Genomic DNA, 72089 nt, shown 5'->3' on the forward strand with positions numbered 1-72089 from the left:
GAGACGTGTTTGGAGACAACCCGGTCAGTCTGAACGCCTTAGGCACACTGTCCAGCGAGTGCAGCAAGGTGGAGGTTCGCTGCTGTTACTGGGTGGCGTTATGTGGTGGGCCGACCGACGTATGCCGCTGGTGGTCACGGAAGGCGCCTAACGGCTGTACGATACGTGAATACCATCCTCCGACCGATAGTGCAACCATATCGGTAGCATATTGACGAGGCATTCGTCTTGGTGGACGACAATTCGCGCCCCCATCGTGCAGATATTGTGAATGACTTCCATCAGGATAACGACATCGCTCGACTAGTGGCGAGCACGTTCTCTAGTCATGAACCCTACCAAACATACCTGGGACAGATTGAAAAGGGCTGTTTATGGACGACGTAACCCACCAACCACTGTGACGGATCTACGCCGAATCGCCATAGAGGAGTGGGACAATCTTGACCAACAGTGCCTTGATTTTTTTTTATTTTTTTTATTTATTTATTGTTCCGTAGGACCACATTAACGAGAAGTCTCCATGGTCATGGAACGAGTCAATACATGAAATTATAACACGATTGTAGAAACACATAAAATGAAATATAAGAAATATATTCAGGCGACAAGTCGTTTAAATAAAGAAAATCAAGAATGTAACACTAGTATTTGCTTAATTTTTTAGCTCTTCCAGGAGCTCCTCGACAGAATAGGAGTGAGCCATGAGGAAACTCTTCAGTTTAGACTTAAGTGTTTGGGCTACTGCTAAGATTTTTGAGTTCTTGTGGTAGCTTATTGAAAATGGATGCAGCAGAATACTGCACTCCTTTCTGCACAAGAGTCAAGGAAGTGCATTCCACATGCAGATTTGTTTTCTGCCTAGTATTAACTGAGTGAAAGCTGCTAACTCTTGGGAATAAGCTAATATTGCTAACAACAAACGACATTAAAGAAAATATATACTGTGAGGGCAATGTCAAAATCCCCAGACTATTGAATAGGGGTCGACAAGAGGTTTTCGAACTTACACCACACATAGCTTGAACAGCCCGTTTTTGAGCCAAAAATACCCTTTCTGAATCAGAAGAATTACCTCAAAAAATGATACCATATGACATAAGCGTATGAAAATATGCGAAGTAGACTACTTTTCGTGTTGAAATGTCACTTATTTCAGATACTGTTCTAATGGTACATAAAGCGGCATTTAGTTTCTGAACAAGATCCTGAACATGGGCTTTCCACAACAGCTTACTATCTATCCGTACGCCTAGGAACTTGAACTGTTCCGTCTCTCTTATAACATGCCTATTCTGTCTGATATAAATATCAGTTCTTGTTGAATTGTGAGTTAGAAACTGTAAAAACTGTGATTTAGCATCAAATTATTTTCCACGAGCCATGAACTTATTTCATGAACTACATTATTCGATAATGTTTCAATATTACACACAAGATCCTTCACTACCAAGCTGGTGTCATCAGCAAACAGAAATATTTTTGAATCACCTGTAATACTAGAAGGCATATCATTTATATATATAAGAAACAGCAGTGGCCCCAGCACCGACCCTTGGGGAACGCCCCATTTAACAGTGCCCCATTGGGACTGGACATCATTACCACTCTCAATATTGTGGAGAATTACCTTCTGCTTTCTGTTCTTAAAGTAAGAGGCGAACCAATTGTAAGCTACTCCCCTTACTCCATAATGTTCCAGCTTCTGCAGTAATATTTTGTGGTCAACATAGTCAAAAGCCTTCGTTAAATCAAAGAAAACACCTAACGTTCGCAACCTTTTATTTAATCCGTCCAAAACCCCTCACAGAGAAAAGAGACTATAGCATTTTCACTTTTTACGCCATTTCTAAAACCAAACTGTACATTTGACAGCAAATTATGTGAATTTAAATGCTGCAGTAACCTTGTGTATACAACCCTCTCGATAACTTTAGCAAACACCGATGGCATAGAAATAGGTCTAAAATTGTCAACATTATCCCTGTCTCCCTTTTTACAAAGTGGCTTCACTACCGAGTACTTTAATCGGTCAGGAAACCGACCACTCCTAAAGGAAAAGTTACAGATATGGCTAAGTACTGGGCTAACATACATGGAACAATACTTCAGTATTCTGCTAGATACCCCGTCATATCCATGAGAGTTCTTGGTCTTTAGTGATTTAATTATTAACTCAATCTCCCTCTTGTCTGTATCATGGAGGAGCATTTCAGGTAACAATCTCGGAACACTTTTTTCTACGAGCGCTATATGATTCCCTGTTGGGACTAGATTTCTATTTAGTTCACCTGCTATATTCAGAAAGTGATTATTAAATACTGTACATATATGCGACATATCAGTAACACGGACATTCCCACTACACACTGATTCTATATCCTCGACCTGTCTCTGCAGACCAGCCACTTCCTTTACGACTGACCATATGGTTTTAATTTTATCCTGAGACTTAGCTATTCTATCTGCATACCACATACTTTTTGCCTTCCTAATAACATTCTTAAGCGCCTTTCAGTACTGTTTGTAATGGGCTGCTGCATTTAGATTTTGACAGTTTCTAACGTTTTGATATAATTGCCACTTTGTTCTACAGGATATCCTTATCCCTTTAGTCAGCTACCCAGGCTGCCTGTTTGTGCTAGTACCCTGTTTTGAACGTTCTAACGGAAAGCAACTTTCAAAGAGCACGAGAAAAGTCTTGAGGAAAGCATTATATTTATCGTCTACTGTATCAGCACTATAAACATCTTGCCACTCTTGTTCCTTGATAAGGTTTACAAAAGTCTCTACAGCAACTGGATCAGCTTTCCTAAAATGTTGGTAACTATATTTAACATGTGTTGCAGCACAAAAATCTTTTAGACTTAAAATTTGTGCATCATGATCTGAAAGGCCATTCACATTTTTACTAACAGAATGCCCTTCTAGTAATGACGAATGAACAAAAATATTGTCTATGGTTGTTCTACTGTTCCCTTGCACTCTCGTTGGAAAGAATACGGTTTGCATAAGATTATAAGAATTAAGGTCTACCAGCATCCTTTTCCTTGCACAATCACTTATACAATTCATATTGAAGTCACCACATATAACTAACTTTTTGTATTTCCTATAAAGTGAACCAAGAACCTCCTCTAGCTTTAGCAAAAATGTTGTGAAATCGGAGTCTGGAGATCTATAAATAACAGTAAGAAGTTTAGTTCCACTAAATTTAACCACACCTGCACAACATTCAAACACCTTTTCAGTGCAGTACTTTAAAACATCAATTGACTCAAATGGGATACCGTTTTTCACATACATGGCTACTCCCCCACACCGCAAAGAGCTCCTAGAAAAGCTGCCAGCCAACCTTTATCCTGGTAAAGGAAGCCTTTGAATTATCTCCTTATTTAAGAAGTGTTCAGATATGTTGATGAACTTGTGGATAGTATGCCACGACGAATACAGGCGTGCATCAATGCAAGAGGACGTGCTACTGGGTGTAAGAGGTATTACAGTCTGGACCACCACCTCTGAAGGTCTCGCTGTGTGGTGGTACATCATGCAATGTGTGGCTTTCATGAGCAATAAAAAGGGCGGAAGTGATCATGTTGCTGTCTATTCCATTTTTCTGTACAGGTTACGGAACTCGCGGAACCCAGGTGAGGCAAGACTACTTTTGGGGTGTGTGTGTGTGTGTGTGTGTGTGTGTGTGTGTGTGTGTGTGGGTGTGCAGTAATCAGTCTAAACTTGTCTTCGTGATCTGTGCGAGAGCAATACGAATGGAGTTGTGATGTATTCGCACAGTCAGGATTTGACGTTGGTTCTACAGACTTTCTAAATGTGCTTTTATGGAATGTTGTCTCCTCCAGAAATAACCTGCACTCAGTGCAGTACTCGGCTCCTCGAAAAGCATGCAGAATTGCAAATTTCTGCGCTGATTTAACAATTGCGGCATTCCAATGAACCTTGAAAACAAAAGTCAGTGAAATCACTCACCCAGACTCAGTATAGAAACATTCCTATAATGCATATAATGTCTCGTAATCCGCACGAAACACGCCGGGCAGTGTTTGTGTACGAAATAAAATGTTCACATGCGAATATCTCCTAAAATAAATCACTCACAAATCTCAAGCTCTCACAAAATATTTAGTACTGTAGTCGCTCTTTGTCAACGGCAAGAGAAGCAATAAAACGCGCAAATTTCTTATTTTGGAATAAATTTGATCAGCGCGATTTAACATAGGCGTTTACCAGAAGATGGCTCCCGAACGACTTCATCGGCTCGTAGATCGGAGGCACAAAGTCATACTGATCCGCACGGGATATGCTTAATTCCTATTGGCTAATATGTTAAACAGCCAATCAGATCATTTCGAGCACTTGTATACTTCAGGTATTTTTAATGTCAGCCAATCAGAGCGAGAAATCACGTAATTCCGAAACTAAATAAAATTTAATGAAGACAAAATTAGATTCCATTCCGCATCATAAATTACTTACAAATTTAATACTCGACGCCCCTTCTGGCTGCCTTTCACAAAATCTACCGAAGTCAGACATACGCCAAAAATTCTACTATTGTACAAGAAACTTTCTCACACATACATTTACTTAATTTCCATAAAATTTCAACGTATCTCCTCAGACGCTGCAAAACACTTAAATAACCCAAACACGATGAAATAATTGATTACCAAAGTACTTTTTATTTAGTCAGAAATCTGTGGTAATGAAACGAAGGAAAATTCCAGACAGTTAGATCTTATGGACCTGTACTTCAGGTTGTAGTTTCAATTGACGCTATAGATGAATCCATCACAGTCGTCCCTTAGGTAAAAATTTTTGAAATCAGCTGTGCCAGCGTGAGAACCAAAATTCTGCTCTCCTCCCAGCTCCGTGGTAAGCTACGCTTTCGATGTAAGATGACAATTCGTAATAATTAGCTACATTGCAAACCCAGAGAGTGGTTGAAAAATGTTCATATAGCTGACATGGCCAGTTTCATCTGGTTGTTTCATTCAACTGACAAAACTGACCGAGTGAGTAAACAGTTGACCAGCCACTCACGTCTTGCTGCATCAGTGACCTGCCCATCATCCGTGTACTGCTTGCCGTGGAGTGCATCCTTCGTTGGACCAAACAGACGGAAGTCGGAAGGTGCGAGATGCGGGTTGTTCAGCTCTGAGTGATCCACCGGTCACCTTGAAGGAGAGCACGTTCCCACATCGCAGGAGTCACAGCCGTCTGCAGCTGACCGACACGTGGAGGTCGGCCAGATATGCACAACCTTGCTGCGACGATGGCGCTGCTAGGCCAGGCGTTGATCACCAGTAAGCTCTTCTGACGCTGACAGACACCTCGCACTACGACTCGCGGTGCTTCTGTTCACTGCCAAATCTCCTCAGACATTCTGCAAGCGGGTATGAACATCTCCGATGCTCTGGTTTTCATCCGAAAGAAACTCGGTGACCGCTCTCAGCTTGGGTCGCACCTCCTTTACGGACGCCATTTTGGAGGCTACATACGGTGCTGTCAACTGATGGAATTCCATGAAGCTGTACTGGTTGAAGCAGAAATGTTCCACGATGTCTCACAAAATTTCGCATTTTTCCAACAGAAACTGGCCGACAAAAAAGTGTAGCGTTGCAGATCGAACGCCCCCGTAGTTTTATAAGTAGCTCAGTTGGACGATGATTGTGCTTACGTATTTTAATCTGGGTCCTTGATCTTAATGTGGCTAGATTCTTCACAATGCCTGTCTTCGTCTCAGCATCTGGTAGCAAGAAATGCGTGTGTTTGAGAATAGCTCCTCCTTAGATTTCTCCCTGAGGTCACTGGAAATTTGTTTAATATCGTTCTCGACCGAAAACACTAACGTCTTACTGCTATCTGAGCTGCACAGTGAAGTCGCTACCACAGCCAGGACAGACACACAGCCAAACCAGTTACAGAAGTACTGGCCTGCACGTCAACTGGTTCCGAAAATGACTAAGAGATTAAGGAAATGCTTTTAGAGAGAAAAGAAATTGGTCAGATCGTTAAGCGAGATGAAAACTTGTGATGGGGCACTCGAAATCGATAGTCGGAATACGAAGCGGAAGAAAAGTTGGAGGAGAAAAGAACTGAAGTAAGGGAATGAAAGGGGAAGCTGTCCGGCAGAATTTTGCACAGAGCATAATTTAACCACTAACAGTTTGTTTGAATCATGAAAGACAATTGTGTACATGTTAGGAGTCAGAATGCACCTCACTATTTGAGACATACTATATAGTCCTAATATTTACTATTATTTGACAAATAAAAATAATGTGCTCGGATGGAACCCTGCTTCTCTGATAATGACTCTGGAAATTGCTAACGTCCATTCCAATCAGCTGTAAATTTATTTCCTGAACCACAGATTACGAGTTGCAATTTTCATTTTAATCAACGACGTGGAAAGAAGTCCCCTCTTAAGAAAAATGAAGAAAGACATTGTTATCTAACAATCTATCCAGAGTACGATATATTGTTTTAGAAATATTGGACCATGGTTGGCTGTCTATTCAGAAAATACTGTCTGAAAAACTAGAGTTTCGTCGGTTATTGGACTATTTCTGGACCAGTTGGTTGACAAAGACCAGATGCCATCAGACACGTGGAATTACAGTGGAAGTCCCAACACATCAAAAACGCCTCTGAGGGGTGGAAGAAAGTGATACATTAATATCAAAAGCTCAGTCAAATGTTTCCTCATTAATAAAAAACCTTCGAGAGGGCGTCGAGTGCTTTCGCTGATTAATTTCTAATTCGGATGGAAAAAGAATAAAGAAGTCTGCAATTCATACTGACTAGGCGACTGTAAAGATTACAAATTTATGGCACCGTGAAATCGTTTGAGTTGTGTGACCCACACACAGAAATTACACTGTCGAAGGAAACATCACCACCATTGGAAATTATATAAATATTGAAAAGTAGTTTAATGCACGTCTTACTCATTGGAAAGCTTGTAAACAACTTTAATGGACGAAATGAGACCACTTCCTCATGGTTTTCCTGGGAAACGACACACAGACAGCTAAATACCTGTTGCAATTTGTGGAAATTCGGTAATGAAGACCGGTAGGGCTACCTTAAAGGTCATGCCTCTTCTAGGGCACCGTCACGGCACTCCTATTGAGAGAGACTCTATGAAGAAAAACAAGACTCGGGTTTGTCGGGTGGCTTCCAGAAGCCTGCAGTGCACGTGTTGGCCTGCGACCCTGCGCTGACCTCCGGCGCTACGCTCTGTACAGCACTGCCTCGGCGTCGAGTCACGTCGAGCAGGCGCGACAGAAGCCTTCGGACGAATTCTTAGGCGCTCTCCTGGTACCGTAACGGTCCGGCAGACGTCTTACGCTGGTGGAATGGAGATGCTGATTCGGCACGATTCGAAAAAAGTGGACGCCGTTCTCGCGAAACCCACTTGTCTGAATTTCGGAAACCAGTTTACACTGTAGGGTGTGCAACTATTTCACTGACTCCGTCGTTTGCCCCCTCATACGACCAGGAGAGTCAAGTGATGTCGGAGCTGTGATACAGCTTACTTTGGCTTAACCGTAACGTATCTGTCGTCTAATAAGTATCCGAACGTTCTGTGGGGCAAAGATGCTATACAAATACATCCACGCCAAAAGGAGATGCAACTATATATTTGTGCGAAAGTTCCACAACACATGCTCTGGAAACTGCTCAACCTGGAAATACCTGGGTACACCGTAGCTTGCAACATTCGGATAAAATGGCGACATGATTTATGATTGTATTATGCAGCATTCTTTACCACGGAGGTGGGCGCTGCATCTTTTTCTGAAGAAAGAAGACGCAGATATGAATCTGTTCAAAGGAGAGTTACACATACCAATGAATTTAGACTAGTGGTTCAACATGGCTCAAATGGCTCTGAGCTCTATGGGACTTAACATCGGAGGTCATCAGTCCAATAGAACCTAGAACTACTTAAACCTAACTAACCTAAGGACATCACACACACCCATGCTCGAGGCAGGATTTGAACCCGTGACCATAGCAGGCGCGCGGTTCCGGATAGAAGCGCCTAGAACCACTCGGCCACGGTGGCCGGTCAAGTTTAATCGTGCCTACCCTGAGACATTCACCGAGGAAACTGATTTCTGCATTACATGTACATTGCTTCTGATGAGGTGTCACGGATCTGAGGAACCTGAGATAAGGAAGAAGAAAATTTTTCTCAGCGCTGCCACGAGCTTGGATTTATTATAAGTCCTGTAACTTTAGTGCTGAAAGAAGTTTGTTGCTTTGCCATTTTTTTGCTATGGCATACATAAACCATAGATTCTACAGTGATTATGCTAAAGAACTTGCCCCCTTTCTATCAGCAATTTATCGTAGATCGCTGGAAGAACGTAAAGTGCCTAGCGACTGGAAGAAAGCGCAGGTCGTTCCCATTTTCAAGAAGGGTCATAAATCAGATGCGAATAATTATAGGCCTATTTCGCTTACGTCAATCTGTTGTAGAATAATGGAACATGTTTTGTGTTCTCGTATTATGACGTTCTTAGATAATACAAATCTCCTTCATCATAACCAACATGGATTCCGCAAACAGAGATCATGTGAAACTCAGCTCGCCCTATTTGCCCAAGAAATTCACAGTGCCGTAGACACTGGCGAGCAGATTGATGCCGTATTCCTGGACTTCAGGAAGGCATTTGATACGGTTCCGCACTTACGTTTAGTGAAAAAAATACGAGCTTACGGAATATCGGACCAGGTTTGTGATTGGATTCAGGATTTCCTAGAAGAAAGAACACAACATGTCATTCTTAACGGTTCAAAATCTGCAGATGTAGAGGTAATTTCGGGAGTACCGCAAGGAAGCGTGATAGGACCTTTATTGTTTACAATATACATAAATGACTTAGTTGACAACATCGGTAGCTCCGTGAGGCTATTTGCAGATGACACGGTTGTCTACAAGAAAGTAGCAACATCAGAAGACTCGTACGTACTCCAGGAAGACCTGCAGAGGATTAATGCATGGTGCGACAGCTGGCAGCTTTCCCTAAACGTAGATAAATGTAATACAATGCGCATACATAGGGGCTGAAATCCATTCCAGTACGATTATGCCATAGGTGGTAAATCATTGGAAGCGGTAACGAGCGTAAAATACTTAGGAGTTACTATCCGGAGCGATCTGAAGTGGAATGATCACATAAAACAAATAGTGGGAAAAGCAGGCGCCAGGTTGAGATTCATAGGAAGAATTCTAAGAAAATGTGACTCATCGACGAAAGAAGTAGCTTACAAAACGCTTGTTCGTCCGATTCTTGAGTATTGCTCATCAGTATGGGACCCTTACCAGGTTGGATTAATAGAAGAGATAGACATGATCCAGCGAAAAGCAGCGCGATTCGTCATGGGGACATTTAGTCAGCGCGAGAGCGTTACGGAGATGCTGAACAAGCTCCAGTGGCGGACACTTCAAGAAAGGCGTTACGCAATACGGAGAGGTTTATTATCGAAATTACGAGAGAGCACATTCCGGGAAGAGATGGGCAACATATTACTACCGCCCACATATATCTCGCGTAATGATCACAATGAAAAGATCCGAGAAATTAGAGCAAATACGGAGACTTACAAGCAGTCGTTCTTCCCACGCACAATTCGTGAATGGAACAGGGAAGGGGGGATCAGATAGTGGTACAATAAGTACCCTCCACCACACACCGTAAGGTGGCTCGCGGAGTATAGATGTAGATGTAGATGTAGATCTTTTGACTGAGAACGATAACATTTTTAGAAGGTGAAAGCAGTCTATCATGGTACCACGCTGATAGTTACAAACCTTAGGTGATCACGAAGCAGTACGGACCCTTGTCATTTGAAGGAAACTGGTGACGTTGCAATTGATTCAGGGTGGACAACACTTTCACAGCTGTTGTTTCATACAGGTATGCATGCGCCTCGTACAAGTGTTGAGGGTGCAGTGTGAGGGCTGCTCAGTGGCACTGTGTTTCAGGACCACCCACCATGTCGGCAGTTACGGAGGTTCAGAACACCACAACCGAGGCCCTGGCCGCCCTGCTAGACGGGGGTGACGGCTCCCTGGTGACGCTGGTGGCGGGCGAGACGAGGGTGGCGGCTCACAGGGCCGTGTTGGCAGCCGCGAGCCCCGTGTTCGCGGCGATGTTCGCACACGACATGCTGGAGGCCAGCTGCGGCCAGGTGAGCATCGACGACGTGGAGGGCCCGGTGCTGAGGCTCCTGGTGGCCTACACGTATACCCTGCAGGCCCCCCAGCTGCCCGACACGGCCGCCCAGCTTCTGCCGGCGGCCGACAAGTACGGCTTGTCGGGCCTGAAGGCTGCCTGCGAGCGGCAGCTGATCTCGCAGTTGGCCGTCGAGACCGCAGCGGCGACGGCCGTCACGGCAGTGAGGCACTCGTGCCCGGACGCCACCAGGGCTGCCGTCGCCTTCATAAAGGACCACCTGCAGGTGATGGCCACGCGGGGCTGGGTGGACGCTGTGCTCGAGTACCCGCAAGAAGTCATTGAAGTCAGCACTATGCTCGGTGAGCCACCAGCAGAAGCCAGGTAAGCGCGATTCCCTTTCTGGCAGTGCTACTGTGAATTTGACGTCGTCCTTGCTTTGTTCGTCCTTGCTTTGTTCGTCCTTGCTTTGTTCGTCCTTGCTTTGTTCGTCCTTGCTTTGTTCGTCCTTGCTTTGTTCGTCCTTGCTTTGTTCCTCGTGGGTTTCTTTGCTGCCTACATAGCATAACACCTTAATGTCATCTACTTACTGATCGTCGGTCACGATGCTAAGTCTCTCACTGTTTTCACTTCTTCTGCTTCTTATCAATTTCGCCTTTTTCTGATTTACTCTGATTCCATATTCTGTACTCATTAGACTGTTCAGTCCATTCAGCAAACCCTGTAATTCTTCTTCACTGTCACTGAGGGAATCAGTCATCAGCAAATCTTATATCATTTCACCCTGAATTTTAATTCCACTCTACAATCTTTCCATTATTTCCATCATCGCTTCTTCGATGTATAGATTGAACAGTAGGGGCAAAGAATTACATCCTTGTCTGACACCCTTTTTAATCCGAATACTTCATTCTTGGTCTTCCACTCTTATTTTACCTTCTTGCCTCTTGTACATATTGCAAATTACTCGTCTTTTCCTATAGCTTACATGTATTTTTGTCAGAATTTCTAACATCTTGAACCACTTGATATTGCCGAACGCTTTCTCCAGGACCACATTCTCCTGTGTATTATCCTTGTCAGAAACGTGGATGCTTCAGCTGTTAAGCTGATTGTGCGATAATTCTCACGCTTCTCTTCTCTTGCAGTCTCCCAAATCGTGATGATTATATTTCTCTCAAAGTCAGATTGTATATTGCCAGACTCATACATTCTACACACCAGTGAGAATAGACCTTTTGCCACCTCCCCCAATGATTTTAGAACTTCTGATTGAATGTTGTCTATACCTTATGCCTTCTTTGATCTTAAATTTTCCAAAGCGCTTTTAAATTCTGATTCTAATCACCAATATTTTCCATACCGACTCCTGCTTGTTCTTCTGTCACGCCATCGGACAAGTTGTTCCAATCAGAGAGGCCTTCAGTGTACTGTTTCCAACTATCCGATCTCGCCTCTGTATTTAACACTGGAATTCCCATTGTGCTCTTAATGTTACCACGCTTGCTTTTAATTCCGTGGAAGATTGCTTTGACTTTTCTATATGCTCCGTCAGTCGTCCCAAGAATCATTTCTTCTTTGATTTCTTCACATTTTTCGTGCAGCCATTTCACCTTAGCTTCTCTGCACTTCCTATTCATTACATCCTTAAGTGACATATTTTTCTATTACTGAATTTTCCTGAATATTTTTGAATTTCTTTCTTTGATTGATCAACTGAAGGTTTTCTTATATTTTCCATGGTTTCTTCGCAGTTAGCTTCTTTGTACCTACGTTTTTCTTTCCAGCTTCTGTTACTGTCGTTGTTAAAGATACCCATTCCTTTTCAACTGAACTACCTATTGAGATGCTTATTATTGCAGTATCTGTAGCCTGAGAAAACATAAATCTCATCTCTTCTTTCCTTAGTACTACTGTATTCCACTTCCTTGTACATCGATTCCTCCTGACGAGTCTCGTAAAATTCAGCCTACTCTTCATCACTGCTAAATTGTTATGACTCTATATCTACTCCTGGGTATGCTTTACAGTCCAGTATCTGATTTCAAAATGTTTGCCTTACAATAATATAGTGTGACTTTAAACCTCCCATATTTCGGTCCTTTCCCAAGTATACCCCCTTGTCTCAAGACTCTTGAATAGACTATACCAGCTATTACTAGGATAAATTTACTATAGAACTTAACTAGCCTTACTTCTCTCCTATTCCTATTATCAAGTACATATTCTCGTGTAACCCTTTCTTCTACTCCTCCTACGGTTGCGTTTCAATCCCTCCATGACTATCACAAATGTACCGAATTACCTGTTAAATATCCTCATACTTTCTCTCTCTTCACCTTCAACTTGCGACGTCATCATGTATACATGAACTATGGATGTTGTTGGTTTGCTTTCGATTCTCACGAGAACATCTATACTCTCTTTCTGCCCTGCCTTTCAATTGATACTGAACCCTACTGCTGTTGCTACTACCCTATTCTCATGTGACCAGAAATCCTTTTCTTTCCTTTCCAAGTCACTGACGCCCACTACAGCTAGATACGTCCTCAGCATTTCCCTTTTCTTATTTTCTAGCTTCCGAACCACATACGAATTCGTTACTTTCCACATGACGACTCGTAGAACGTTGTCCTTTTGTTGGTTACTCAACCTTTTTCTCATGGTCACCTCCCCCTTGTGCCTCCTCGCCTGGAAGTTTGAATGGGGGACTACTCTTTTGCCAGTGGAGAGACCGTTATGGCTCTTATTGAATCACATGCCACATGTCATGTTGATGCACGTTATGTATCTTTAAGCAGTGGTTTACATTGCCTTCTGTGTCCTCACGTTGTTGATCATTGCCACTTCTTCCTCATTTAGGGGCAGTTTCAGACCTCAAGGGAAAGAGAGTGCCCTGAACCTCTGTCGGCCCCTCCGCCCTCTTTGGAAAGGCTGTTGGCTGAAAGATGGTGACACCTGATGCTGGAAGTCTTCAGACACCAATGCTGATGATTCTTATTCAAAATTCAAGTGATGGTGAGGTTCAAACCTGGGACTGAGGACTTTCCTGATTACTAAAAAAGACGCTACCCCTGGGTGACTGGCCCCAAAGAGCAGGGTATGACTCCGTGAGATATCCAGTAAAGCAGGAGCTATGAGTACTGGGGCTACTCATACACACTGGGGGCAAACAAGAAGAGAATACTCCAGCCAGCACAGTAACATTGTCACACTCAAGGCTGTGCCTTACAATCACATTTCCTTCTTGTCTCCGTTCAGCTATCGCCCCGAATTTTTTCCGTGCATTCCGTTTTACAAAGCAGACAGGAAATCTCTGGCCTCCCTGTCTTGTTTGAAGTTCCCTGTGGCGTTACCAGAGGTCGTCCACGGAATCCTATGAGGTTTTCTGCTACTGGGATACAGCAGATTATATTTGCTGTCCACCTACAGGTGTACGACATATCTCCCACAACGTCAGTATTGATGTGACATTTTCATCCAGCTATCATTTGTTGCCTCTGTCTCTCGGATACATATGCTCCATACAAGTCTGTTTTGTTTCCTTTCCAATTAAAAAAAATCCACATTCAATAAACTACAGGTTACTTCACAAGTTGTAAACATTGTCCATCAGATAAAATTGCATACACTGCGTAACCCATATTTTTTCTTTTAATTGTGGCCTCTACTGCAAACTGCTCAACACGAGAATTGTTGTTTAAGAAACACATCACCACTGCTGTCTTTTCAATGAATCGAACTGTGGAGACATTACATGCATATATACAGTTCTATTTGCTTTACTCAAATGCAGATTTAAAATATACTCTTGATAACTTTTATAGCATAGCTCTTGTAATTCTTGTCCATCTTCTTCATTCCCTTGGGCTTCACATCAAACAGCCCTTACATATTCATGACCATATAGTTTCAACAGTAAGTTGATACCCCAACTTAAGTTTGTTTCTCTATCGTTGGGCCTCTGCCCCTTTGCCCCTCTGCCCCTCTGCCCCTCTGCCCCTCTCTCTGCCCCTCTGCCCCTCTGCCCCTCTCTCTGCCCCTCTCTCTGCCCCTCTCTCTGCCCCTCTCTCTGCCCCTCTCTCTGCCCCTCTCTCTGCCCCTCTGCCCCTCTCTCTGCCCCTCTCTCTGCCCCTCTCTCTGCCCCTCTGCCCCTCTCTCTGCCCCTCTGCCCCTCTCTCTGCCCCTCTGCCCCTCTCTCTGCCCCTCTCTCTGCCCCTCTCTCTGCCCCTCTCTCTGCCCCTCTCTGCCCCTCTCTCTGCCCCTCTCTCTGCCCCTCTCTCTGCCCCTCTCTCTGCCCCTCTCTCTCTCTCTGCCTCCAGTGATATAATTCAGCATGCATACATCAATTTTCAAATTACCGCACAACGAAAAGTAGCAGCCAGTTGACTTTAACTGCTTCTAAATTCTGTCAGATGTTCTGTCAGGGCAGCAAAATTGTTAGTCCTTATGTTTGGTATTTGGTTTGTGCTTCATTGTGAACAATGTGTTGTTTTGCATCTTAAGCTATGCCAGTGGAGAATATAGCAGAAGTAGTGCAGAAAAAGACCAGTTAATTGGTGGTACAGTCACGTTAAGTGACAGGCTGGTGTTGTTGGCACGGAGTGTTCTGTTGCCCTGGTGGACAGTCCCTCAGCTGCACCGCCTGCAGTGAGCCCCTGTGTGAACACGCCCACCCACACAGTGTTTCTCTGCGCAGCTCGCCGGCCGCCACAGGGGGCGGGCCCACCCCCAACTCTGACCGTCAACCCCGCAGCGGCCACAGCCGGACTCCTGCTGCAGCTGCGCCTCCCACGTCTGCCCGACACACCCCTCCACCTGATGACGCAGCCGTCTCGCGCTTCCGGTGAGTTGTGTTGCCACACGTGCCCAAGTCTTACCCTCACAGTACTGCTTATTTTGGCATTAACCAGCCGATATAGTAAATAAAATAAAATACAGATTCCTTCAGTTTTTGGATGGAGGTTACAGTTGCCATTAAACATTACTCCTTTCTCACTTTTTTGGCTATGATATTTTGAAGACTGAGCACATATGCAGAAGATTTCTCGTTCTCTGTATTTGCCGTGAGAATTACGTTCAGTTCAGAGTCACTCAACTGTAGTTACGTAGGAGGTGTCCCATACAAATCATACCCATTTCCAAAGATTCTTTATATATTGATGTGTTGAATCTAGATTTTGTTTTGAGTGACGATTGTGTGTCTTACAGATTGATTCTGAATTAAATGGGTGTGGAAACGGGATTTTTCACACAATTCCACTCAACAAAACCTATGTGAATGGTTGTAGATATAAGTTATTGAAGACACTCGGGAAGAAATGGCGAAAGAAAGGTAAACAGAAATACAAGTAATAATGACAAAGTTAATATTTAGTACAGTAATGAGGATACAGCTTGTTTTTGGTATGTCTTAAAAAGTAATTCGAATATTCCTTAAATGGTGCTCTGGTCAGTTACATCTGTAGTGACTATTGAAAATCTGTGCCGCACTGTAACAGGAACCCAGATTAGCTGCTTATTGCAGGCAGTCTCCTTGAGCAGTAGGCTGCCTGAGCACACCTCATCGACACTTGCACTAGAGTTTATCCACTTTTGGGAGGAGTAGCAAGAGGGAAATTGAATCGGTGGATGTGTTATCTTACTTCAGAGGATGTACATCAGAATCTCTGGTGGTAGTGTTAGCAAATCATGGGTAAAAAACATAATCCACAATGGTAATTCCATCTACGCCAGCAAACGCACTCAGCTGGTCTAATGGTTGAGGTATCTGCTCTCGAGAAGTGAGAAATGCAGTGGGTGTGGCTGAGTGGAGATGCGTACAGCACTGTATGGCTCGTCACTCGTAAACAAACTCCTGGGTTCGATGGAGGTCACCAGCTGTGATGAGTAGTGGATTTGATTCGCCGAGGAGAAGTTTTGCATAATTCCATGGTATAGTTAACTATTATTTTTAGAAAAGGGCAACTGACATGGGCAAAGATAGTTGGTCCTACTGAAAATATACTGCCATCTCAAAGTGAACTGACATGTTTGCAAGATGACTCAATAGCTGGTGGATTTCAAAATAAAGTATGGACCAATTTATGCTTCAGTAGAACACACACACACACACACACACACACACACACACACACACACACACACACACACACACACACACCAACAGCAGTGAGACTCTTCGACATGCCTTTTGAAATTAACCAGAGCAGAATGCAATAAGCTATTGTATAATACAGAAATTTCTCCCCTATGCAAAGGGAAACGTGGGAGCCAAACAAGTAATTTAATGTGGATAATGTGGCAGGAGTCTTTTGAATGGACTTCACTTATTCCCTTTTAATAGTTTCCACAATGAAACATTGTCTCAAAATGTGGTAGAAAGCCCAAAGACATTCTGGTCGTGTGTAAAGTACACCAGTGGCAAGACAGTGAACACCGTCACTGTGTGATAGCAATGGAAATGTTCCCGATGGTGGTGCCACTGCAGCGGAGTTACTAAATACAGTTTTCCTTAATTCCTTCACGAAAAAAGGCAAAGTAACTATTCAAGAATTCGAAACCAGAACAGCTGTTAGCATGAGTGACATAAATGTACATACACTCCTGGAAATTGAAATAAGAACACCGTGAATTCATTGTCCCAGGAAGGGGAAACTTTATTGACACATTCCTGGGGTCAGATACATCACATGATCACACTGACAGAACCACAGGCACATAGACACAGGCAACAGAGCATGCACAATGTCGGCACTAGTACAGTGTATATCCACCTTTCGCAGCAATGCAGGCTGCTATTCTCCCATGGAGACGATCGTAGAGATGCTGGATGTAGTCCTGTGGAACGGCTTGCCATGCCATTTCCACCTGGCGCCTCAGTTGGACCAGCGTTCGTGCTGGACGTGCAGACCGCGTGAGACGACGCTTCATCCAGTCCCAAACATGCTCAATGGGGGACAGATCCGGAGATCTTGCTGGCCAGGGTAGTTGACTTACACCTTCTAGAGCACGTTGGGTGGCACGGGATACATGCGGACGTGCATTGTCCTGTTGGAACAGCAAGTTCCCTTGCCGGTCTAGGAATGGTAGAACGATGGGTTCGATGACGGTTTGGATGTACCGTGCACTATTCAGTGTCCCCTCGACGATCACCAGTGGTGTACGGCCAGTGTAGGAGATCGCTCCCCACACCATGATGCCGGGTGTTGGCCCTGTGTGCCTCGGTCGTATGCAGTCCTGATTGTGGCGCTCACCTGCACGGCGCCAAACACGCATACGACACGTCTCCATTCGTCCCTCCATTCACGCCTGTCGCGACACCACTGGAGGCGGGCTGCACGATGTTGGGGCGTGAGCGGAAGACGGCCTAACGGTGTGCGGGACCGTAGCCCAGCTTCATGGAGACGGTTGCGAATGGTCCTCGCCGATACCCCAGGAGCAACAGTGTCCCTAATTTGCTGGGAAGTGGCGGTGCGGTCCCCTACGGCACTGCGTAGGATCCTACGGTCTTGGCGTGCATCCGTGCGTCGCTGCGGTCCGGTCCCAGGTCGACGGGCACGTGCACCTTCCGCCGACCACTGGCGACAACATCGATGTACTGTGGAGACCTCACGCCCCACGTGTTGAGCAATTCGGCGGTACGTCCACCTGGCCTCCCGCATGCCCACTATACGCCCTCGCTCAAAGTCCGTCAACTGCACATACGGTTCACGTCCACGCTGTCGCGGCATGCTACCTACCAGTGTTAAAGACTGCGATGGAGCTCCGTATGCCACGGCAAACTGGCTGACACTGACGGCGGCGGTGCACAAATGCTGCGCAGCTAGCGCCATTCGACGGCCAACACCGCGGTTCCTGGTGTGTCCGCTGTGCCGTGCGTGTGATCATTGCTTGTACAGCCCTCTCGCAGTGTCCGGAGCAAGTATGGTGGGTCTGACACCGGTGTCAATATGTTCTTTTTTCCATTTCCAGGAGTGTATTTTAGATGTTGTGAAGCAACTCAAATCACTTAAGAAAGGCAAGTCTTCTGGTCCATATGGAATACGAATCAGGTTCCTTTCAGAGTATGCAGACACAATAGTGCCTTTCTTAGCAATCATATACAACCGTTGCCGTGACGAAAGGTCTGTTCCTAAAGAATGGAAAGTAGCACATGTCACACCAATACTCAAGAAAGGAAATAGGAGTAACCTATTGAATTACAGATGCATATTACTGACCTCAATTTGCTGTAGGATTTTGGAGAATATACTGTACTCGAACATTATGAGCCATCTTGAAGAAAATGACTTACTGATACATAACCAACACAGATTCAGGAACTATTGTTCTTGTGCAACACAGCTAGCTATTTATTCCTATGAAGTAATGAGTGCTGTCGACAAGGGATCTAAGATCGAGTCCATATTCCTTGATTTCCAGAAGGGTTTTGATACCATTTCTAACAAGAGACTATTACATGTTGTATACGGCCCGGAAGATCCGGGAAAGCCCCAGGAATTTTTTCATCCGCAAGAAAACTGGGAAAAACCTGGGAATTTTTTAGAATTCTGGGAGTTTTTCATTGCTTTTGTTTTCAGTTAATTTTTTGTCATTTTGACTGTTAAGAACCGATACTCTAACAAAGGGTATTACTGTATCCCGCTACTGCAGAATAATACTGCATCTACAAAATATGAACCAGAGAATGAAACTTAAATTGCAAAGGAAATGCGTCATATATATAATAAAACACAGTGCTCATACAAGCGTATGCCAACAGGAAAATGTGTGAAAGGCTGTAGGAAGACAATGCAGTGCTTCGTAACAACTAATTACCTCCGATGAGCGTTAAGTCACAACTGTTTACATCAGATTCATTTAAGCAGTTACTAGCGGAATCACGCGCATGCGCAGTTGAGTCGCGTCTGAGTAGTACCTTCTCCCGCTTCTGGAAACAGCAATGTCGCTGTTGGTTGTGTACGCAGCAAACCGGAGTATCTGAACCGGGCGGCAATTTCGGTGGGGGGGGGGGGGGGATTCGTATTCTTGAGGAAAAATAACCTTGTTTCACAAAGCGGCTAGGGTGGCGCCACCATCTAACCGTCCAGTATTGCCCTGGTACGCGAAGTATCATAGATCTGGGGCTGATGCGCAGAGCCGTTTGACTTACAGTTGTTTGGGGGGGGGGGGGGGGGGGGGAGCTCCACGTGATGTGTGTTTACATTTAGTGATTTTGCTGTTTCCTCTTCGTTTACTGTTCTCACGCGAATGGAAAAAAAAAAAATGATTTCTGTCGTTGGGAACTACCAAGTGAATTAAAATACATTCACATAATTACGGAAGGCTAAAATATATTACTAGTTCCAGATTTTAATATAATATCCATCTTTCTGACTGTCAGGCATTAATCGCCTTGCAGAACAACGAAGTTATTTTTGTCACTTTGCTAAAGAAATTCGGCTTTTATTTATCTTTTCCACTGAGTGAGCCAGTTTGTTTGAAACGATGTGTTTAATTCCACACTATCGGCTAGATTCAACTGTTCACTCCATTTCAAGTGCAAGTTCTCATTTTTTAGCACGTATGGCATTACACCATAATAAAGAACCAAACATGTGACAATACAGTGCTGGTACTCCAAGATAATTTACACCACGAAAAGCACACTGAAAAGCTTAATATCAGATCGAAGCCTGCTTCATTGGGAATCTGGACATACGCATGTGCACTTCAACACAAATTATTCATTTCAGTATGGTTCAAGAAATTCTGGGCCTCTTGTAGTATCCTCTGATCCCTTGTTCCTTTTATGACACAATGTAAGATGTTTTAATGTTTTACTCATAAGAACATACGGGCTTCCTACGTCGTCATATCTGCGCAAGCGCGGGGACGCCTCTTACCTGAAACTCTCTGGCAGCTGCTGGAACAAATCTATTCTGACAGATTGAGGGGAAATATTACGAATTGTGGTTTGAAAAGCATTATCTTCAAAGTAAATTTCCTTTTACGCAAGATGAACTGTTGTTGTTGTGGTCCTCAGTCCTGAGACTGGTTTGATACAGCTCTCCATGATACTCTATCGTGTGCAAGCTTCATCATCTCCCAGTACCTACTGCAGCCTACATCCTTCTGAACTGCTTACTGTATTCATCTCTCGGTCCCCCTCTACGATGAACTATGTGCGAAAATTTAGGACGAATTTCTTAAATCGCAGAGCGTTTGGCTCTAATTTAAAGACCAACTCTTTGATGACAAGCCATTTAGAAAAATTTCGAACCCAGAACATCAGAGATTTATGTCGGTGTTAAACATTTTACTGGCACATTGTGTGATGTATCTTAAAGTGCAAACGCGCAAGAAAGATCGACATTATATGTGAAAGCTTAGCTTCTCTTGTAGCTTATTAATCTTCGTGACAAATATTATATTTGAAAGCTTTGCTTTTCCTGTACCAACACTATGTAATTAGTTTAAACCATTAACTTGTCCAGTTTGTGTTTTTGCCCTAATTGAGTGATGTTGCTATTCGCTGACTATATCACGTGTCCTATGTTCTGAATACCCGCTGTCATCAGCTGGCGAGATCACGTGACATGAGCTGTGACTGCTTACAAAAGCGCATAACAATGTCCATTTCAATGCTTCGGAACGTAACATGCAGTGTTTTGTGAAACGTGTTTTTTTTCCCCGTGTTCCCTTTTCTGAAGTACCGGGAAATTCTAATCTGCTGTATAAAACCATAACCATTCAAATGATTGATAAATTTTACAGTTCCGAGGGAAAGTATACTCTCACTTAACACGGAAAAAGTGTATTTTCACCTGGGAGAAAGTCTTTTTCACCCGGAGGAGTGTGTATTTTTAATCAGAAGATCTGGGAAAAATCCGGGAATTTTTTTCCTTCTGTGCGTAGACACCCTGCATTAATCAAATTGGGTGCGTGTGAAGTATCGCCTCAGTTGTGTGACTGGATTCGTGATTTCCTCTCACAGAGGTCACAGCTCAGATAGACGGCAAAACATCGAGTAGAACTGAAGTGATGTCAGGCGTTCCGCCAGGTAGTGTCAAAGGCCCTCTACTGTTGCTGATTTAAATAAATGATCTATGAGATAATCTGAGCAGCCCTCTTCGATTGTTTGCAGATGACACTGTAATTTACAGTCTACTAAAATCATCGGATGATCAATTCCAATTACAAAATGAACTAGAGACTTCTGTGTGGTGCGACAAGTGGCAATTGGCACTAAGCAAAGAAAAGTGCAAGGTCATCCACATGGGTACTAAAAGAAATCCGATACATTTTGGGCATACGATGAATCGCACAAATCTAAGGGCTGTCAATTCGACTAAGTACCTAGGAATTACAATTACGAGCTACTTAAATTGGAATGACCACACAGATAATATTGTGGCGAGGGCGAAACAAAGACTGCACTTTGTTTGCAGAGCACTTAAAAGGCCACAACGGCATTTTATTAAATTTCGATACATCGGAAACTACATTTTAAAAATCTGAACAGTCATAAACAAGTTCTATAATCCCGCAATCGAAGTCTGTTAATTCCCGTCGTGCGGCTATCAAGATGGAAACCCTTTCCCAGGAGTCACCCCAGTACAGGTGACAGTGCCGCCAACACGCTGCCCTTTTATACCTTGCATACGCAGATACTGCTGCCATCTGTATCTGTATCGCTATCCCATGACCTTCTGTCAGCTCAGCCTGTCTCTGCCTGGAAGCACCAGGGTGGTTCTACAGCGCAAAAGACCTGCTGTCAGTTAGAAATTAGAAACTGCTCGAAATTGTATGTAGACGGAATAGATTTTAAATAAGCTAAACATTTATTCAAAACAACTGATGCCTTGTCATCCACAAACTAAATACTTTCCTTAGTGAAGTGTGGTTTCTCATTTTAATGAACAATATGGTCAAATTCCACACCATCGACTGCTAGACACATTTGGAATAGCTGTTTGAGAGAGAGAGAGAGAGAGAGAGAGATGAACTGGACAAGCTACATTGGATGATACGTCGTTGTGTGGTCTGGCGCGCATCATCTGACACACCAGGGGTTGATGTCAGACTCTATCTTTCAGTGCTCCCCGTAGAAAGAAATCCATTTGAGTCAGATCAGGGTACCTGGCTGGCCTTTGTACTGCAGCATTCCGTCCCATACAACGGCTGGGGAAACTTTCCATTCATTGGTCACTTTGGAGCAGGGGAGGGTCTGGGCAGCGGCCATGTTCGATCCACATACACTGTCGCTTGTCCACGGAACTACCTCTAGAAGGACAGGCTGGATGTTAGTTAGAATATGTGCATACGTATTTCCATTTAATCACCCCATGGATGAAGTGAGGTCCCAAAATGCAATTTCGTATCGTGCCAATTGATACATTTATAATAAGAGCCTGGTACTTCTGATGATTTTCAGAATCGTCTGCCATGCACTGCAGCGCAGAAAGACAATATTTTAAGCCACGTTCGAAATCACGTCCTCAGGAGTTCCCTGTGGAGTGTCAGATGGTAAGGGTGGCATTAATGTAAATGCGAGGTGGGAGTGACACTCGTCTGCTGACCCCTCATTCCTCGGCTGTACGTCTGGTGCCACTGTGCCAACTGACAGGCGTCGCAGCCAGAGCGGCTTCCTCCAGTGCCCGTCGGCTGCAGCCTTCGCCCTCGTCCTCTGTGTGACGTCGAAGCTGCCTCTTCGCACTGCTGACCTAATAATGTGTGCAAGTGTCCGGCGCGATGAACGACGACGGAAAGGACAGACATTCCTGTTTCGACAGAATTTCTTTGACATTCGCCATATAAAAGTAGTAGTCTAACTTCGGCTCATTAGTGTACACGTCTGCATGCAACGTTAATTGTACCAGAAATGACCTGCATATAGACGACACGGTTGCTTGGTAGTTCTGCAGTGCAGACAAGTAAACAGTGGAGGGGTCTGGTACAGTGGCGTAGCCTAGCCTGGCCGTGTTTTGTTTACAGCGGAGTACCGTGTGTCTGAAACCTCGTGAGCGAGCGAGCTAGCGAGTGCCCGCCCTTCCTACCCAGCCACGTCACGAGGTGCTTCTACGCGATGTTCCGAAACAGGGAGGGGGGGGGGCACTCAGGCGAAAACGCTTGCTATTGGGTGGAGCGCCGTGACGTCACGAAGAGGACCCTGGCGCGGCGCAGCCGTATGCTCACACGGCAAATGCGCCGCACCACAGACTCGGTGCCATGTTACTCGTTCATTTTACTTTTGCTTTCGTTCCATACGCATCTGTACAAGTCAAAACCAGGGGCACTACAGGTTTTGTACACATTAACAGTAAATAGATGATAAATAAGTTGAAAAATAACTCACTCGTTTGATGAAGAAGCAGATATGAATGTAGTCTGTTTCTACTGCCGTTTATCAGACAACGATGCAATCCATAACTGCTTCGTCTTTGCGACACATTTCTTCATTGCTTCCAACTTTGCTTCTTGATTGAGATGCCTAATCCTTACAAATATTCTCGTTTTTATGTAAGGAGTAATAACTGCTTCATGAACCTCAGGAAACTTTTGTTTTGTAATAGACCACAGAGACTTTACGACATTTTTTTTGTTTACACAGTCCATTTCCATGAAAAGCAGCAAATTCTTCTTCAAACAGCAACACTGTTTTTCCCATGCTGGCGTTGGAGTGTAAAGACCACCACGAGATGTAATTGATATCCAGTCTGCAGCATGATCTCCTTCACTTTTTGCTGCTCGAAAGCCTAGTGATTTACCAATGTTGTGGCACTTAAATGCAATATAGCCTTCAATGTATTTTACCGCATCTGGAAGAACATTTGAGGTTACAGAGCCGTCCCCCATTGTTACTAGATGTCACTAAATTTTCTTCCACATTCACAGTTTCTGGGATTTCTCATAGTGGCGCTTCGTCAGCAACATATACACAGAGCTCACTGGTAATGAAACTTGGGGGTGCAGGATCCGGGTCGACGTCACATTGGGACGACTCCGTGTTTAATTCTTTAGTAACTGGCGTGTTCCCAGAGAGAGAGAGATATCACTTGCATTACCCGTCAGTATAAGGATACGTATCCTGTTCCTTCCTTCAAAAGGTGTAGGATTGTTATGAAATATACCTAATCCTCATACCCTAGGAAAAAAACTTTCCACACAATCTTGATTCAGTCTACAAGTTAATATATAGCTAACATACACACTTTTCATACTTTCGGAAAGACCAAAGAGAGAGATTTTATTGAAGTTATAAAACCTTTTTGAAAAGGCAACATTCTTTCTTTGTCACCAACGCGCATTGCTGGACAGATGTCTAAGAATCTGTTCAAAGTATTTTCTCAAATTGAGAGATTGATTCCAAACCCACTACGCAGGGATGAGCATTCATATTTTGGAACTCTAGAGTTCAAGACATCAAAGACGTCATTAACGAGTTCAATAAAATTACTTTCAACGTCTTTATGGAGAATATACTTCAAAGCCTGAGCTGTTTGTCGTGAAAATAGTCGCACTGCCGTCTGTACATTGTGCCTTGCTTGATGAGTTAAGTTTCAGTAATGTGGTGTGTTATCGTTAAGTCACTCTTCTGATGCTTTAGAAGTTCCTGTAGAGCTGCCCGAGATATTTTGGACCCATCAGGTAGCGTAATGCTTGTATCCAAGAAACGATTCAGTAATAACTTTAACCGATGTGGTACATCGAAGAAAACCCATACACTCGTGGTGTCGTCTGCTTGATTTCCGAAATAAGTTCTCGCTGTAATGACAGTTCCTTCCAAACTTTTATATTTTTCTCGCCCATATCACACGTCACAGCAACAACACCGATTCCAGATTCCTCAACTGCCTTAATGATGCTCTGAAGCAAATTACTGGTTATCACAGTGTCAAAATCATAGTAAACTTGGTTGTTTCCACTACTTACACAACCCACGTATCATGCAAACTTGTACATTGGAATGTGGTCCGACTACTACGTCTTCAGACGAATCGTAACATATGCGGCCATCAAAATTGATTCTGTGAAAAGTCAGAACAGCTAGTCTCTCTCGAGTAGTAAAAGTGTGTGACTTGGCTTTCAATAAACACAGGAGGATATCTTCAAGAATACCAAGTCTGCATTTAAATTCCTTTGTCCATTTCTGAAGGGTAGCCCTGCACGGCAAACGAATTTTTCGCTTTCGCAAATAAGTGTATGCTTTAGGTGACACAGCTCTTAAAGTTAACGCATGGGCAATGTCCTCTGAATTCCACTTTACCCTTTTATTTTAGTTTAATAGGCATCTTATTTGCACCGGTGTAAAACAATTTGACAATACACTATTTACACTTTAGTGCAATTTGACTTTTTCTTTCACGTCAGATGACTTTTCTGCCCGCTTCAACGAAAGAACACGTCGGAGATCTTTTGGTTTACTTCGTAAGGCTGCATCAAATTTTTTAGTGCCGCTTCTTTCTGTGCATTCAGTTTTTTTAAAAGTTCAATCTCGGCCCTCAGTTCCTTAATTTCAAAATCCTTATTCACTACTTGAGTGGGTTCACGAACGCAGTCTGTACATGTGGTTCGGTCGACTTTCTTTTATTTCGGTGACACAGTTTCTAAAGCCGTCAAAGCTCGCTTTTGCAAACTTGTTGCTCCACAGCGTTGTGCACGACTTCCGGATCTCTAAGGAATGAATTTAATTTTAGTTTTATTATTCCTAAAATTATTTACCGAGTATGCCTACTACTCGTAAAATTTTTGACCAAGTACTATGCAATTGCATTAATTTCTCACTAAAAATCAGATCAATTGACAAAACCGATGAAATATCAGTGGCATAAGCTGCTACAATAGTTTAGTTTGATAAAATATAAAAATAAAAATGTAATAGAAAATACAAGTATACGAACACTTAACCTCCAAGATGGGAGTCAGAAACCATACCACTACACTACGAAGTCAACTGATCAGCGTCAGCTGTCCTTAAAGAAGTAAATCCAAACAAATTACGGGAAATATGCCGATTATTTATTGCCTGTACAACCTAGCGAGTCATTCACTCCCGTAAAGCAATATAGTAATGCGTCAAAAAGCGTTGCATTTATGTGAATTCGTTTTTATTATGGTAATTTTTTAGTTTCAATTAATGTAAGTGTTACGTATGTGAAGACATCTTACCCTTTCGTTTGCATCACCGCTTTCCACAATTTCTTGTCCACGCCAGTTCGGAATGTTTATGCAGAGGATTGCTGCTGGTGATAACTTCTTTCTTGAAGGTAACCCTAGCTCATTTCTCAAATCCTGTTCACAATCTTCTGGCCGATAGTGACCTGACCACACACGTGCAGTTTCCACATTCAGTTTGTCCTTGCGTTTGCATCGAACCATCCATTCACGTCGCAAGTGCTCATCCTTGGGAAAAGCGTAACAAGTAGCGTCCGTCGTCGTCCGAGCACTGTTAATGCAATGTGCCACGGCACACTTACAGCGAGTCTTGCTCGTGGCTGTCTCAAAACTGAATGCACGCCACTGCAGCCTCCTCTCCGTGACGTCAAGGCGCGCGAGGGCGTCTGCAAGTTTTTTACTCGCTTGGGACCGGAATGGCCTGCCTGCTTGTTCTATATGCCTCGGTTCCGAAATGCCGTGCCGGCGATTCCGCGGCGACGCACTGTGCAGACCCATCCGGGAAGCGTTCATTTTTGGGTAAATGAGTTGGCACCACTGCGAGACACCCGAAACACAACATTGTGGAGTAAATTACATCAACACAGGAACAGAAATCAAAAGCCAGGGTTGCTACATCTATTACAAACATACATCAGAACCGAATGCCTGTTCATCTGAATGCATTTTCACCTACAATTCCCTCCTAAATGTATGGATATATTCGGAATATAAACGAAATGTGGTGTAATTATATCGGACAACTGAAGACTTGCTCTTCCATTGTTTCCTTCAAGAGGTAAAAGTTCCCCTTGATTGGGTGGATTGAAACGCAACCATTCTTGTGATACGGGAAACGCGTCATTTCACGCGTTTCATTACTCAGATTCCTACTTCCTTTTTGTCATTGTGTGTACAACGTTATGCGTATCGGTTATTTAGTGTGTTGTGAGGTGTCAGAAAGGTTACTGGTATTTTAAGAGTATCAGAGATTATTTGTTTACTGTAAAAACGGATTACCGCATTTGTATTAAATTTCGCTATGAGAACAGATTAAAATTCATCACGGTTTTAGAAATATTATATACTGCTTTTGGTGAGTATACTACGAGTGAAATAGGTGTTTACGACTGGTATAAACCTTTCGAAGAAGATGAGGATGACGAGAAGGTCATAATAGAAGACGAACTGAGAGTCAAACCAAACGATGCGTAAACCAACACTCAATCGTCTCGGTGACAGACGGCCGAGACCAGTGAAATGTGAATGTTACGTTTCTGACAGTAATCTTCGGTTTTAACACTACAGTGCACCACGACTCCTTGTCCCAAGATGAAACGGCCAGCATGCAGTACTTCTCACCAGATCAACCCAGATGGCTTGAAGCAACGCGGAAAGAAGTCCGGCTTTGTGGCGGAACAGTTCACCATCTCTGCACTGCGATAACGCACCTGCTCACAGTTAATTGCGTGCTTGTGCATGTTTGGCTAGAAACAATACTGTAGTGATGTGCTTGGCCCCATGTTCACTCCATGTGTGACATTTTGTTCTCAAAAATAAAGACAAACCTTCAAGAGCTGTCTTTTACATAAGAGATGAGATTCAAACTGCACCTCTGATAGAACTAAATGCTACTGTAAGGATTGTTCCAGAATAGTTTTAAGCATTGGAAGAACCACTGGAATAGATGTATAATATGTAATAGGAAATACTTTGGTGAAAATGGTATTGGTGTAGACTAATAAATAAACCAAGTATTGGTTTCATCATTCACCGCTGTTGCTTCCACTATCGTATTGTCCATTTTGGTGCCAATGTCACGACCCTGTCACCGTCTTCTAACAGGAATGTCGTTGGTTCACCACCCAAGTTTTGTCGACATAAAAGAGTTCTGTTAATTCCTGACTTGTATCAAGTATCTGCATCGCCAGTCAGTAATGACTTCTCTCGAGAGAGACCTTTCCTTTACTTAGAGGTCTGTTGCAAGTAAATCGCATTTAATGCAGTGTCTTACGCTAAACAGCTTTCTTCCAAGGAAAATAATTTTTTTTGTTTTTATGGCAACAACTAATTTGTGTAATGTCAGCACCATTTTTTAGCCATACAAAAGTGCCTATGGTTGATCAAATTACCGATTTTGAGAAGCTGCTTGCAATGATGGATTTATACTCCAAATTTGGTAGTGCACTTTCTTGGCGGTTCTGGCAAACCGCGTGGTTTATTTTCGGTCGCCTTTCTGATGCGTCCAACAGCGGTAGGGCTGACTTTTGTGTAAACTACAATCCTTTCTTTTTGGGACGGGCAGTATTTGCCCCCAGTTCTCTCTGTGCCGACTCTTTAATACAATCTGTGATTGCAATAGAAGTGACTGAGCCATTTTTACCCCAAAGATCGCAATTATTTGCATTGTGCAGATTTTCCTGTGATGTGGTGCACTTATCGATCACCTCTGAATAACATATTCGTACATGTCCACAGAGTATTTCACATGGTGGATTACTGTTGACTGTTGAAAGAGTTAGAAATGTATGGAATAGGTTCCCATGTATGTGAGTGGACCTCAGCTCTTACGTGACAGAACCCAGTATGTTGTCCTCAGTGGCGAGTGTTCGCCAGAGGCAGGAGTTCTCCAGAAAAGGGTGATGGGACCGCTGTTGCTGTCTGTATACATAAATGGTCTGGTGACAGGTATCTGCAGCTGTTTGCTGACTGTCCCCTAGTGTACAGTAAGATGTCATCGTTGAGTGAGTGTAGGACGACACAAGGCGAGTTGGACAAAATTTCTAGTTGGTGTGACGAATGGCAGCCATCTGTAAATGTAGAGGTACGTAAGTTGATGCAGGTGAGCAGGAAAAACAGACACGTAGTGTTGAGGTGTTCCGCTAGACACAGAGGCGTCGCTTAAATGTCTGAGCGAAAGTTCGCAAAGCGATACGAAATGGAACGAGGTTGAGAGGACTGTGGTAGGGAAGGCGGGAGGTAGACTTTAGTTTGTTGGGAGAATTTTAGGAAAGTGTGGTTGGCCTGTAGATGAGGCTGCATGTAGGCAGCTGGTGCGACCTATTCTCGAGTACTGCTGGAGTGTTTGGTATCGGCAACAGGTAGAACTAAACGAAGACAGCTGTAGGACTGAGAGCTGAGCTGCTAGATTTACTACCGGTAGTTTCGAGTGGCGCAGAGGTATTGCGCGGAAGCTTCAGGAACTCGAATCAGAATCACTGGAGGGGAGGCGAAATTCTTTTCGAGGAACTCTGTTGAGAAAGTTTAGAGAACTGTTTTTTGACGCTGACTGCAGAAGAATTCTAGTTCTGGCAATGTACAGTTGAGACAAGGCGTGCGAAGATAGTGTGAAGGGCATTGTCGCTCGTACAGAGGCACGCAGGCAGTCGTTTCTGCCTCGCTGAATTTGCGAGCAGAACGGAAAGAGGAAATGACTGCAGTCAGCTCGGATAACTTTTTATGTGTACCAGTTACTACTTTTGTTTCGTATGGTTGCTGCTCCACCTACATTGATTATTTTGAACTAAATGCACCAGTTTTATTACCTCTGTAGTTTCTAGTTGGTATTTCACTTGTCTTTGGAGCTTCTTACTGGCTCTCTCGCTTGGGATTAGCCTTTAACTTGCATCAGCTGTGGGGAGAAGCTCTCGCGACATTGGTTCAACTGCAGCAATGCCAGATCTATGCAAGTATTTTGATATTTGTAAGTGTACATGCGATAATGAATCAACACTGTCTGTTTCTATTTCTTACATGCACCTGATTTCTTTCTGGCATGATCTAATTTATGCATAGCATTAGATGCAGGAAATATAGTACATTTTTGAGACTGGTCTAAAGTCACGGTTTAAGTGTTTCTACTACTACTGAAACAGAAATTTTACTCGGAAGCAGCGTAGCTGGTGTACACTTTAAGTTTACTTAGACCTTTTTAAGTATAAATGTAAAGTTTTACGCCTTCTGTAGTGGTGTGTAACTTATTTTGTGTCCAGAATTTTCAGAAAATGCAAAAAGTTACACAAAGTTAACATGACAGAGTATAGTAGTTGTGCAGGATACCGCCTACCACAGACCATATGGTGGCTTGGAAAGTGTGTAAGTAGATGGAAATAGAAGTTCGAGTGGATGTATCTCTTGTTGCATGCATGATTATATGAGCACATGTGACGATTATTATGCAGCAGGTAGTGTGTGTGTGTGTGTGTGTGTGTGTGTGTGTGTGTGTCAGGGAGAGTCGACCTGGTGCCCTTGTTGTATTTCAAATATGTCGACCAACTTATTGTGTACGAAGCAGTGACTTTTATATTTTTTCTCGGTATGTCAGAAAATTTTCATGTTACTGGTCTGAATCACTTAGCTGTCTGCTGAGGAAATTGTATTTCAGTACTTACAGATGTGTATAGTTTCTAGTGTTTTCTTCCTAAGTGACAGAAGGAATTGGTACCCAGAGAAGGTAGTTTTAGGGGTGTGTTTGAATGTAGATGGATTGGGTAGCAACTGCATGCCGAGGTGAAAGGAGGCGGATCTGTAGAGTGAATTACGAGGAAAACCAAATGAATATGTTAAAAGATGGAGTGCACCTATTTTTAATGGCAGATGGCTGAAGTTTTTGATTATGGGCTAGTTCTGTGGATCTGTCTGTAATACGCTGGTTAACCCGTATCGCAGAAGCGAGATTTCTAGATTTGTGACTTGTCGCTCGGAAGAAGTGTATTCAGAATTGTTGGCAGTTTTGCGGCTGTGACAGTTTTCTTAATTTGGTGTTTGTGTCTCGATAGTAGGGAGTAAGAGTGTCGATGTTTTGTGCAGGAGCCTTTCTGATGCAGAGCGAGGCAGGAGGCTGATAGAGGCGGCTGAGGAGGGGGCGGTGGAGGAGGTGCGGCTGTTGCTCGCGGCTGGGGCGGACGTGGCGGCGAGGGGCGTGGGCCGGTGGACCGCCCTGCACTGGGCTGCACGGAGAGGCCACGCGGCTGTGGTGCGGCTGCTGCTCTCTGCGGCGTCCGACCCCAACGCCCGGGATCGGTGGGGGTGGACGCCGCTGCACGTGGCGGCACGGAATGGCCACGCAGAAGCGGCGGCTGCGTTGCTGCAGGCCGGAGCCGACAGGGGGGTGTGGACTAATGACGGGAGGACCCCTCTGGACTTAGCCAGGCTGGGCAATCATCAGGAGATCGTCGAGATGCTAACAGAGCGTTAATACGTGCCACTAGAGAAAATGATATCATGTACTTCAGTCTACATCATATTAAAATAAAAAATTGAAAAAGATCGCTTTCTCTATTCATTTCTACCTTTTGCAGTCCACACAATTTCTCCAGTAACACCACAACTACTGCAACAACAGGAGATATCTGTAAACCAACGTGACAAACCTTCCTCTTGAGAATTCACTCTGTAAAACATTTCACAAGCAATTTCTCCAAAAGCTCGGCAACAATTGCTAAATACTCCATCATTAATAAACTCCACTTCTCTCTCCCTCTCTGTCTTGTGTTTCTCGTCCCACATACAATATTCAAACAGCTTACAAGAATACAGCCGACGTCTCTCACAACCGCCTGTATTTCGAAACGTAAACACCCAATCTCTTCCAAGACACAAATGCGAGAATACCGGTTGTTGTGCGTTAATGTTACTTCTTTGCACCAGTCTCCTACATTACATAATTACTGCAAACTATTTGCTAACAGTATCTATGTTGCTACATCACATCACTGCGAACTGCACCATACTCATATTACTGCCATATAAGCTGTTCAGTTACAATGTATCTTCACTTGCGACCTCACACTGAATTCACTTCTTTGCGTGCACTGCAAAAGTACTTTTCCTGTTTAACTGTAATGTCACATTGGTAGCAGTGCTCACACCATGTGCAGCTGTCTTGCCAGCTCACCTTCAAATAAAGAGAATTGAAGAACCACCTAAAATCATTCGACTCCCAAACACCTCCCTTGCTGCTCTTACAGAACAAACTACCATCTCTCAGGGAATTATACTCAATCACGTGAGACATGGAGCGATCACTGGAATTATACGGCTCTCTGTAGACGTTTTGGAAGCAGACCACATTTGCAACATTCATTCCCCCCTCTGCTGTGATACAATTAGACTTGGCATCCCCGTGCGTGCATGTGTGACCAAAGTGGCACACTGCATTCTGAACAAGAGCTTCTGTGGCCCTCATGTGGCGGCGTTACACACGGAAGCTCCTCAACATTCTCTGTGAGGAAGCAGCGACGCCAGAAGAAAGTATTGACTTGGTGAGTGACCTCCACGGCATTGATGAATACTTCAGGCTCTGCCAGTTGATCCTCAACATAAATAAATGTAATATACTCTACATACACAGGAAAAGAAATCCACTACTGTACAATTACACTGCTCATCACAAATTGCTGGAAACAGTAAGTTGACCAGCAGTAACTATCCAGAGCCACCCTACGTGGAATGACACCACTTACTAAGAAACTGCGGCAGATCTTTTCTCAGCGATTCCATAATCACATGTTTTGGGCTCCTAAATCAAAAATTCGTGCTTCCTGCCTTGTATGTCGGCTCTACAACGAAAGCACAAAATGTTCCGGCTTTTCTCAGATTTTCATTTATTTCACAAAGACTACGTGTTTCTCAAAGTTGAAAACCCAACACAAAATTAGATTGGACAAACTCTTCTACAACATGCAGCAATCAGCAGTGATTTTCTGACGGCGAGTGGTGACCGCGCTAGAGCGTCCTAAAAAAACGGCGACTCCCCAAAATTCGGATCGCGCCTAACGCCATTCACCTGTTGCACTCTGCTATTACGGCACTTTGGAACGGTAAGGCACGCGTCAGCAGACGGAAAACAGCCCAGCACTCCACCTGTGTTCTTCGCATCGTCAAACACAATAGCACTCACGGCAGACATCCGCTGTCGAAACGGACGTCATATACTTTGAAACGTGTTCGCATTTATTTAAACTAGAGCTTCTAAGTGTGTGGTTGGTATCTGAGAAATGGCTAAAATTTATTTTGATATCGAAATACGTAAATCTCAGTCCAGTGCGACAGAAAAGTGTAAAAATTAAATTGTGTACGGAAGTATGCGAAGCACACGCTACACGACGCGAAATCCAGGCTAGCCGGTACATCAAACAATTCGCCTGCGAGAGAGGAGGTCGTTTTCAATGTAATTTATACATATCATTTATATGCAAAACAGATAACTCAATTTAAAATATTGGTCCTCAATGTTGTAAATCTTTATCTTCAGACTTGTAAACAATAACTGCACCAGATCTGCTATCGTATCTGTAGTGCAAACAAAGATATGTACGCATCCAAACTGCTTGAAAATTCACAAGATAACGCCTCTCTGAAATAACTTACCGATTTGGAAAGTCTGAAATGATAATTTCTCAGATACATTCTGGTGTGTGGCGGAGGACAGTTTGAGTACCACAGCTGTTCCGGCCCTTTCCTGCTGCAGTCGCTTTCTCCTTAATTTTTACTTTCACGTTCCCTCCTTAATTTTTACTTTCACGCTCATTGTACCGAGACGCGCGTAGCAGCTAGCAATATGTCGGTTGAGTCAGGTGTAGAGAAACTGAAATAGAGCTCGAGTCTTCTTCATGTCCCTGTTGTACTCTCATAAAAATGTTTGCAATCGACTGAAAAATTTCACTTCGACAAGAATGAACAGTCTTGATGTGTCTTGGCTCAACTTATCGGTTCCCGTTAAGACTAGCGGAGGGGCCGAGTACGTCATTCAAACACTGGCTGTGAAGTTGCATTGTCCTGCTTTTCCTAAAAGCTGCCTCAGAACAGTGGCAGACAGGGTCCTTTCGCACACTAGGCTTACTGTAACTCAGCCACCAATCAAGAACCGAGCTGAAATATTGCATTCGTATTGACATGCTTCCCAGATATCAGTGATTTCGGAATGGAGGATTGTAGAATATTAAGTAAAAGACCCTCTCAGGTTAGTCCTCATTGACGATGCGAGAAATATCGTCTATGAACAGCTCTGAATAGAAAGTAAGAAACCCGGAGAACATCTGGGGTGCATTTCCTCGCCATGTTACAGTTTTAGGTGGAACCTTTAACCTGCCACCTCTGCAGTGGGCGACATAGGTGGCTGAGACTGAAGGCAGGGCCAGGAAATCGTGAGAAAGTGATCAAAGTGCTTTACTCAAAAACTACCTCGGGCCATTAATCTGAGAAACGGGTCGTGAAGACAGCATATTAGGCTTGCAAGTGACAGATAGACCCGAACTTTTCGAATCTGTTAGGGTAGAACGGGGAATCAGCTATGCCAAGAGCGTTACAGTGTCACTGAATACGACCGTATAGAGAAATAGAAAATAAGTTGGGAATATTATTGTGCTTAGCAAGAGCGACGAGAAACAGGCTTCAGCTTTCCTTTCCTCTGCAGCAGCAACAGCGCGGGTATCAGCGGAAGGAGTGGAAGAGCATTGTGAAATACGCTTCAGACAGGTGTGTACCGACCAAATGCGTTTCAAGCCCGGTTTCACAGCGACGAGTTTACGGCGCTGGTTTTCATTTGAGTGCGCGTCTGCGCACGCCAGATCACGAGATAACAAAGGAATTTCCGAGATCCGAATTTCATCGATAAAAATGACGCCAAAGAAACAATTGTTTCTGGAAAGAGCAACACATCTGTAACATGTTGCATTACTCTCTACGTAAGGAAAGCCTGTGTAAACATTCTGTCTTGTCTCTTAGGAAAAAACGCTTACAACGCTGTTATTCACGTGCAAACAGCAACAGGTGGCGTCAGACTGCCCGCGCAGTCGCCGAGGGGAAACTCGCAGGTGGGGGCGCGACGCAGAATGCGGGCAGCGAATCTGGCAGAGGGCCGCGCATGCGCAGAAGCAGCGGCGGGGCGGGAGCAGGCGGTAGGGGCGGTCCGACCACGGCGGCGGTGAAAAGACCGGCCACTCGACAGGGGGGATGAAACTAACTCGGAACGATCACTTACCACATAAAATGTGTAATACTGTTTCGCGATTAGAGATCCAGTTCTGCTCAACAGTTTAAAAATCGGAGATGATCGCAGACACCAGCGTCCGGCTGCCATTTAATGTCCCAATATTACAAAGACATTTTCTCCCACTCTCGCAGCAATTTCGCAGTTATGTCAGAGCACGCTACATCTATCTAATGGCAGCCCACGATGTACTAACACTAAACATTACTTCGATAACAACCTCTGTTACAATTAGTGCGCTAGATGATTTAATACAAGATGTCACGTTTGATGTATTATTTTTGCAGCAAGTCTCAACGGCAGCTGTAGGGACATCAGCTGGCTTTCAAGCTGTCATTACTATCGATGTAGAAATAAACAACGCTACGGCGGATCTTTTAAGGGATGGGTTTACACCTGAAAACGTCCAACTTTATCCCAGCAGACGTGCAATTGCATGTTCTGTCGCTGAGACATTCCGCTTAAATATTTACGCGGCATGCGGGACTGACGTTACACATGCACGATCGGTTTATTTTTTAATCAGGATGTCCCACGTCTTTTGGCAAATACGTGCATGTGAAGCACACGCTACACGATGCGAATTAGAGGCTAGTCAGTACGTCAAACAATTCGCCTGCGAGAGAGAGCAGGCCGATTTCAATCTAATTTGTATATGTCATTTGTCTCCAAAACAAATGACTCTGATTAAAATGTTGGCCCTGAAGATTGTTAATCTTTGTGTTTAGACTTCATTTACGTATTATGAACCTCTGAAATGATATATTTTCACAGATACATTGTGACAATCACTGTACCTTACAGTGGACATGAACGTTGATGGTAATTAAATTTGTTGGCCTAGCTGTGTGAACGGAACGCTCCTCTGTTCTGGAACCAGTTACTATTAAGAGAGAGACGGAGCTGTCAAAAACGTACGGTACAGGTCCAGCGCGACAGCCGTCTGGAGGCAGAAAGGGTGCCAGCATCACAGAATCAGCAGAGGGATTCGATACGCCCGCGAATGCGCAGAAGTACCCGTTCTGCTTCTCGCTCGTGTGGCCACCGGCCAAGTGCAGAGTTTCGTAATGCAGATTTTGCGCCTTTTGCGGTGAGTAACTCTTCACGAACACAGTAACTAAAGGATGTAGAAAAAGAGCCGGGAGGACGAATTGTGACAGGCGTTGTGAATGCGGTCACCTCTCTAAACCTCTGCACTCCCTCCGCATCAAACAAGAGAGCTGCTAGGGAAAGATTTTTCAGCCATCGAGTCCCGTATTTTCTGAGATAATCAAAAGGCGGCTTCGTCAGCGCAGGACATTTTAATTGTATTTTAAGGGAGACACTCAGAAGGCGCGACAACCTTCTGTGTCTGCCCTGCAAAATCTGACTGCAGGTCTGGACACGGGAGCCGCAGCTGAGCGGCGCGCCGCCACACGCACTCACTGCACGCACGCCTCGCCAGTGTCGGCTTCGAGGCCTGACAGAGTCCACACCACAGCGGGGTGTGAGTAACTGTGCAGGATTACGACGCAGCCCCTGTCAGCTTCTCTGACCACCACCCTGTAATTGTGAAAGCAAAAGGTCTACCTCGTCCCAAAATAATTCGCAGAGGATACTGGAAATTAAATTGTAACCTCCTCCACATAACATGGGTGAATATGGATTTCATTGCTCGCTACAAATCCTGGATTAACTGGAAACGTTTCTTCAGTAACGCGAGTGAGTGGCGGCCGAACCTTGCAAAACCCGGTGTCCGGAAATTATTTACAAATGTCGCCTACAGGATTGAAGTAAAGCGTGAATTTCATTTTGAATTATTTGAAAGTTGTAAGAATAATTAGTAATTGCCACTACATCACTCAAAAAAATAATTCGTTAACGTGACATATCAGACTGTAAATAATACAAAACATGTAGGCAAGTCCTAGATACGACTTAATTATTTACAGAATTTTCGTTCGGGGGGTAGTAAGCAGTTATATTATGTATAAAATGCTGCACAGGCAACCATGTCCTGCAGATAAACTCAGGTGTGTTTCTGGAGAAACACTGGCCACGATAGCAGGAAAGGAACAAGTATGGCCGGACGCTTCGACTGCAGGCGACAGACTAACTGGGCGAAATTTTGGAAAACTATTTCCTCCAACTGACAGCAAAGCGAGGCCGTGGAGATGGTGTAAAGCGTGTGGTGACAAAGTTAAAAAACAAACTGGAGAGTGGAAAAGGGAAGAATCAACACACTGTTGTCCAGTGTGTGATGTTGCGCTGTGCATGCCAGAATGCTTTGAATCGTTTCACACTCTAACAATACCAGCACTTGCAAAGTAAGTTAGAAATCAGATTAATAATGTTGCTCACGCGCCATATGTTCCCTTTATCGGGCAACATCAGTGTTATTGACTGTGGATGGTATCGTCAGAATGGAAATAATGAGGTCACTGTAAAAAGAGTCATTAATTTGGCACTTACCTTGAATGGATTCCCACGTAGATTTCGTCCAAGTCGTTATGGCTCATCTCGTTGATTCTAGGGTGATTCCACTTTGACTGCTAGAAGGTCCAGATCTGTATTTTAGCAACATTTGAAGACCTGACAAATGCGTTTTTGCGGAAATTGTTAATGATCAAACAATCCCAGATCAGAATAAGGGTATGGTGGAAGTAATTTTTGACTTGGTGTTCACGATCCACATTTTTATTAAACTTCTGCTTAATAGCTTGTTTGACCGTCTTCGGAACAAAATACAATACTGATTCTGGATATCAGGTATATTACAGTTTGTTGGTAGGTTTTTGGAGATATGTGGCATAAGATGTCTACGCAGAGCTCACGTAATTCGCGTAAATAACGACCGCTGATTTGCGTACGCGGCGATGGCGCCCGATAGCGACCCAGATGGGTTGCATAGGATTTACATCAGGCGAATTTGGTGGCCGAGACATCACGCTCCTTAAGCCACTGTAGCACGAATCTGGCTCTGAGACATGGAGAGTTTCAAAAAGTGGTTCAAATGGCTCTGAGCACTATGGGACTTAACATCTTAGGTCATCAGTCCGCTAGAAAACTACTTAAAGCTAACTAACCTAAGGACATCACACACATCCATGGCCGAGGCAAAATTCGAACCTGCGACCGTAGCAGTCCCGTGGTTCCGGACTGAAGCGCCTAGAACCGCACGGCAACAGCGGCCGGCAATTCACATATACTTCTTCTCAATTGTCACATCAAGAAATCAGTTTTGTATCAATCGTCCTACATTTAATTTCCAATTTAACGAAATACAAGACTTGACTGTTTTTTTGCAAAGCAAAATAACAACTTATGCCAAAGTGAAACAAAGACTGCTCTGTGCGCATTCGCGCCAAAATGGTTACTAGTAAGTCAAAGATTATGACAGTCTCACAGAAAAGAATACACACAAGAACCATATCACTGTAATATATCGATACATCGGAGTAGCTATACATTAATAAAACAAAATGTGAATATTGTCACAAAAATATGTCTGTTACTTCGCAGAAAAGCAGTACGATATTACTGGTATCGAGAACTGGGGTTGGAGTGCCGTAATGGTCACGTAAATAAAGAACCATTACAACAGGAAAGCCAATTACGTATACAAATTATTTATAAAAACATGTAATTTAGTTGTGTATTGCGATATTTTTTAATAAATGCATTTCAGTTTGTTTTTTATAAAACATAAACCAGTCCAATATTCTTTCTACATACAATAAATACTGCTGTAAAACTTTATTTTTCTTGTTTCAGTTAGAAACTTGCAATAACGGTGTAAACTTAAGTGAAGTTGGTTACTATAATGTGTTACTTCATTTTAAAGTTTAATGTCAAGGGGTAAAACGGAACAAGTGCAACGATTTATCTGTAACCGTTCGTGAATTGTGATTTTTTACGAAAACGACAGAAGACCCCAGTCTGGCGTGCTAGTGTGTCGTACTGAGTCCCAGACTTCAAAGTGTTGACTTGTTGTTCCGGTGAGAGGCAACAAGGCCAGGCTCACTCGATTACGGGGCCAGCGTGTGTGGGCGGTGGTGTTGTGACGTCACCACAGTGTGTCGGCAAGAGGCGCCTGCCGCGGCCTTCAGTTGATGACAGACTGAGGCAGAGAAACTGCAGGGACACTCACTGAGGTCTTGGTGACGCGACACAAAATAACAACTTTTTTCTTTTCCATTATCGTCACGACAATTGTAACATTTTCAATATGTGGAACGTAATATTGGGAGTCTAAACCGGATGTAATCACTTACCAAATGAAAGGAGGTACTGATTTCTGTACGTTTAAAAGCGTGCTTTTGGGCAGGGCATCTCCACTTTGCATATAAAACACAGTTGTTGACAGAGGAAATGGTGGCAGCCAAAAGACATTCATGACATGCTGGAAAAGAACAGTGCTATTACTACAATTCATGTGGGGCTCTGTAGATAACATGTGAGGCAGCAGAATGTAATGTTTAAAACGTTAACCAGATGTTATTTGTTATAAAATGAAAGTTAGAAGTACTTATGCTCCCTATTTCCCAAAAAGTGTTCGAGTAGGGCATCTTCCATTTGCAGATAAAATGCAGTCATCGGCAGAGTAGACTGAAAGACGTCCGTTAAATGCTGATAAAGAACATGAGAACACCCCCTGTTACCTCATTCCTAATAGGAATCTGTAGATAATAGCGCCTGCCGCGGCCTTCAGTTGATGACAGACTCAGGCAAAGAAACTGACGATAATGGAAAAGAAAAAAGTAGTTATTTTGTGTCGCGTCACCAAGACCTCAGTGAGTGTCCCTGCAGTTTCTTTGCCTCAGTCTGTCATCAACTGAAGGCCGCGGCAGGCGCTATTATCTACAGATTCCTATTAGGAATGAGTTGCAGAGAGTAATATCAAAAAATGTTAACAACATATAATTACTTACCCAGTGCTAGAAGGAAGTACTTATTTCTCTTCATTTGGGCATCTTTCCTTGGCAAAAAAAATAAAAAAATGCAGTCCATATCAGAATAAATGGCGGCAGCGACGTGCCGCTCGTTAACCTGCTGGTAAGGAACAGGAGGCAGCATTTGAGGCAGCAGGGTCCCATATGAACAGTGTCTAACCAGGTCTGTTTGCCTACCAAGCGGAAGAAGGGAGGAGCAGCTGCGTCGCTGGAGGGTGTCCACGTGTTTGTCGTCGCTGCCGGGGAGAGAGAGGGGCGCTGGAGTTCCAGCGTCAGGGGGGTAGTTGTGAGTTGAGACGCCGAGCAGGGGGCTCTGGGCAGTGCAGGCGTGAAGTTAAGAGCGCCTGCGTTTAAGTAAAGTGCTCTGTGTTTGAATGCTGTGAAACGGACGGGAGAGATACGATTAACGGTTCAGAATGAAATGAGGTGTAACGATCTCAGAAAAGAGTATGAAGAGGAATGAAGGGAACATTTTTTTTATTTAGTGGCACTGCAGTCGCGCTAGTTACATTAGTTTCATTGTTGAATTAGACGGCAACATCAAGGAAATTGAGATTTTTCATTAAAGATTGTTTAATTTTCACTGTGAGGCTTTTTTCATGTCTCAGTTATTTCACTGACGTTTGTGAGAGTAAGATTTTGGTATCGGTGTCTTCCTTTGACGATGTTAATAAATGTTGTAATATGAACTGCATACGGGTAATAATATATCCGATAATGTAAAAACATTTTGCTAAAGGCGTATTTCACCAATTGCTCGGTCCAAGTCACTTTTATTCAAAGCAGTGTCTCACTCAGTGGTGTGTATAAAACAGTTTCCTCGCTGGCTGGAGCATTGCACTGGGCCCTCAGCAACTGGAGTCAGAAATTTGCAACTGGAGCGCAGAGAGCAGCCAAGCACTGCGTTTCCAAGCAATTACATTACGAGGTGAGATGTTTCCATTTCAGGATCTCTTTGCTACGAAAATTATCAACGCACAGGCAGCATTTCACGAACAGCATTACTTGCAGACCATTAACACACGGGGACCACTTTGCTTTTATTAAAGAGATTAATAGTAAAGTTCAGGTTTTAATCAGTTTACAGTTTTTACGCTATCAATACAGTAAGACAACATATCATCACGTCGGAAGACATAAGAGTCACGTTACTGCAAGGAAAAGAACTGCCACAAAAGAATGTGCATCATGCGATTATAAGCATACCAACTGACTTACATAATTTCACCACAGTAATTGACTATGGATCTCCAGTTACATTCATTAGTGACGCAGCATGTAATAAACGCAATGCGAATAATTCTTGCTCTACAATCCCATTACAAAGGACTAAAGTTAAGAGAAGCAGTTTCAGGAAAAAGAATAGATGTAAAAACCACACACACACTTGAAATTTGTTGTTCTCAGCCACACAATTTACGCAGAATTTTGGATCGTCCCACTTTTAAAAAACTGACGCTAAGCTGCGTACGGGTTTTTTAACAGAACATGATACCATTTCGGACTATGAAGATGCATTACACTTTCAGCAGAGCATTTCAATACACGAATGGGAAATTAACAGATTAGAGCTTTCTTCATACACAAAAAATAACCAATGGTACACATCATTTTTAACTGACACGTATTTTGCCACAGTCAATGCAGATGAAGGATTAAATTTCGACGTTTCGCAGTCAGTCAGACCCAAGGAAGACAGTTGTGAAGCAGCAACAGACGAACCAAACAACACACTCCATTGGACAGATTTTTCAGATCACCACTAATTCAACTGCTATTGATACAACTTTGCTCTCGCCACATTTAATTTTGAAGGATAAAAATCAGCCAGACAAAATAAAAGAACTTGTGTCTTTCCCCAAGTCACAACGTCTACGTCATCGTTAACTGACAGACACTGCAACAGTTAATACAAAAGAGGCAGCTGAGAAGAGGAAAACGCTACAACAGAAGGTAAGTCACACTAAAAAATTTCAAGTTGGGACAGTAAATTTTAGTTCAAACACGCCCATTGTCTTAGTAAAGCAAAGAACAGGTGTCACAAATTTGCATTGCCTTATAACGGACCATTTCGGAATCGACGAATCCCACTTCGGAACGCAGGACATCTTGAAACACTCAGAACGAAAGCTTCGACAGGTCTTCATCACATCACCAATACAAAACCGTTCACTGTGTAATTGTTTGACTTTGTACTCCTCGTGAAGACACCACCATACCGATATACTACACTTCGTTTCCCTATAACGCCAACCGTTTGTACGTAGTTTCATTGACATGTATGTGTGCATGACAATAACATTATTATCTCATACAGCACTAAAAGTGCAAGCCATTTCGGATGTTTATTTTCTCTGTTTCATGATTGTTACAGAGTATATATATCATTCCGTGTTCTAACATCTGACCCCGATCGTTACAGTACATCATTTTAAAAGCAAAGGTTACGTAAAAGAAGACAAACATTCTTTCGCCAAAGACAAAGGCATCACAAAAGATAAAAGCAACATGAGAAACAATAACATTGAATTTTGCGCGTCATAATGCATTTTCTCTTACAGGCTAACGTACAGAAGTATGCGATAACGGATTCCAGATAGTACGGATAAAACAGGTAGAGTATGAATATTTGCACAGGTTCGACACGTACTGTCAAGTATCGGAGAAGATATTTAATTTCTTCGTCTTCCACTGGGATACTCTAATCCTGAGCTACAACCAGGGTTTCTTCATTGACTGTAAGAATTTTACTCTGGTCGTATGTGAAGACTTAAGGATTAATTTTAGATGGAGCATGTGTAGCAATGACTTATGGATTTTTACAACAAAGATATGGTGAGACAACATGAAGTGAGGGTAGCGAACTTTTCATGATTATTATGCAGATGTTTATGATTTATAATATGAAGTGTGGCACACTGATGTTTGGGAGTGTTAGGTATTGCGTGATGATTTAACCTTTGGAGCATGCTTTGTTGATTGTGTTTTGGTGTGTTTCTCTGATGAATAGAATTTCTAATGAAACTCCCCAGCAGATAAAAACTGTGTGCCTGACCGAGACTCGAACTCGGGACCGTTGCCTTTCGCAGGAGAGCTTCTGTGAAGTTTGGAAAGTAGGAGACGAGGTACTGGCAGAAGTAAAGCTGTGAGGACGGGGCGTGAGTCATGCTTGGGCAGCTCAGATGGTAGAGCACTTGCCATCGAAAGGCAAAGGTCCCCAGTTGGAGACTCGGTCCGGCACAGTTTTACTCTTCCAGGAAGTTTGATATCGGCGCACACTCCGCTGCAGAGTGAAACTCTCATTCTGGAATGTCTAATGGTTTGCGATAAGGTGTTACAAAGCGGTAAGACAAAACTGTGAATTTACAGGAAGATAAACACTTTCTCTCAAACATATGCCTTTTCTCTTGGGGAATAAGAAGCTGAAGGTTAGAAGACGCTTATTACGATTTACTTGCTTTGATGACATTTGTGACTTTGCTCCCACTAATCGATTTTCTTCTCATTCACACAATAATATCATTTATCATTACTTTTCACCCACATTTAATCGACTTCATCGGAAAGAGATCATTTCTTAATTATTTTTATTCTGCACGTTGACTTTAGTTGTTCATAAGTATTAAGTACTCTTCTTGATAACATTTAAATTTCGCATTTGGGGTAATTATAAGTAACTGGCACGTGCATAGATTAAGGTTTTGTGGACACATTTTCATTTGCTTTATCTTTTTTTGTGTGACTGACAGACAAGAGAGAATGCAGCAACACATTGTTCCTTTCCTTTAGCCTGTATACTTCTGCGCATTTACTCGAGTACATAGAAACACGCACTCTGCAGAAATCACTATTGTACTCTTGCATAACAACACAATGTTTACCTATTGATATTTTCATAATGCATTATACATGTAATGATTGCTGTATTTTAATGTTTCTTTTCTAGCACAGTAAAACAAATTTCGATTATGATTTTTCTGTTTGACATGTTACTACGGACACATCTGTCTAAATTGTAATGTCGATATTCGTGACAAATGTTTGTTAGTCTTTGTCATTTAATCCGAGAATCTACCATACGTAGTTTTAGATAAACGTCTTAGCTTTATATTCTTTCACTGTATTGTAACAGAATATACGAACTTTGTGAAAGCAGCACATTCATGGACTCAAGTATAGTTATTGTCTGCGCTGTGAGAAAGTTGGAGGTATTATTAACGTTTTCTTTACGACGACATGCCGCATCGATTATCGTGATTTTTGGCGACTTCACAGATATTTTGTTGAAAGTAACATGGAGGTACCTTCTGTGAGCGGTCTGGCTCTTGAGTTGTCACTGGGTTTGTCACTGACACGTACGGAGTGCACCAAGTCTGCTCTCAGCCGCCCCCCACACAGTCACGATACGACGCTCTCACCTGGTGAGGCGTCACAACGTCACGAGTGCTGGAAGACCCTTCAACATGTGCTACATAGCGTGCTGGGTACGCCAACAGCATCGTGTATGAAAAGCAGAAAAAGACATTGCTTCGACGTAATCACAATAAGTCTCACGAGATTTTGTGCAGAACAACGATAAAAAATAAAGCAATGAATGTAATTTTTTCCCTCAATTGATGACTTTATAGCTAATGCACAATAATGGAGTAGACCATTTTCTCAACTTGCGCACACTTCTTTCAAACGAAATGTAACGTATTCTGAGTACACCTGAGCACCAATGTAAACATCATTTGTAACTTGACTTGGCGTTCACCTGAGCACGAAATGGACGAAGCTTCCTGCAAAATAATTTATGAGCGAGTAGTCGCCACTACTTGCAAAACAAGTGAGATATTTTCATTTCAGGATCAGTTTGCTACGAAAATCGTCAACGGACAGGGATCATTTCATCAACAGGATTATTTCCAGTGCATTAACACATGAGGACCACTTTGTTTTTGTTAAGTAGATCAGTAGTTAAGTTCAGGATTTAATCAGTTTGCACATTTTTACAATATGAACACAGTAACAGAACGTTTATCACGTTGGAAGATATAAGAGACACGTTATTGCAGGGAAAAGAACAGCCACAAAAGAATGTGTATCTTGCGATTATAAAGATACCAACTGACACATAATTTCACTGCGGCAATTGACTAAGGATTTCCAGTTACATTGATTACTTATGCAGCATGTAATAAATGCAGTCCGAATAATTATTGCCCTACTGTCCCATTAGAAAAGAATAAAGATAGGGGAGCAGTTTCAGGAAAAGGAGTAGATGTAACCTTAAAGACACACTTAATATTTGCTGTTCAAGTCGACATATTTTATGCACAAGTGTTGCAACACGACGTGGTATGGACTCGCCTAATATCTGAAGTATTGCTGGAGGGAACTGACACCATGAATCCTGCAGGGCTGTCCATAAATCCGTAAGAGTACGAGGGGGTGGAGATCTCCTCTGAACAGTAAGCTGCATGTTTGACAGCCGGCGGAAGTGTTTAAAATCAGAAGAGTGTTCCTGGAGCCACTCTGTAGCATCTCTGGACGTGCGGGATGTCGCATTGTCCTGCTGGAATTGGCCAAGTCGGTCGTTGTGCACAATGGACGTGAATGGATTCATGTGATCAGACAGGATGGTTACGTACTTGTCACCTGTCAGGGTCGTATCTAGACGTGTCACGGGTCCCATATCACTCCAGCTACACCAGTACAGCGCCTCCACCAGCTTGAACATTCCCCTGCTGAAATTCAGGGTCCATAGATTCATGAGGTTGTATCCACACCCGTACACGTCCATCCACTCGGTACAATGTGGAAGGAGATTCGTCTGACCAGGCAACGTATTTCCAATCATCAACAGTCCAGTGATGGTGTTGACGGGCGTAAAGCTTTGTGTCGTGCAGTCATCAAGGGTACACGAGTGGGCCTTCGCATCCGAAACACCTTTTCGATGATTTTTCGTTGAGTGGTTGGCACGGCGACACTTGTCGATGGCCCAGCATTCCAATCTGCAGAAATTTGTGGAAGGATTGCACTTCTGTCACGTTGAACGATTCTCTTCAGTCGTTGATGCTCCTGTTTTTGCAGGATTTTTTTTAGACCGTAGCGATGTCGGAGATTTGATGTTTTCCTGTATCCTGATATAGTAGGTACACCAATGAAATGGTCGTCCAGGAAAATCCCCACTTCATCGCTACCTCGGAGTTGCTGTGTCCCATCGCTGGTGCGCCGACTGTAACACCGCGTTAAGACTCACTTAAATGTTGATAAGCTGCCATCGTAGCAGCAGTAACCCATCTGTGTAGATGTACTACACTTCGTACAGGAATCTGTAGATATCATTTTTATCGAATTAAAGAAATAAAGACACATCCCTATATCTCAAAGGCAGCTTTCCAGCAGGGCATGTTCTGTTTGCAGATGAAAGGCAGTCGACGGCAGAGTTGATGGTGGCAGGCAGGCGGTACTCGTTATGCTGCAGATGAAGAACAGGAGAATAAGCATATTACTACATGGCGTATATGAATCTGTAATGAGTGTGTGAGATAATGGCATTTAATTTCTAAAAAATTAGTCATGTAATTACCTACCAAGTCACAGGAAGTGGTTTTCAGTTATCCACATGTTAAAGACAACGTTGGTGTAGTTTATCTTCTCTTCGCAGAATTGTAGTAGCGAGGTCTCTAGAGTTGTGGTACCCGTTGTGGATGTCCTGCGGTGTAAGTCGGTGGGTGAACACACGCCATGGGTTATCGACCATCTGAGTGCAGACCCAAATGAACGAGACACATTACTTGTAAAAGCACAGGCTGCTCCTGCAGGGGGACCGGAGGTGGAAATTAAATTTTGACCTTTCGCTTGTAAGGAAAAATTCGAAAGAAAATGTTTGACGGCAAATGAGAGGAAGTGCTGAAGACGTTCGCTCGTATTACCATATATCGAATCACTCCCGTCTCCATTACGAATTCAGTTTTCTCTGAAAGTATTCCAGCGTTTGCTCTGAACAAGCTACATCCCCTGAATATCTGCAAAAGCAGCACAGCGCACTTCCATAAATACGCAGAGTTGTTTTAAAAGCTTCACGGTTTTATGGCCATTGTCATTCAGCTGCACACGCAGTACAACTGATCGAGGAGAAAGTGTGTCTCTGACTCAAAATTAAGTGATTTATAGGTCGTTGCTCTGTTGGACTAGGGCAAGAACCTTATCTCTAGCATTAATATTTTGAGTACTATTCCACGGGAAAGGTGACTATGGAACGATCCTTCAATGCTCTACGAACAGCAAAGACTTGGCTTAGAACCGAATCGAGACAGACCAGGGAGACTGGCTGCGTTGTTCCTGCTGAGCGAACACCGAAACTACGTGAAAGAATACGACGAAATTTAAAAAAAAGGAAGTATCAGAAACATCTGAGTCCAATCCAAGAACTTAAATTATTATGTTGTTAAGCGAGTGCATTCTTATGTTTAAAACGTTTATTGAAAGCAGTTTGTCACCCGTTTTCTGTTTTCTCTATCAAGAAATGATGCCTGGTTTGCCTACTCCCAATTCTTTGCGAATAGTATGACCTGCCCCCTCCCGCCACAATTCCTCTAGTTTATGTCGTGGGTACTCCCTTCGATTTCGCATTCATGGGGAGAAATCGTGAGGATAAGGAGTCGTATACATAAAAAGACATCTTTCTCCGGAGAAGATTATCAGAGAAAAAGAATATTCTCTCAGAAAGTTTTCAGTTTCGCATGAATGAAAAATCGCAAGCGTATTCTGTGGCGAGAGAGTTTCCTCCCCACTGCCTCCCCACCTCCCTGAGAAGGTTCCCTGTGTGTGTCGTCCGCCGTGTCACGCACAGAACGCACGCGTAACGTCAGACTTCATTCAGCTCGTTCAAACAGGCGAACTGTTCAGTGTAAAAAGATGAAACTGGCGTCAGTGTGTTCTGGAAGAGTTGCACTACGTTTAGATTTCAGCTTTATGTGCGGCAACAAATTGTTAAGACGATTAAAGACAATTTGGAAAAATGCATTTTCTGCGATCGTATTGAATTTACATGTGGGAACCTTTTCTGTTACTGAAGTTAGTTCAACACATTATGTGAATGAAATCTTAAAATTACATAATTTTTCATCTACTCCAAACCGGAACTGTGGCAGAGTTTTCTAAGACGAGATAATTTTGTTTTAATACGTCGCAGAATGGTGTGCTCGCGTGTCAAGGACGCAAGCGATCGCCCGTGGGGTTCGTTACGAGAAGCAGATCGCTAGCTTTGTAATCAACCAGCTGTTAATTTTTCTGATTCGTCTATATTCCGAACTTAACGAAGTGTAAGATTTACGGTGTGAGAAGACATGAATATCCGGAAACGTCAGCGGCACAGGTGTTGTGTGTATACCAAAGTCTTCTCGTACATCAGTGTGAAAACTTGAGTCTCTTAAGTAGCAAAAAAAAAAAAAAAAAGCATTTTAATTTTCACTTCTTTTGAAAGGTCGCTCATCTCTTCTTTCATGATTTTTGGAAGGAAATTCGCCATGCAAATAATGTTTTTATTGTAAAACTCGTAGAAGTTTCTACGGTTTCTCTCTTCTGTATTTCTTCGGGTACGTATACCTTCTTGCCTTCCAGGCACTAGAAACTCTGCCTTTGATACCAAAAAGTCTGCAAAAGGTAACGCCATCAAAACTTAATCATTTCGATGTATGCTACAGAGCACACTTCAAAAAACGGAGAATGTTCTCGGTTCGTGATCGCTCCTCTAGTTTTATTCATACGAAATAGGAGCATGTTCTTTGTTTTTAGCGACTTCTTGCACCCATTTACTCAAGCTGAGAAATTTCTCGGGTGAAGTATATTTTCCGACTCGCTTTATTCGCGCGAACCTGGGAATGCTCTCCACAGTTCCCAGTATAGAGTACATTCTCCGTTTTATTCATACGACCAAAGGTCGCGATTCTGTAATTTGCACCAAACCATGATGACGCACACTTAGAGAGGTAATTCGGCTCAGAAAGTTTTCGCTCTGGTCGGCGGCAAGTACTGGGCGTCCAGCAGGTTGTTTCAGAAACTGTTACATTATTCAATCTGAAGCTGCAAATCGAAATGTACAATTCTGTCCCAAACACAGCAATACTACTTGTGACGAACGTTTACCCAACAGGAAGCAATGTACTGTTTTTCTACGACGTTAATACCACATACCTGTCTATTTCTGCGGGTTTTCGGCAGAATCGGGTGGGGCCAAGAGTTATTTAGGTCCTTTCCAATTAATGGTGTCCAACACTGGGTTGCCAATCGCCAGAAACGTTGTATTAGATAGTGTTTCCGCGTTTATTTCTGTTTCCTTTCTCTTTAATCTTCTCTCCTCCCACTTTGGGATTCTGTGATCGACCCCTTTTCCTCTCCCGTTTTCCTCATCAGCGACGTCCCTGCAACAGTGCCGCTCTCACTCCAGCCTAGCGACTGGAGAACTGAAGTCGGCGTCTGAGCTGGATCTCTGTCACGGCTGGAGTTTAGCGTGGAATACGACTGAGTAAGTGCTGCCAAGCTTAGCCCGAATTATGCACAACTTTTCTCCTGTTTTTTCATTTACGATTTCCCAAGACAATTTGAAATTTAATTTTCAAGGTTACTGCAACCCCATGTGGTGATTAAAGTACTTTAAAGAGAAAGCGTCTAATCCATTTGGAGTTGTGGATGATAACAAATCGAGCACCACATTGCATTCCAGCATTGCTGATGGCGGGGCGCCACGAACTTGTAAGTCATTTTCAGCCAGGCATCGCGATACTTTTGACCACATAGTGTATGTGAAGGCATCGGCAAGATCTAAAATGGATGTTTGAGCATCAAGAAAGTGCTTAATGGTCTAAGTCAACGACAGACAGGTAGCAAATATGTTTTCCAGTCATTAAACAATCGAGCCACAGAATGAACATCAGTACAGTAGTTGCATGTGTAATGAATCTGACCTGAAATTATACTATGGAAGATACTGGTTGACATGGCCAAAGATGAATAACATGTCTATGTTGGACAATCCATGTTCACAGGAAGATCGTAGATATATAAAATCAAACATCTTTGGAAGAACTATGTTATCTGTGAATACATTTATAAATAAATACATATTTGGAAGAAAAGTGTTATCTGTGACCACAAGTATAAACATTATGGTTATAGCACAAAAATATGACATCATGGCGAAGGAAATACCCACATCATATACTGGTTTAAATGAGAAGCATGTCCATGTGCCATACATAAGCACGGTACAGAAAATTGCGAAAGTTTGTAATTAAAATATTTTGCGTGCTAACAAATATGTTGCAGACCACTATAGTGTCAGGCCTATGGCCTGAATGCCAATGTTAACAGCGAAACGGGTCACCATATCAGCAGATCGAATTCGCGCCGTCTCTACTAATTCAGTTCTAGGGAGATGAGAAGCCAAGGTAACGTGGCAGTACTGCACTGGTGTTAAGGATGCGAGTTGCATTGGCACAAGGACGCCTCATTGAATGATACATAAACGGAAAAATACAATGAACATATTCTAGTGCTCGATTTCACCTTCCGCTTTGACCATAGAGTCAGGATTCACATGCACAGAATTTATTTTCTGTTGTCGACACACATTGCCACAGTGGTTGTGTAATCTTGGGCTGGCATAGGTTTGTGCGTAAAACGTCCTATAAATTTTGAATGTCGCCAAATCGTCAGTTCAGATAGATTCCAGTCGTATGTGCTGTGTATTAGGGACAGGCGTTTTGTAGACACTATAACAACTTGCATTTGATACCTGGAATAAATTGATCTCTCAGCTTTGACGAGCAAAATGAGCAGACATCACGTCGCAGCACCGTCACGTCAGCGTGTATTCACACTGTCTGTCACGTCATGTAACGTCAATTCGCTTAGTCCGTGTCAGAGTATAGTATTTCAGTTGAGGAACTAAGGTTACTAATGGTCAAATCAAACCTCATAACTTGTGTTCTTGATCAGTCTTGTTTGCTGAAGTGCTGAGGCGTGAAGCAACACCTCAAAACATCGACATTTCTATGTTATGGGTGAGTGGGCTTCTCTTCTGTTATTGCCAAGCATAGATAATTTTTCGCTTTCAGATATCTCACATTGCTTGTGTGAGAACATCCAGTGCAAAAAACCTCCAAGTCGGCATCGAACATTTACAATTTGCCACGAAATCAAAGCACAATAAGAAAATGAAGAGTAAAAAGTTACAAAAGCACAATATCCACTACTATACAACGAGTTAACTTACGCTGACAGCAGATGATGATACCGTCGACACTTCATTCCCTGGAAACCGTGACCTGCCGTGACGTGACGTGACGTGACGTGACGTGACGTGACGTGACCTGCTGTGACGTGACGCGACGTGGCGGTCTGTTGACGACTTGTCTGAATGCCGCCATTTCAAATGCATCGTGGAATGTTTCCACACGACGAGACTTGACGGCATCCCGAGATCATGCGACAATTTCAGCTTAATGTTGACAACATGCACACCACGCAATGCTCACACCAGACATTTTTCTACTCTATGGCTTTGATCGACGTCATATCTGAGTAACAGATGCTACTTAGAGGCGACATCTAAAGGCAATGAGGTTCAACTCTAAACCAATGAATGTATCACAAAAAAGACAGATAATGTACACACATACAATAAAATTCGATTGCAGCTCATGCGTTTAATTAGATAGCTATAAGCTATATTGCAAATAAATTGAGGTAACAAAAAAGAAAGTAACAACATAAAAAAACATACATGCATGAAACAAATTATCACAGTTCACGTGTGCAAGTGAAAGAACCAAGCATGTCCTTTAAAGTCCACTACATCACTCGTAGTAAACTCGTAATTTACATCAACATGGGCAGTTTGCAAATCACACTTAAGGTTCTGCCACAACGAAACATGCCGTTGTTTTAAATATGGCCGCCCCAAATTCTGTATCATGTCAGTGACACTCCCTCCCCTATTTCTCGATAATACAAAACGTGCTGCTTTTCCCTGAACATCCTCGATGAAGTCCGTTAATTCTACCTGATAATGATCCCACACTGCACAGCAGTATTCTAGAAGAGGACGGACAACCGTAGTGTAGGCAGTCTCTCTAGTAGATCTGTTGCATCTTCAGCCAATAAAACGCTGTCTTTGGTTCTCCTCCCCCACAATATTTCCTATGCGTTCTTTCCAATTTATGTTGTTCGTAACGGTGATTCCTAGGTATTTAGTTCAATTTCCGGCCTTTAGATTTGACTGATTTATCGTCTAACCGATTCCGTTTAGCACTCATGTGGATGACCTCACACTTTTCATTATTTAGGATCAATTGCCAATTAATACGAATTGTGAACTCTGTGACAGGAAATCACGAATCAAGTCACTGGCCAGCCTGTGACGATATTCCATAACCACGCAATTTGACTACAAGCCGCTTGTGAGATACAGTGTCAGATGTCTTCTGGAACTCTAGAAAGACGAAATCAATCGGAAATCCCTTGTCAATACCACTCAATACTTTGTGTGAATAAAAGCTAGTTGTGTTGACTGTGTGTTAATAGACCATTCTCTTCGAGATAATTCATAATGTTCGAACACAATATATGTTCCAAAATCCTGCTGCAAATAGACGTTGGTAATATGGCCCTGTAAACTGATGGATTACTCCTACTGCGTTTCTTAAGTATTGGTGTGACCTGTGCAAATTTCCAGTCTTTGGGTTACGAACCTTTCGTCAGGGAGTTTCAACACTCAGTTTCGCTACGACAATCCTGTGTTCACTGATCTCAGTATATGTTTTGGTGCTCGTTATTATGGGAAAGTGGGTGTTTCGAGCAGGGACAATTTAAAATCAAACACAAAAATGGCAAAATGACATAATTAGGAACATATGGGAAACGTATACATAGAGACTCCAGAGAGAACAACACAAAGAATTCTAAAAAGTTTTAAAAGCAGTAATAACAGGGTACAAGCAGTTGTACTTCAAAAGATTCAAAAGGCAAACTGACTACCAACAACCAACACAACTCTGTATTACTAGCAAAATGCTTCAACAACCTTCTAAACTGCGAGGAACCAACACAAAGACAATCTTTCAGGCAGCCTCAAAAGGAAATCCCGCCTTGAGAGCCATATAACTGCATTAGTCTCAACAATACAGTGGCCAGCCGAAAACCAACAGGGCGCCAGGAGAAGACGGGATATTGGCTGAGATGTGAAAACTAGGAGGGAGCGGGCAGCTGAAACCTTTTACGAGGTTATGAAATGTTGCTGGGAGGAGTACCGGACGACTGGAAGCAAGCCACAATCCATCCGCCACGTAAGAAGGGAGACAGGACGGGCACACACATGTATCCAACTTCATTGTAGGACCTCTATTGGGTAAGGCAGAAGACCAATCAGAACGCACAACTGGGGTGTACCAAGCGGGATTGAGGAAAAATAGTTTTTGCCCAGAGGAAATTTCTAACTTGAAAAAAATTATCAGGATCAGAACAATATAGAACCACAACACAGTCGTTACATTCACTGATTTCAGAAAAAGCCTACGGTTCTGTAAACGGTCAGACAGTGTCCTTAACAGAGGACAATTAGTCAAACATGTACTTACAGACGCAAGTTCAAAAGTTGAATTCGTAGGAGAAGTTTTTGAAGCCTTCACAACTAACACAGCGTTGGGCAGCGCCATGGGCTCTCACCGAGTCTCTTCAGTTTGACCTCAAACAAGGACATGACAGGGAGGGACAGAGAACTACAAGAGGAAAACCTCGAAGGAATCCATCTAGAACAAGAAAGAGCATGATCTGACTTGAAATATCTTGTTTTTTTTTCTGACAATATTTCTATGATTTCTAAGGACAAAACAGATGAAAAGATAATGATGTAAACACTGTACAAAATTGCATCTCCAACCTGACTACAAATACCGAAAACGAAAACAGAATGCATTGAACATAAACACAATAGAGAGAAATATATACAAACACAAGATGGAAACGTCCAAAGAGTTGATAAGTTTAAGTATCGAAGAGAATGGATGCAATCAAATGGGTTAGATAACACTACAAGCAAAGAAAGATCGAGGAAAATTGAATTAGCAAACAAACTCACCCAAAACCGATCTAATAAAAAATCAGTATCATTCCAGGCAAAAATTTAACACCACGCAACAGTAACTACACCGGATGCACCATGCAGATCTAAATGCCTAACACCGAGTACAAGAGGTGAAGGAGATGCAGAAAGACTTCAGGGCCAGAAAAGAACTAAACTAATAAATAGCTTGACGAAGAGGGTAAATGAAGAGCTAAAGAGAAATATAGGAACAATCGTAGACTCAATAAGAAAGAGGAGATGAACGTTTTACGGTCATTGTACGATTGACTACAGGCTATTGGATAAAAATTTTAATCTCTTATTTCCAAATTAAAAAACATCACGAGGTGGCTGGAACAGCGAAGAAAGGATATGACAAAACCGAACGTCACAGAAGACACCAGACAAGACAGGGAAAATTTCAGGCTACAGGTCAGTAGTGCAACATTTCTTGTCCGACAACAAAACTCACAACCTAGGAGGCTGATGTCAAATGAACAGAGCCAGGCCGCCAGCCAATGCATAAAGAGATTCTCGGAAGATGAGAATTGACGTACCACTGTCTTAGGTTCTAAGCTATCTATAGTTGATGAAATTCAATTATAAAAAAAATAGAAAACTTAAAGAGGTCATAAGTAGGAAATAAGGAGAAATAAACACAAAAATCCTGCAGAGGTCAGGAAAATTCACAAAAAGTGACAAATGTTCGAACCAGTCACGAGAATTGAGCTACATATTTCAGTTCAAGATATCGAGTCTAAGTTTCATTATTTTCAGCGTTTTTGCAATTGGTTAGTGCTTTTCTGTGTCACTGTATTTCTGTTGCTACTGTCGCATTCTGTAGTACTCTGACAAATAAGAAATTCTGGACTCCATAACTAAACTTGATCTAGACAACTCAAGTATAAAGACAAAAACAAAAAAAATCCTAAAATGTAATAACAGTAGATAGTTAATGAAATGACAGGGAAAATAACGCACCGTGCAGTAGAGACCTACAATTTACCTATGTGGGGCTGGCTGTCCTCTTAGTCTCCTGCCTAACCTCACCCTCATAAATCGTGCAGTTTGCGGAAAAATACAGCCAAATATTCGTGGGAATCAAGATTATAAATATGCGTGCTAATCGGTCCATTCCCACCAGTTATGCTGTTCTTTCGATTCCTGCCAGACCTCACATTCGGAAATGATATAGCTTAATGGGAAATAAGTAGACAAATATTTTATGAGAACCAAGATTACAAATACGATTGCTGCTTGATTCACTGGCACCAGTTTCAGCTGCGCGCTTAGGTTGCGGTGCTGCCTAACCATACTCTCGGAAATCGCGACATATTTACAATAAACGGCACAGTTTACTTCAGGCACTGAGACAACCGCAGATAACATTTAATGAAGGGACACTTTCATCTTTCGCATCGTAGACCGCTGATGTCACGACGCCGCTAGTCAAAGTTGACGGGTGGAATGGTACTTAATGCCCGAAATTCATATCTAGGCTGGTGGAAAATCTTGTAAAAATAAATTATGGCTTACGATAGGTCCATGGAGGACGCGTGTTTCAAGAAACCATGGCGATGTGCTAACTTTGTCTAGCATTATCCAATAGATCGAACAAAGAAAGCACTTGGCATGGTAGCTTTGTAGGAATATTTATAATCTGCAGATGCCCGATCTTCCTGTAATTAAAAGATACATAAAATTAATCTTTCTCCTACAGAGACTGCCTTAGATAGATTCGTACGAATAATCCGCTCGACTGATTTGTAAAATTATATTATTCTTAATATAAGTGCTGTGTCTAAGATCTCCATATTTATTAGACATGCAGGAGTCGAGAATTAATGTTACGCACGCGCAGGAAGGTGCAGTCATTTCGGTGGCCGTGCTTTGGCAGACATCAGACGCTGGTCGGTGACTCCTCATAGACCGCTGCCGCTGCCCCGTGCTGTTGCCGCATTTCTCTGTCTCTGCAGACTCTGCTGGCAACGGGGACAGCAACAGCCGCCTTGCTCGCCTCTCGACTCAAACCGTTGCTGGGATACGGCGTGGGCCGATGAGGAGAGCCGTGTATTGTTGACAACTGCGTCACGTCTTCATTTGCTTTGCTTACTCTAAGAGGGTACAGTTGATTGAACAATCATTTTTTAAAGGGCCTTAGTCCAAATTTTGACAAAATGAGTTAAGAGCGGTAACGGATCCTACACACATAGAATTTTTTTTTTTTTTTGTATGAGAAGAGCTTTATTGTCGATAGCTCAAATGTGTTACTGCGACTCGTTACAGCGGCATCATTTATGAAAGGGCTTTACTCCTGGAATAGTGCCCTTTCAATGGTGATCATACTGGCATGCCATCTACCGAATACTTAATGCACTTTATCTTTACGTTTCTCTTTCCGTAGTTGAACCATTGCTATTTCTGCAGAAGTGTTGTGAAATGTAAAATGACTCCAAGTATTGTGTCGGAGAGTAGTGACAGTACCAAGAAAAGAAATAAAGAAAGAAACAAAGACGTATTGTTGGAACACATGAGCAGAACGCTATAAGAACAGCCACAGTAGTTGTCATGAGTACACGAACCCTTTCAGCCATGTTCCTTTATACATTTTGAACACAGTAGTTACAATCATATGTGGCTTCTAAACACACACATTCACGTCCGATTCCAAAGTTGAGGAATTTTTGAAGGCTGTCGCCCTGTTTCCTGTATCTTTTTGTTTTTGTACTCTACGTTAATTCATCATTACTTGGACACGAATCAGGGTTGCACAGTCTCCTCAGACATGTGGATAGCGGTTGCACAGAATGTATTGTTACAGTAAGTAGAGCAATGCATGGCCCATGGGAGTCGACTACTTAAGTCGCATACGTGACGGCGCAGCAATAAATGCGCCGTGAGTGGCAGCGTTAGGCAAAGTGAGACGCGTACAGCGCGTGTCACGTGACCTGACACTACAGCGCGACACGCACGGGTCGCGCGGGTGCAGCGCATACTGCGACGCGTACACCACACCTCGCACGCGCCGGCTGGCGACGCTCTGCGCTGACAGAACCGAAGCTCGCGCAACCTGCTATCTTCCTCAAACGATTTTACAGAAACTATTGACTGAAAATGTTTGATTTTTGCCTTACTTGTATCGTTATATGTCAGCTTCGTGGCGAAGTGCCCATCATCTCGCTAATGACCATTCTTATTGTGATGTACACGTTTTAGTAAGGCACTACGCAAAACTCAAAAAGTTTGCAACGAAAATTAGGGGTCGCTGTAATTTTGCGTTTGGTACGTATTACACCATATGTTGCTGCGTTTGAAATTTAGCTAACATGCTGAATTTTTGTTTAGACTTGGCAGGAGGTCTCTATCTGCCTCCGATCTCGAGAAAATGAATCCCATGTAGCGCGCTCACTTCCGATCTCACGCCCGCGAGAATGAAACACTCGCAACATCTCTCGTATCTCCTAAACAGCTCGAGACATCGAAACGAAAGTTCGCCAATGATAGCACACAAGGAGGAGAGTGTTTTGCCAACTCTTAAGCACACGGAACTTTCTCATCTATGGCGATATATCAGTACTTATACTTCCCTTTCTATTTATTTCACTCCAGTGACTAATTTTTTAAGAGTTATTGACAGCTAGCGACACAAGAGCTTGCTAGTATGAAAATAAACATGAAATTTCTTCTTGTATGTTACTGCAAACCGACACTATGAGGTTTTTCGTAAGCTATTGTTGCTCTGTGATTGCCAACTACTTGTTTAATGAGGCACTCCGTTTCGGAATTCTGTCGCAATAGCTGCTGTGAGATGAGTTTGGCAAATTACACTGTGACAAAGGACGTACAATTAAACCAGTCACCAAGAGAAATGTGCCCGTTACTCACAAACGGTAATGCTTCTTCGAATGAGAAAAGGTTTACAATTAACACAAAAATAGATTGCCAATTCTTTTGGAATTTTGGTGGAATTCCAGTAACCCATCGTATTTTTAACACTGAGCCACTGGAATGGAAACTTACCAAAGGATTTTATTCCTTCTCTTCATCGGAGTAGTATTAAGATAATGACGAGCATTCCTTCAGGCGGAGTCATAGGCACATGCCAGATACTGGTTACTTACGTACGGCTTACCAAGCTGAACTTGAAACACCCACAAAGAATAAGAACAAACAATGGAGATGAAAAGAGACGACACAGGACAAAAAAGACACAGACAGAGACCAGAAAAAAGGAATTACACTACTGGCCATTAAAATTGCTACACCACGAAGATGACGTGCTACAGACGCGAAATTTAACCGACAGGAAGAAGATGCTGTGATATGCAGATGATTAGCTTTTCAGAGCATTCACACAAGGTTGGCGCCGGTGGCGACACCTACAACGTGCTGACATCAGAAAAGTTTCCAAACAGCAGTTGACCGGCGTTGCCTGGTGAAACGTTATTGTTCCTCATGTAAGGAGGACTTTGACAAAGGTCGGATTGTAGCCTATCGAGATTGCACTTTATCGTATCGCGACATTGCTGCTCGCGTTGGTAGAGATCCAATGACCGTTGGCACAATATGGAATCGGTGGGTTCAGGATGGTAATACGGAACGCCGTGCAGCATCCCAACGGCCTCGGATCACTAGCAGTCGAGATGACAGGCAGGACAACAACCATCTGCACGAACAGTTCGACGACGTTTGCAGCAGCCTGGACTATCAGCTCGGAGACCGTGGCTGCTGTTATCCTTGACGCTGCATCAGAGTGCTGGTGTTCTCGACGACGAACTTAGGTGCACGAATGGCAAAACGTCATTTTTTCCGATGAATCCAGGTTCTGTTTAGAGCACATCGTGTTTGGCGACATCGCGGTGAACGCACATTGGAAGCGTGTATTCGTCATCGCCATACTGGCGTATCACCTGGCGTAATAGTATGGGGTGCCATTGGTTACATGTCTCAGTCACCTCTTTTTCGCATTGACGGCACTTTGAACAGTGGACGTTACATTTCAGACGTGTTACGACCCGTGGCTCTACCCATCATTCGACCCCTGCGAAATCCTACTTTTCAGCAGGACAATGCACGACCGCATGTTGCAGGTCCTGTACAGGCCTTTCTGGATACAGAAAATGTTCGACTGCTGCCCTGGCCAGCACATTCTCCAGATCTCTCACCAATTGAAAACGTCTGGTCAATGGTTGCCGAGCAACTGGCTCGTCACAATATTCCAGTCACTACTCTCGATGAACTGTGGTATCGTGTTGAAGCTGCATGGGCAGCTGTACCTGTACACACCATCCGAGCTCTGTTTGACTCAATGCCCAGGCATACCAGGGCCGCTTATTACGGCCGGAGGTGGTTGTTCTGGGTACTGGTTTCACAGGATCTATGCAACCAAATTGCGTGAAAATGTAATCACATGTCAGTTGTACTATAATATATTTGCCCAATGAATAGCCGTTTATCATCTGCATTTCTTCTTGGTGTAGCAATTCTAATAGCCAGTAGTGTAAAATCACACCGAGTGTAACATTGGACGGAAAGAAAAAGCCAACCACCAAGTAACGCACTAAAAAACCCAGTCTAAAACCGTAGGCCAAAGGCCAGAATCCACAGAAAAAAAGGGACAAACACTTAGATCGAGCGATAAAAAAACCCTGCACGAATAAAACTCAAAACTAAATCTGCCATTGCAACATCGTCCGATAAAAGTGCAGGAAGCGCACCCGGCAGCGCAAACGTCAGCCCGAGCGGAGTTAAAAGCGGGCAGTCCGACAAGATGTCGGCCACCGCCGAAGCAGACCCGCAGAGACATAAAGGCGGATCCTCGCGGTTCAATAAACAGCTGTGCGTCCTCCTGGTGTGGCCCATGCGCAGCCGGCAGAGGACAACAGAGTCCTCACTAGAGACCCGCGAGGAGAAGCGCCACGCACCGGCAGCCTCCTCGGTGGCCGGAAGTTTGTCGGTTGAAGGAAGGGCGCGCCATTCTTCACCCCAGGCGTGAAGTACCTTCTGCCGCAAAACTGACCCGAGGTCACTCTCCGAAAGGCCGACCTCCGAGGCCGGTGCACCGACAGCCCGTTTGGCGGGCGCGTCGACACGTCCGTTTCAAGGGATGCCGACACGACCCGGGGTCCACGCAGAGACCACACAGTGGCAGCAATGGACAAGAGTATGGAGGGTCTCCTGGATAGCCGTCACCAGTTGATAATGGCGTCGTTCTCGCCTTAAAGGCACTCTCCACTAACATCAACTCGTCACGTCCAGTCTCAACTAAGGCTCACAACCGTTACAGCGCGTATTTAAAGCAAACCTGATTTGCTGTCTCGTAGTGGCGCAGCTATCGCCACTCCTATGCGACTGGCAAGAAATTGGAACATACATCATTTTTCAGATGTATGAGACAGGCGAAATACCCCAGCCTTCAAGAAGAATATAATAATTCCAGTCCCAAAGAAAGCAGGTGTTGACAGATGTGAAAATTACCGAACTATCAGTTTAATAAGCCACGGCTGCAAAATACTAACACGAATTCTTTACAGACGAATGGAAAAACTGGAAGAAGCCGACCTCGGAGAAGATCAGTTTGGATTCCGTAGAAATGTTGGAACACGTGAGGCAATACTGACCCTACGACTTATATTAGAGAATAGATTAAGGAAAGGCAAGCCTACGTTTCTAGCATTTGTGGACTTAGAGAAAGCTTTTGACAATGTCGACTGGAATACTCTCTTTCATATTCTGAAGGTGGCAGGGGTAAAATATAGGGAGCGAAAGGCTATTTACAATTTGTATAGAAACCAGATGGCAGTTATAAGAGTCGAGGGACATGAAAGGGAAGCAGTGGTTGGGAAGGGAGTGAGGCAGGGTTGAAGCCTGTCCCCAATGTTGTTCAATCTGTATATTGAGCAAGCAGTAAAGGAAACAAAAAAAATTTGGAGTAGGAATTAAAATCCATGGACAAGAACTAAAAACTTTGAGGTTCGCCAATGTCATTGTAATTCTGTCAGAGACAGCAAAGGACCTGGAAGAGCAGTTGAACAGAATGGGCAGTGTATTGAAAAGAGGATACAAGATGAACATCAACAAAAGCAAAACGAGAATAATGCAATGTAGTAGAATTAAATCGGGGGATGCTGAGGGTATTAGGCTCGGAAATGAGACGCTTAAAGAAGTAAAGGAGTTTTGGTATTTGGGGAACAAAAAAACCGAGGATTGTCGAAGTAGAGAGGAAATAAAATGTAGACTGGCAATGGCAAGAAAAGCGTTTCTGAAGAAGAGAAATTTGTTAACATCGAGTATAGATTTAAGTGTCAGGAAGTCGTTTCTGAAAGTATTTGTATGGAGTGCAGCCAGGTATGGAAGTGAAACGTGGACGATAAATAGTTTAGAAAAGAAGAGAATAGAAGCTTTAGAGATGTGGTGGTACAGAAGAATGCTGAAGATTAGGTGGGATATCACATAACTAATGACGAGGTATTGAATAGAATTGGGGAGAAGAGGAGTTTGTGGCACAACTTGACTAGAAGAAGAGATCAGTTGGTAGGACTTATTCTGAGCATCAAGGGATCACCAATTTAGTATTGGAGGGTAGCGTGCAGGGTAAAAATCGTAGAGGGAGACCAAGATATGAATACACTAAGCAGATTCAGAAGGATTTAGGTTGCAGTAGGTACTGGGAGATGAAGAAGCTAGCACAGGATACAGTAGCATGGAGAGCTGCATCAAACCAGTCTCTGGATTGAAGACCACAACAACAACAACCTTTTTTCAGATGTAGTGCGATTTTTTTTCGTCAGTATGTTTAGCTAGTTGAAGTTTGTGATATCGTAACTCTGTAATTTCGATAACGTATTCGTTGATTACGCAGACATTGAGTTAAGCGCCTTGGCTGCACAGAAAAGAAAAAGATGGTCTATGACCTTATCTGATGTATGTATGATCAACACAGAAACTCTGTTGCAATATTATTGCTGAATTATATTGGTGGATTAAATTGATAAATATGTCTCACTTTCGTATGAAATGCTGTCGTTTAAGGTTAATTAGTCCCAGTCATAAATTTTCCCTTTCTCAGTAGAACGATGACCATAGTTAGTGATGCTGACATTACTCGTATTAAATGATCCTGACAGACTGCCCAAAATCTGCGTGAAATCTGGCACTCAGACTTCTGGGTTGCGTTAGTCGAGGGGAAACAAGTATATGATGTTTGTGCACGAATTCAGCAATTTTGTGACTTGGAATGCACGCACACACGCGATGTCATCAAAAATATACGGACATACCCAAAACATACGTTTTTCATGTTAGGTGCATTGTACTGCCACCTACTTCCAGGTACTCCATATCAGCGACCTCAGTAGTCATTAGACATCGTGAGAGACCAGAAAGGGGTGCTCTGCGGAACTCACTGACTTCGAACGTGGTCAGGTGATTGGGTGTCATTTGTGTCCTAAGTCTGTACGCGAGATCACCACACTCCTAAGCATCCCTAGGTCCACTGTTTCCGATGTGATAGTGAAGTGGAAATGCGAAGGGACACGTACAGCATAAAAGCGTACAGGCCGACCTCGTCTGTTGACTGACAGACGCTGCCGACAATCCAACAGTGTCGTAATGTGTAATAGGCAGCCATCTATTCAGACCATCACACAGGAATTCCAAACTCCATCAGGATCCACTGCAAGCGCTATGACAGTTAGGCGCGAGGTGAGAAAACTTGGATTTCATGGTCGACCAGCTGCTTGTAAGCCACACTTCATGCCGGTAAATACTAAACAAAGCCTCGCTTGGTGTAAGGAGTGTAAACACTGATGGATCAAACGGTGGAAAACCTTTGTGTGGAGTGACGGTACACAATGTGACGATCTGATGGCAGGGTGTGGGTATGGAGAATGCCCGGTGAATGACATCTGCCAGCGTGTTCAGTGCCAACAGTAAAATTCGGAGGCAGTGGTGTTGTGGTGTGTCGTGTTTTTCACGGAGGGGGCTTACACCCTGTGTTGTTACGCGTGGCACTATCACAGTACAGGCCTACATTGATGTTTTAAGCACCTTCTTGCTTCCCACTGTCGAAGAGAAATTTGGGGATGGTGACTGTAGCTTTCAACGCAATCGAACATCGTTTATAATGCACGCCATGTGGCGGAGTGGTTCCACGACAATAACACCCCTGTAATGGACTGGCCTGCATAGAGTCCTGACCTGAATCCTACAGAACACCTTTGGGACGCTTTGGAACGCCGACTTCGTGTCAGGTCTCTCCAAATGACATCGATACCTCTCCTCAGTACAGCACTCCGTGAAGAATGGGCTGCCATTCCGCAAGAAACCTTCCAGCACCTGATTGAACGTGTGCATGTGACAGTGGAAGCTGTGATCAGTATAAGGGTGGGCCAACACCATACTGAATTCCAGCATTACTGATGGAGGGTGCGACGTACTTGTAAGTCATTTTCAGCCAAGTGCGCGGATACTTTTGATCACATGGTGTACATGGTGTGGAGACATTTCGCCCCATGGGTACTTGTAGCACAAAGACAAAATAGGGCGGGTATTCCGTGATGACCTACACGAGACAGACGTTCGATTATCAAACGAAGTTCACTCACCGAATGCGTCGCACACCCGCCTCCACCAGAGTGGTTGGAGGCCATCGAGCATCGGGTCCTCACTCTCTGGAACAGCTGCCACAACCCTGTTTCAAACAATTATCCCTCGCACAGCAAACTAGATTTACAATTGTAGATGTTTACACAATGGCGTAAGTTCTGTGACTGTACTTCCAAGAGGACGTATTCCTACCTGAAAGATCGCTGCTTCTTTCGCCGCCTAATTCTTTACTGTGATCTCGATTTTCTTTCCTGGTTTCCATAGGCCCCTGCTGCGTTTGCTGTAAATACGGGAGCTCCTAAGGTTTCTGATAACCTGTAGTTTAGAATTATCAAGAAGAAACTCTTCTACGTTCATCAGGTCACGTAAAGAAGATTTCGCTACGACTGTGATCAGCAATTACCGTAGAGGGACGCTTTGCGTTGTGCAGTTAACAATGAGCGTATAGGCGCGCTCTGCACTTCTTGCCGAGATACGAACTCTGCTGTATCTGTATTGAAAGATTCCCTCTGACCAACACAGATCGGGTGTATTTGAATATCCGTTCAGAATGGTTATACGCTTCAGCGGACAACTGCTGAGAAGAAACGGTCACTAAATCAAGATGATTAGAGGAGACAGTCTGGATGGAGATAAAGCAGAATTTTTGTCTCAATAGTTCTCATGATGTAATTTACAACTCGACAGAAAAACCTCAATTGCAGCCACACATTAACAAATATCTTCTCAGAAATGATCACGAAACGTAAGACGTATCCCATTTATTTTATTATGACAAGAGACTACGTAACTGATAGAAATCCGCGTTATATTTGTGACCTGAAACTTGTAACAGAGGAATACGAATTTTTCATTTAAATGCAGTTGAAGTTGCATCTAATGTTACTCCGTGAAGAGGGGGCTGTGACTGTTTGTGTGGTGGGGAGGGGGGGTTTAGGGTGGGGGGTGCGCAAAATTCCCATCTTCGGAGACACACACTGCATGGGGGCTTAATAAAATAAAAATGCAAATACTTTTTAGTTTTCTGTCGCTGTATGTCCGATTACGCAAGTCTCGTAAACGGCTGGCCCTGACAACTAATTGTTACGCTATCTGACTGCATAGAATGACAACAAAGAATGAAATGAAAATTTTCTGTTAACACAATTAACTAATTAAGTCCCCAGCAACTATAAAACCTACGAAACCAAAGCACAAGTATAACTGTTCTGTGTGTGGGAGTGTGACTCAACGTACACATCTGGCACGGTTCTTCTTCAACAAGACAAGAAATTTCAAATACCATTTATACTGACGTCATAAAAAAATTAGAAATACTATAATTGCTCAAGAAACCAGAATTACACTCTAATACAAGAACACAAGCCAGATGCTTTGTTGACTGAACCTGTAATGAAGCATTATTCAGGACACACAAATAATAAGAAAATAAATAACAGTAGTTAGTTACCTTAATTTATATTGACGAAAAGCACTCTGACCATTACAATATCTCCATTGGAATAACATCTGCTATCTCTCCCATCACATAGCTGCATAAAACATCGAACAAACACTCACTACTACCCCATCTCATTCCAACTTCAGCTACAAGCAGTGTCCACCACAACTTCCCGGCAAGAACTGCTTGCCACTACGTCTCAATAAGCACTGCCAGTGGAGGCGGCGGAACAATACTCTCTCTGGCGCGATTTCTGGCGCTGTGGCTCAGTGTAGCCACCTTTCGTAGCCACCTTTCATATGCATGCCCTTCCTCCACGGGCTAGAATTTGATGGTATTTTTGCCAGCACTGGTGGTGAAAATACCACCAAATTCGTCAAAAAAAAAAAAATTCAGACAAAAATAAAAGATAATATTAATACGTAAGTATCATATAACTAGATAAAATTTTGGCTTTGCACTGACCTTACAATAGCCTAATATATAAAATACAGTAAGGAATACAAATTCTTTCATACATGGGACTTTACATAATAGTTTACAGAAATATCATGTGGTTAAACAATTCAATCGATAACGTCAGCAATGACGAATATGAGCAGGTAAGAGTCTTATAACTTTTCACAAACAGTAATACACAAAAAATCAGTTTATACAAATATTCACAACAAAAAGTTGACAGTTCCAGCAGTAGCACCCAGCACTGTTGAATAGGTGCTGCAGCAACAAGTGACATCATCTCAGTAGAAGCAGTCCATCGGTGGCACCCAGCATTGTGGAACAGGTGCAGACTCCAACAGGTGACATCATTTCAGTAGAAGCAGTTCATCAGTGGCACCCAGCATTGTGGAGTAGGTTCAGACTCCAACAGGTGACATCATTTCAGTAGAAGCAGTCCATCAGTGGCAGCCAGCAATGTTGAGTAGGTGCAGACACCATCAAGTGACATTATGTCAGTAGAAGCAGTTCCATCAGTGGCACCCAGCATTGTTGAACAGGTGCTGCAGCAACAAGTGACACCATTTCAGTAGAAGCAGTTCCATTTGTGGTACCCAGCAATGTTGAAGAGGTACACACAGCAACAAGTCACATTTCTCAGTAGAAGCAGTTCATCAATGGCACCCAGCAATGTTGAGTAGGTGCTGACAGCAAGAAGTAACATCATTTCAGTAGAAGCAGTTCCATCTGTGGTAACCAGCAATGTTGAAGAGGTACACACAGCAACAAGTCACATTTCTCAGTAGAAGCAGTTCATCAATGGCACCCAGCATTGTTGAGTAGGTGCAGACACCGACAAATGACATTAAACAACTATCACTGATCATACTGTTCCTCAGCACAAATTAAACATGTCCTAGTGGCACCAATCATGTAGAAAAAGTACAAGTAACAGTCCATAATTTCATCATCACTAATTAGACAGTTTAAGCATGAACAATAGTTTGAATGCACATACAAATGCTTTTACAATGTTCTTACACTAAACATACAAATCATAACAAACACACAAATGATATCAGATAATTGTCATATTACTATTACAAGTACACAAACATCAGTAAACCTATAATATTTATGGGTGTCAGTGCAAGCCACTACAAACAAATAAAATAATATTTAGGAGATAGGTGGGTAGGATTAGGAAAGGAAAACACACAAAACACACTCACTCATCTTTCATCCAAATCAAGTACTACTGTGTAATTGTATAGTGTTAACTGTCTGAATCCACTTCTGTCAAATTTCATGTTCATCATGTGTATCAAGTAATAGTGGCAGCAATGTATAACAGTCAATAATAGTTAAGTCAACGTCATAGTCATCATGTCAAGACCAATGTTTGCCAAGCCAGATCAAAATGTATTGTTGCTGAACAACTGTCAGTGTGCCAAGATATGCAATGCTTCCTCTCTCCAAAAAAAAAAGTACATACTGCTTAGTGATTTAACAAAGTGTGTGTAGACAATCTTCCTTCCATTTTAGTGTTCTAGTCTGCTATCTTCATCCGCCTTGTTCCATATAGGCCAACAACAAAAAAAAATATGCACCTCACTTACTTTACCTCTTATCCACCAAAGCTCCAATCAACTTCATATAATCTCACTACCTCAATAATACCTCTTCAATCATCAATACATATAAACCTTATTACCAGTATCATTTACCTTACCTCTTGTCCACAAAAACTCCAATATTACCAATATCATTTCACTTCCATAACAACTCTTTCCTCAAGTCAGTTTCGTCGAACAAGTACAGATAAAATCCTAATGCAAACCTCCTCATCCCATACAATCCGAAGACACACTGTCAACACACAACCTCTGTGTAATCCATCTGACCAAAATCTTCTACTCATTATGAATTATAAACAAAGAATGCATACATGACCTCTAACAGACTTAGTTCGAATAACTCTCAGTAATTAAGTACGATTACGGAGTGTGAATGATGCTAATATTTCACAGTGTGTACACCACTTCAAGAATTATGGCAAACAGAAGCAAACATGTGGAGTATTTCTTGTGTCAAGTGTCACTTCCTATTTCAATTGCTCACGAAAAATGCAGTGTAATAACTGTGTTGGTATGTCATGTCGTTAGCTTCCTTCCTATTGGCATACATTTATACAGCTTTCATAAAACCTCCAGCTCATGTGACTTCTATGATGTTTCTTGTACTAATGTCGTTCGTCGAATTATTGCAGTTCATTTTCTTATGTTAAAATATAAAGCACTGAGCGTAAGCAAAACAAGCAACAGCGAGTAAATATACCAGTAGAGAACAGAATGTCAACAAGTGGATGCAGCACAATTCTTACAACGAGGCTCTGCCAAGCGAACAATCTGTAATTAATACAATAGTGTGACCTAAACTCCATGTTTGTACACTGTACATCAGCATTGCTATATACCAAATTAAAGTATAGTTATGACAACAAGCAGAAATGTGTAAATGTGCAATCCATATGCATAGCAGTAAACATATATCTTACATACTAAACAGCTCATTAGCATCGTATCTTAATAAGTAAACATGCAGGCGCAAGCAGATAAATCACAAAGTATAACTTACATACCTAACCACAGTCAGCACAATTAATCAGGTTACAATTATAATTTAAATAAATAAGCACAGCATGCACATAATAAAAAATATGACATCAGTGAAAAAGCAGTGCAGCCAAGCGATGCATAATATACACAAGTTACAACTCAATTCATGGATAATCATTGTCAAAATCAGTTAACGTACGCAAGCACGTCGCTTCACAAGCAAATTCATAGAACATGTAATTAGCACAAAGTATGAATCACGTAATCGCGAGCAGCAAATTACATCTAAAGTACGTACCTAAGTGGAAATATGTTACCTGAAAAATAAACTCAATAAATAATTACCTTTTTAGTTTATTACTTTCTTCTTCGAACTGACATTTTTCCTGAAATTTTCCTGATAGCAAGTCGTCTTAACGTCGGACACGCACAGAATTTACCTGAAGTTCTTAAATACCTTATAGAACCGTATCCTGAAAAATACTGAATGTTAATAACAGAATTCAACAAGTCACTATAGCTTTATACTTAATTTAGTCGGAGAAATTATACTGTATTTATTTACGGCTGTCAGTGCATTCGCACTGAGCGCTCGATCAGCTGTAGGCGCGTGACGTAGGAAGTGATTGTTTGCGGTCAACGACTGCCCTGTGCGGCGCGCAGACTTGACTGTTGCTTTGAGTATACGCCGCCGCCAAAACACAGCGCGGTATCCTTGTACTCTCCGTGTGTTTACATACAACTGTTAGTTTCTCAAAATATGTCATTCTACAAAAAATTTTTCAAAAGTATATCATTCCACAAAAATTTTAACGTTAGATATATGATGTATTCCCTTAGAGCGTCGTGATTTAAGAGTTTCTACTTCTACAGTGTTATCATGAATAATTTTGCGAATTCTATATGGGCCGTTATAAAGCAGAAAAAATTTGCGACACAAGCCTTTTCCTTTGTGAGACAAACGATGAGACTTAATTAACACCTTCTGACCAACTGACAAGATTTTTAAACGACCAGGACGCTTTGCTGATTTCACTCTTCTAGCAGCCGCAGATGCAATATTTTGTAGAGCCAGATTCACAACTTCAGAATGCCGCAGCTTCCGTGAAGACGGAAAAGGAACGATTTCAGAAACGCGATTTGTCGGTGCTTTGTTTTTTAATATCAGTATAGGCGGTAAAGAAGTTGAGTCGTTAGGAAGTTCATTCAGAAGGTTTTGAAAAATATGAAGATACTGATCCCACGTTCTGTGATTCTGATGACAATAAAGACGACACAATTTATTGATTTCCTTCATCCATCTATCTGAAGCGTTAGATTAGGGGTGAAAAAGTGAAATGAAAATTGGTTTAATTTTACGACGCCGTAGAGTACGAAGCCAAATTTTAGAACGAAACTGTGATCCATTATCTGATATAACCTTATCAACATGACCAACTTCTTTAAGAAAATGGTTAATGAAAGCATTAGATACTGAACGAGCTGTTGCTTTGCGTAACGGTGTAAAACACACATATTTTTATGTCAACTCCACTGCTACGAAAATGTACGCAAAACCATTAGTAGATCGAACCACTGGACCGAACAAATCAACTGCAGCCATGTCCTTTAATTTTGCTGGAATGATAGGAAACAACGGGGCTCTGTGAGAAACTGTCGGCGGCTTAGCCTTTTGACATAATTTGCATTTGGCAAGAACAAATCGAATACGTTTTTCCATATTATTGAAGTAGCAATTTTCTCGTAATTTATGAAAGCATTTTCTGGGACCAAAGTGTGCATAACTGAAATGCGTATACCAAATCAGCTTATTAACCCACTCATCAGGAATACAAACTAACCAAACAGAGTTGTCGACCGATTTTCGTTTAAAAAGAATGTCATTGCGAACTAAATAATGCTGTCTAATCGCTACGCTTTCCTTTCTCCTCCACTTCTCCTTAATGTCCTTCCAGATTGGATCCTTATTTTGCTCCTTAGCAATGTCCTGGAGCGAAGACGAAATAAAGTTCTCAAACGCAACACCTTGAATATACATCAAACAATAATTGTTTTCCTTGCAGTCCTCTTCAGCACTTTGTTTCAAACCCACAGGTGCACGTGATAAAGCATCAGCAACAATATTTGAAGAACCCTGTATGTAAACAATACTAAAGTCAAATTCCTGTAGGTACAACGCCCATCGTGACAATCTGCCATGAGTTAATTTTGTCGACATAAGAAACTCCAGAGCTCGATGATCGGTGTAAACCTTAGTATGTCTGCCAAACAAAAATGTGCGAAATTTTGTAAAAGCCCAAACAACAGCCAAAGCTTCAAGTTCCGTAATCGAATAATTCTTTTCTGATTTCGAGAGAACACGACTTCCAAATGCAATAGTCTTTTGTACTACAACGCCGTTTTCTTCTATCTCTTGAAATAAATGTTCACCTAGGCCTTTGTATGATGAGTCCGTCGCCAAACAAAAATCTTTAGATAAATCCGGGTGTGAAAGAAGTGGAGCAGCAACTAAAGCATCACGGAGTTGTTCAAATTCTGACTGAGCTTCCTCATCCCAACACCAATTAGATTTCTTTCCGGATAGTTCACATAAACGAGGTGTGGCCAAATCGTCCAATCTAACAAAGCGTCTAAGAAAATTACAGACACCAAGAAAACTACGAACATCACGTTTTGTAGTAGGAACAGCATAATTACGAATAGCGTCTAATTTTTCTGGATCAGGAAGAATACCTTCTGTAGAAATAATGTGACCCAGAAATTTCACCTGAGAACGACCAAATTCAGATTTTTCTAAGTTCACTGTAATGCCAACTCTTGCAAAGATACGTAATAATGAATCCAAAATTTTGTTGTGCTCACTCCAAGAACGTTTAGCAATAAGAATGTCGTCAACATATGACGTAATATTGTCACGAAGATAAACGGGTAAAATTTCATTTAAGCTGCGAATGAATGCTGCTGAAGATACAGTAAGTCCAAACGGTAATTTCCGAAACTGGTAACATTTACCAAAGGCTAAAAAGGCAGTATATTTTCTACAATCAGGGTGGAGTTCTATTTGCCAAAAACTTGCGCGCATATCAATCGTGGATAAAACTTTAATTCCATGGAAATGTTGAAGAAGTTCATCTAAATTTTGTGGACGGTCAGTTTCAGGAATGATGATATTATTTATCTGTCTGGAATCCAGAACCAAGCGAATTGACCCATCCTTTTTAAGAACAACGTGTAATGGGCTGGTATAAGGACTGACTGCTGGCTCAATAATGCCCTGATCTAACATGTATTGAAGTTCACTCTTAACCTTGTCTCTGTAAGCCAGAGGAATAGCGTACGTTTTCCCGCGAAATGGTGTATGTTCTTTTACTTTAAATAAATATTGTAAGCCCTGTATAGTTCCCGTGTGATGACTAAACACTGTAGCATGTGAAGTCAAAATGTGGTGCAGCTCTTCTCTTGCAACGTCATCTGGCACTTCAGCTTTCTTAACCTTTTGATTAATTAGTTCTTCGCTATTAATTATATCATCCATCGCGTCTCTGTATCTATTGTCATTGTCATGAATAAACACATTGTCGTCATAATGCTCAACGAAAACATCAGAA

General features: G+C 42.7%; 1 protein-coding gene across 1 annotated transcript; it reads left to right on the forward strand.

The window, feature by feature from the left end:
* The first annotated feature begins 9846 nt into the window (after positions 1-9846).
* LOC126108170 (TD and POZ domain-containing protein 1-like) lies at positions 9847-31542 on the forward strand. The gene is made up of 3 exons (XM_049913412.1): positions 9847-10592; positions 14908-15054; positions 31155-31542. Exons 1-3 carry the CDS (start codon positions 10030-10032, stop codon positions 31540-31542), a joined length of 1098 nt encoding a protein of 365 aa, XP_049769369.1. The 5' UTR covers positions 9847-10029.
* The last annotated feature ends 40547 nt before the right edge of the window (positions 31543-72089 follow it).

The sequence above is a fragment of the Schistocerca cancellata genome, chromosome 11 (genome assembly GCF_023864275.1).
Source record: "Schistocerca cancellata isolate TAMUIC-IGC-003103 chromosome 11, iqSchCanc2.1, whole genome shotgun sequence".
Taxonomy (NCBI): Eukaryota; Metazoa; Arthropoda; class Insecta; order Orthoptera; family Acrididae; genus Schistocerca; species Schistocerca cancellata.

Excerpts from the sequence above, each read along its gene's own strand:
- LOC126108170 (XM_049913412.1), top strand. The coding sequence starts at position 10,030 with ATGTCGGCAGTTACGGAGGTTCAGAACACCACAACCGAGGCCCTGGCC. Across the intron at positions 10,593-14,907 it reads GAGCCACCAGCAGAAGCCAG|CTCGCCGGCCGCCACAGGGG; the intron begins GTAAGCGCGATT and ends TTCTCTGCGCAG. Across the intron at positions 15,055-31,154 it reads GCAGCCGTCTCGCGCTTCCG|GAGCCTTTCTGATGCAGAGC; the intron begins GTGAGTTGTGTT and ends TGTTTTGTGCAG.